At 49.4% G+C, this 71,939-nt stretch overlaps 2 protein-coding genes across 17 annotated transcripts; both read right to left on the bottom strand.

The window, feature by feature from the left end:
- Positions 1 to 24,263: 24,263 nt before the first annotated feature.
- On the bottom strand, positions 24,264 to 39,865 carry LOC122385790 (intraflagellar transport protein 81 homolog). 16 transcript variants are annotated; one of them, XM_043374302.1, is made up of 14 exons: positions 39,783 to 39,865; positions 38,916 to 39,046; positions 37,751 to 37,881; positions 37,252 to 37,432; positions 36,240 to 36,395; positions 34,578 to 34,773; positions 34,162 to 34,325; positions 30,911 to 31,096; positions 30,415 to 30,624; positions 29,845 to 30,034; positions 29,245 to 29,360; positions 27,020 to 27,181; positions 25,158 to 25,273; positions 24,264 to 24,840 (listed from the first exon to the last, which is right to left on the bottom strand). In XM_043374302.1, exons 2-14 carry the CDS (start codon positions 39,021 to 39,023, stop codon positions 24,741 to 24,743), a joined length of 2,016 nt encoding a protein of 671 aa, XP_043230237.1. In that variant the 5' UTR covers positions 39,024 to 39,046; positions 39,783 to 39,865; the 3' UTR covers positions 24,264 to 24,740. The 16 variants fall into 16 exon arrangements, with proteins under 16 accessions (XP_043230237.1, XP_043230238.1, XP_043230242.1 ...); XM_043374303.1 differs by having other exon boundaries at positions 39,654 to 39,842; XM_043374307.1 differs by having other exon boundaries at positions 38,916 to 39,043; positions 39,783 to 39,842.
- Positions 39,866 to 42,046: 2,181 nt separating this feature from the next.
- LOC122385794 (mediator of RNA polymerase II transcription subunit 15-like) lies at positions 42,047 to 63,987 on the bottom strand. Its single transcript, XM_043374321.1, has 5 exons — positions 63,090 to 63,987; positions 49,362 to 49,501; positions 46,075 to 46,271; positions 44,650 to 44,716; positions 42,047 to 42,992 (listed from the first exon to the last, which is right to left on the bottom strand). Exons 1-5 carry the CDS (start codon positions 63,808 to 63,810, stop codon positions 42,768 to 42,770), a joined length of 1,350 nt encoding a protein of 449 aa, XP_043230256.1. The 5' UTR covers positions 63,811 to 63,987; the 3' UTR covers positions 42,047 to 42,767.
- Positions 63,988 to 71,939: the final 7,952 nt, after the last annotated feature.

The raw sequence follows: 71,939 nt of genomic DNA, 5'->3' as shown, positions 1-71,939 counted from the left end.
CGCCCTCGTAAGGAACAAAAGCTTGCCGGTCATCAATCCACCTGCATCTCCTCATCTGCTTACTGCCTATATCGACCAGTTACTGTAGCCGTTTTGGAGCGGCTCACGGCCGATAACACGCCGGGCGTGCGCTAGCCGCCGGTGCTAAGCGCTAACCATTGAGTGCGCATGGCCGACTGCCGCCCCGATGGCGCTGGCCCCCGGCACCGACACCGGCGCGGCGCCGCTGATCCATGGGGGGGGGGAGGGGCTGCTAATTAGTTGAGCCGGAATTGGGATAGAAGCCGGTATGGGATTGGGATAGAAACTCAGCGAGACTTATTGGGATTGTGTTGTGCCTTCGGTAGGCCCCCAAAAATCACCGGTGTAGTGCCCTCAGGGCCGCCGGTTATGAAGCCTTTGGAGGCACTGACGTGTGGGCCCTCACAGGTAGGTACCGGTGTGAGGCCCTCGGAGGCATTGGTGCGGGGCCCCAGAGGTGCCGCTGTGGGCCCTCTGAGGTGCTAGTGTGTGGCCCTCAGAGGCGCCGGTGAGGGTCCTCACAGTTGCCATTGTGGGCCCTCAGAGACACTGCAGTGTGGGGTCATCACAGTCGGGTGTGGCACCCTTAGAGTTGCTGGCTCGAACCCTTTATAAGCCGACAGGGGCTCTCAGAGACCGACAAAGGGGCTCTCAAGAGGTCTGCGGTGTCTTCAGGAGCCCTGTGGAGTCCTCAGAGACCAGCAAGGTACACTCAGACGCCAGTGGGGCCCTCAGAGTCGTCGGTGTGGGGCCCTCAAACGTCACCGGTGAGTGGCCGTCCGATGCGAAGGTCCCGTCTTAGGCCGTCAGATGCTCCGGCGTTGAGCCCTAAGAGCAGCCGATATATTTTGGGCCTTTGGAGCTTCATTCAGGGGTGCCGGTTGAACTCAGATGTGGCAGTGTGGGGCCCTCAGCTGGGCACCGGTTTGGGGCTTTCACAGCCGCCGGTGAGGGCCCTCGCATGCGCCGTTGTGGGGGCCTTCAACCATTGGTTTAGGGGGTCATCACAGGCGTGTGTGGAACCCTTAGAGCTGCTGGTCCCTGATAGGCCGGTAAGGGCCCTCAGAGGCCGGCAAGTGGCCCTCAGAGGTCGCCAATGGGCCCTGAGAGGCCGGCAATGGGCCCTCAAATGCCGACAAGGAACAATAAAAACCCGTTGTGTGGCTCTTATGGAGAGAAGTGTGGCTATTCGGAGCACATAAGATATTCTTTCGAGCCCTGTGGGACCCTTCTGAGTCGAAAATGCCATTATGCCAGCGTGGACACTTAGCCGCCAATTGGTGTCGCAGGGCCCCTCGGGCCCGAGAGGCCCCCTGATCCGATGAGGGCACGTGCCCCCTGCCCCCCCCCCTCCGGGTGCAGATAGAGAATGCAATCGGCGGTGCGGGACACAACAATTGCAATCGTTTCTTCTCCCGTCGCGAGGTCGCCCATCCGACCAATATCCCAAGATTATCAACCCTGGGGCTCGGGTCGGCAATGCATCGGCAAGGAAATCAGCTTAAGGTGGGTAAAAAAGTTATTAAGAGTATAAGTTGTCGTTACGTTCAGTAATAACAACGATAAAGTGCCAAATGTACCCGACGTACGGCTTGGAGCCGGGCACCGCCCGGTCTCCACCAGTGACGTCACGCTAATGCTTAGCGACCGGTCCATTGGAAATCGCGGGATGATTCTACCTCTCTTATACGGCCTTGGCCGGCCCCTAAGATTCCGCTGAAAATCCCTACATAGAGGTAACTTGGGGCGTAGAGTCGCGTGATGCAATCCGTTAAACCCTACACCTAATACTTTTCCCGCTAGAGGGCAGCAAAGTTCCAGCGACAGATTCGGCGGACCCCTAGGAATCCGCTGAAAATCCCTAAATAGGGGTAACTTGGGGCGTAGAGTCGCGTGGTGCAATCCGTTAAACCCTACACCTAATACTTTTCCCGCTAGAAGGCAGCAAAGTTCCAGCGACAGATTCGCCGGACCCCTAGGAATCTGCGAATCTGTCGCTGGAACTTTGCTGCCCTCTAGCGGGAAAAGTATTAGGTGTAGGGTTTAACGGATTGCACCACGCGACTCTACGCCCCAAGTTACCCCTGTGTAGTGATTTTCAGCGGAATCCTAGGGGTCCGGCGAATCTGTCGCTGGAACTTTGCTGCCCTCTAGCGGGAAAAGTATTAGGTGTAGGGTTTAACGGACTGCACCACGCGACTCTACGCCCCAAGTTACCCCTGTGTAGTGATTTTCAGCGGAATCCTAGGGGTCCGGCGAATCTGTCGCTGGAACTTCGCTGCCCTCTAGCGGGAAAATTATTAGGTGTAGGGTTTAACGGATTGCACCACAAGACTCTACGCCCCAAGTTACCCCTATATAGGGATTTTCAGCGGATTCCTAGGGGTCCGCCGAATCTGTCGCTTGAACTTTGCTGCCCTCTAGCGGGAAAAGTATTAGGTGTAGGGTTTAACGGATTGCACCACGCGACTCTACGTCCCAAGTTACCCCTATGTAGGGATTTTCAGCGGAATCCTAGGGGTCAAGCGAATCTGTCGCTGGAACTTTGCTGCCCTCTAGCGGGACAAGTATTAGGTGTAGGGTTTAACGGATTGCACCACGCGACTCTACGCCCCAAGTTACCCCTATGTAGGGATTTTCAGCGGAATCCTAGGGGTCCGGCGAATCTGTCGCTAGAACTTTGCTGCCCTCTAGCGGGAAAAGTATTAAGTGTAGGGTTTAACGGATTGCACCACGCGACTCTACGCCCCAAGTTACCCCTATGTAGGGATTTTCAGCGGAATCCTAGGGGTCCGGCGAATCTGTCGCTGGAACTTTGCTGCCCTCTAGCGGGAAAAGTATTAGGTGTAGGGTTTAACGGATTGCACCACGCGACTCTACGCCCCAAGTTACCCCTATATAGGGATTTTCAGCGGATTCCTAGGGGTCCGGCGAATCTGTCGCTGGAACTTTGCTGCCCTCTAGCGGGAAAAGTATTAGGTGTAGGGTTTAACGGATTGCACCACACGACTCTACGCCCCTAGTTACCCCTATATAGGGATTTTCAGCGGATTCCTAGGGGTCCGCCGAATCAGTCGCTGGAAATTTGCTGCCCTCTAGCGGCAAAAGTATAAGGTGTAGGGTTTAACGGATTGCACCACGCGACTCTACGCCCCAAGTTACCCCTATGTAGTGATTTTCAGCGGAATCCCAGGGGTCCGGCGACCAGTTACCCCTATTTCAGCGGAATCCTAGTGGTCCGGCGAATCTGTCGCTGGAACTTTGCTGCCCTCTAGCGGGAAAAGTATTAGGTGTAGGGTTTAACGGATTGCACCACGCGACTCTACGCCCCAATTTACCCCTGTGTAGTGATTTTCAGCGGAATCCTAGGGGTCCGGCGAATCTGTCGCTGGAACTTTGCTGCCCTCTAGCGGGAAAAGTATTAGGTGTAGGGTTTAACGGATTGCACCACGCGACTCTACGCCCCAAGTTACCCCTATATAAGGATTTTCAGCGGATTCCTAGGGGTCCGGCGAATCTGTCGCTGGAACTTTGCTGCCCTCTAGCGGGAAAAGTATTAGGTGTAGGGTTTAACGGATTGCACCACGCGACTCTACGCCCCTAGTTACCCCTATATAGGGATTTTCAGCGGATTCCTAGGGGTCCGGCGAATCTGTCGCTGGAACTTTGCTGCCCTCTAGCGGGAAAAGTATTAGGTGTAGGGTTTAACGGATTGCACCACGCGACTTTACGCCCCAAGTTACCCTTATGTAGGGATTTTCAGCGGAATCCTAGGGGTCCGGCGAATCTGTCGCTGGAACTTTGCTGCCCTCTAGCGGGAAAAGTATTAGGTGTAGGGTTTAACGGATTGCACCACGCGACTCTACGCCCCAAGTTACCCCTATATAGGGATTTTCATCGGATTCCTAGGGGTCCGGCGAATCAGTCGCTGGAACTTTGCTGCCCTCTAGCGGGAAAAGTATTAGGTGTAGGGTTTAACGGATTGCACCACGCGACTCTACGCCCCTAGTTACCCCTATATAGGGATTTTCAGCGGATTCCTAGGGGTCCGCGAATCTGTCGCTGAACGTCAATGTCAATAATTCGCTAAGTATACAGACGTATACAGAACAAGAAGAACATTAGGTATTACGGCAGTTCCGCCGCATCTGCTACTAAATAGTTTAGAGCATGACAGCCAATTTATGACTCCTTGCTGTTCATTGTGAACAAGAGTAAAAATAGACTAGAGCAAGGCCGTATATATTAGTAATTAGCGATTAAAATGCATTTTATTTCTCATTTTCTTTGCTGTAATAAGTGACATTCTACCCACGTTTCTATATTCAGCAGACTGGCAACTGGCGACAGATGGCTAGTGGCTACCCTAGACCCAGGAGGACCGTGTACCGTGTCGTCACCCCCTTGCGATGCGTCTATTATTAAAATTATCACCGGTTCACCGGGCGCGGACATGGTCGGGTGCTGGCTGGGGCGGTGGGTCCGTTATATCATTCTCAACAAGCAACCCTTAACTTAGCATCCGGGCCCCATACTACCCACTCATCCGTTCAGACTGCATTCATTTTTTAACCCGCGCCCTGCTGGGGGGGTGTTTGAACACCGAATTTTTTTTCGCGAATATCTCAAAAACGGCGGCGCGGAGCGCCGCCGTTTTTGGTACACCTTATCATACATCAATTCTACACATGTTGTGAAAATTTCAGACCAAGGTCATTCAAGGTCAGGTCACCAGGTGACTTGAAGTGACCTCACCTCATAAAAAGTTTCAATGTCTGTCATAGCTACACCGAGTGACCGATCGCCTTGAAACTTTCAGCGATTGCTAAGAGCAATAGCATGTACAAAATGTATATCTCAGAATTTTGATATCGATGACCTAAGGTCAGGTCAATTTTGCGACCTCCCCAATCCCCATTATAACCCGGCGGCCGCTGGGCCTCCGCGCCACCCGCCGGCCGCTGGGGGGGGGGGGCATAAAGTTGCCCCCCCTTTACTTCCGCGGCGATATCGTCGCAACGCGAAGAGATAGAGAAGCGAAACTTTGCACACATCTTCCTGAATACCTAGCCGAGGTTGTGTCCAAATTTGGTGTCGATCCCATTTGAAATGACGTCACAGTGACGTCATAAGTCAAATTATAGATTTGCGACTCTCAGTTTCCTCACGATACATCAGGTATATGGGACCGAATATAAAGGGCCGATTATTGGTTAGCAACTAGATGGAAGTGTACTTAGATGTTTTAGGATGACAGCAGGTGCTGTCTAGTTCATTTACAGTTGAGTTTCATGCTCAGCGTCATCAGAAACGGTCCATATCGGAAAACGACAAAACTTTATGACGTCACTGTGACGTCATCTTAGATGCTACAACCACCAAACTTTCTTCAAACATTGCCTAGGTATTCATTTGAAGCTATGCCAAGTTTCACGTTCGTAGCTCATCAGGTTTCGGAGATATTCCACAAAACGTAAAGGGGGGGCAACTTTATGCCCCCCCCCCCCCAGCGGCTCGTGGGATAAGTCAACGGGAGAAAATTGAAATGCGCCTCTTTTGGACGAAAGACATTATAAACACTCCCAAACACTGAATTACAAGTGGTTTAGACACACTGAACATGAAAATGGTGTCCGTGACCCCTGTTTATGCCCTGAGGTCATCTTAGGTCACGAATGGTATCTAATAGTTTTTCGCAAATAACTTTTGATAGAGGCATGCTAGAGCGATGAAAACGCCTTAGATGTGTTCAGCTCGACGATACGGATCGACTGATATGCAACATGACCCTTTCCGGTCAGTTCATGACCTTGACCTGAGGTCAAATTTTCAAGTTGACCTTTCAAGGTCAAGTTATAGTTCATTCGATGCGTCTTGACGAGAGGAACACGATGCCGGTAAAAGTAAGCTCGTACAAGGCTTGGGTCAAAAGTTATTGCAGAAAAACTGTTTCCGAAAAAATCGGCTATTTTTGCAGTTTTTGCCCCCTGCAGGCAAAACCGTTGACGTTAGGTCAGATTTGAGAGAATTACTCAGAAAGGGCGTTAATAGGGCTATCGAATGCGCTTTTCCGCGGCGCTGTAGCTCTATTGATTCCCGAGTTATGCGTTGGCTTCTTGGAAATTGTCGACATTCGACCTGGAAATCGGCGAAATTTTGCCTTCAATGACCTCTGGTGACCTGACCTTTGACCTGACCAAAAAATTGACCGAAGTGATTTCGTCATTATTTTTGACGCTCTTTCGAACGCCGCCTTCCGCAAATCGCTACGTGGCCCAGGAGCCGAGTTAGAAGGGGGGGTGTTCAAACACCCCCCCCCCCCCAGCAGGGCGTGGAAATCCAGGACCCCCAGCCGGGCGCGGGTTAACCCTCGCGGGGCTGGGGGGGGGGGGTAAATTTTACCCCCCCTCGCGAATTTTTGCGATATCTCAAAAACGGCGGCGCGCAGCGCCGCCAAACTTTCAGTACCTTTTCTTACATCAATTTGACACGTTCCCTGAAAATTTGAGCGAAATCCGTTGGAAAAATTTTGAGAAATTGACGTTTTAGTGACGTCATGTTCGCAATTTTCGCCTCAAAAACGGCAAAAGTTCAAACGCCGCTAACATCTTCATTTTTAAAGGAATCAAGACGTAACAAAAAAGGTTATACGTACTTTTACTTTGTCTATCAAATGGCTATCTCGGTTTTTTGAAAATTTTGGATTTTGGCCTAAATTTTTTCAAAAAACTGACTTTTTTGGGAAAATCATTATAAAATCCGAAATTTTGAGTCTATCGAAAAAACCGGAATATATGTCAGAGAACCCAGTAAACATGCCGACGTCGGCCCGACGTCGGCCGACGTCGGGGTGACGTCGGCAACTCGGCATCAGCATGCCGACGTCGTCCCGACGTCGGTCCAACCTCGGCACGACGTCGGCTGGATGTCGTATATGCCCGCATGTTCCGACGTCCAGCCGAGGTCCAGCCGACGTCGGGCCGACGTCGGACCGAGATCAATTGCTGAGGTCCAGCCGACGTCGGGCCGACGTCGGGGCGACGTCGGACCGACATCGGCCGCTGTTTTGACCGTTAAAATAATATAAAGTACATGTTTCATGTTTCAAAAAGAGCTTCTGTATTCAAAATATCCTCAGGAAACTCAAATCTTCCTCCACGCCGCAACCCGCTGATCCGGACTGGACGGGAAACTTTATCCCATTTGGGATTGCCCGTAAGCCGAGCTCGCCCATAGCCGGGTGCGGTGAGTGCTTGGGGGCTGCTCGGCCTATCCTTTGGTCAGGCTCAGCCCCGGCAACTCACCAGGCCCGGGCCCAGTTCATATAGAAAGGCCAGTCGGCAAGTGTCACTTTGCCAAAGTGCCACTTATCAAAGGGACACTTTGGGAAACGTTGGTGCAGGTGTATAAGAGTGGCTATATGAACCCATTGTGGGGTCGCCCTTTCCAATAAGTGTCACGTAACAGCAATGGGACCAGGGACTCTATATGAACTGGACCCAGGGTGCTCGCCAAGAAGACCAATGTCTCCATCCTATGATCTTTCCGGTTCTGAAATGGTCTTGTCAGACCGAAAGGGCATAACCCAACAAAACAAACCTAATTCGTTAGCTGGCTGCGTGGTGTAGTGGTTAGCGCACTAACCTCGCGTTCGAATGGCACGCGGTTCGAATCCCATCGCCGGCTGATTCTTTTGGCGTGTTGTCCCAGTAAACATGCCGACGTCGGCGACTGGGGGGCTCGAATCCCGCCGCCGGTTGATTTTTTTTGGCGTGTTGTCCCAATAAACATGCCGACGTCGGCCCCGTCGGTCCAACGACAAACGATCTCGTCAACCTCGGTTAACGATCTCGGCCCAACGTCGGCTGGACGTCGGCTGGACTTCGGCTGGACGTCGGAACATGCGGGCATATCCGACGTCCAGCCGATGTCGGGACGAGGTTGAACCGACGTTGGGCCGACGTCGGGCCGAGCCTCGGCCCGACGTCGGGCCGACGTCGTCATGTTTACTGGGAAGTGGTCTATGTGCACCTACATACCAAATTTTAGAAGAATCGGTTTAAAGATGTGGGAGTTATTCAAAATTTTATGACGTCACGACACACAATTTTTTTGAAAAATGACTTTTTTGGAAGTTCTAGACCTCGTACGGAAACAAAAATAGCACCATTCGATTCGCCGTGAAAAACTGCATCAGATAGACACCTTTTTAGGCCTTAACAACCAACTTCAAAATTTGACCTCACTTGACCTGACCTTGACCTGACCTCGACCTGAAATTCATCCAGAGGTGGTCCATATCACTTATTGAGTGTGCCTATTGAATTCTATGAGTAAAATGACCCAAAAAACATGTGTCGCACATGCCCTTTTCTAAATTTTGTTTTTTGGTGACCTGACCTGACCTGACCTGACCTTGACCTTGACCTCTGAATGATATTGTATGCAACGAATATTGTCTTGGTAGCCTAAGAACACGTTTTGGGCGATCAGTCTCAGTCCATGACTCCATTCTTCGGCAACTACGGTGCAAGGCCGATACTGTAGAAACTTGCAATTTGTACCCTTGACCTGACCTTGACCTTGACCTCAAACTTTAAATTAAGTACATGTTTTTAGTAGTTCGTGATGAGAGCTTTCGATTGGCGTTTGAATTTTCCAAATCGGACCATTAGTTCGGGAGATAACAGGGGGGGTAAAATTTACCCCCCCCCCCCAGCCCCGCGCGTTCGGCTGGAGACCCCAGCCCCGCGCGGGTTAAATTGAGTAAAGTCAGGCATTAGTCACATGTTAACCCGCGCCCGACCGGGGGGGTATCTGAACACCCCCCCCCCCCCCCCCCAGCAGAAGATGGAGGACATGGAAGCCTACAGCCGACGCAACGCTATCATCATCAGCGGTGTACCGGAGGCGCCGAACGAAGACACCGACCGCCTGGTGATGGACGTGGGCCGAGCTGCCGGCATCTCACTGGCACCCGAGACGCTAGACAGGAGCCATCGTCTAGGCCGACTGCAGCCCGGCAAAGTGCGACCAATAATCGTAAAGTTCACATCCTTCAACGCCAGACAGAAGATGTTTCTCAAAAGGAAAGAGCTGTCCGCGGAGAGAGTCCCCAATCACCCAACATTGACCCGCTCCGCCATCACCAAGATATATATCTCAGAGTGTCTGACGCCCAAGAACCAGCATCTGATGTACGTCGCCCGCCAGCTGAAGAAACAAAAGACGCTCTGGGCGGCATACAGCACCAACGGCATCGTAAAGATAAAAAAGACGGAAGAGGAGGCGGCAAAGCCCATCAAGTGCCTGGCTGATCTGATGGACATCGTGGGAGCCGACGCGCTGCGCGAGTTCCAGCCGCGCAGGGCCACGAACAACGTGGCCGGGACCAGCGCCGCCGGAACCAGCGCCGCCGGTCGGCCCGCACAGCGGGCAGCCGCCGACCCCTCGTGGCGGATGACGGAGGCCATCGACGCGTGGGTGACGGAGCGCCGCCGCGGATCAAAGCGCAGTGGGAGCGCCGCGCCGCCGCCCAGCTAAGCGGAAGGGCCCGTCCAACGACAATCCAGCGGACCGCCGACAGGTAACCACTCTCAGACCACCCACATCCTCGGTGCGTACCCTGGCACTGTGGTGAAGGGTGGCTAAGCGGATTAGCACTATCAATCAATGTCAGGCCCGGAATGTGTCAGCCATGGAAATGTCGTTGATAACTGAGCGTTTTATGCCAATGGATTACCAATCTCAATGAACGTAGTTTGGTGTTATCAAGGTATCGTGTTCGATGTACTCAATGTTTCATTTTGTTTGTCTCATACTATTGTGACTAACTGTATCACAACCGTAACTTAAGCCGTATCACCCGCCGCCAGCCGGAGCGCCTTCCCCATGTCTACACAAGCCGAGGCTAGTCACGTTCTCCCTGATAAAAATATCAGCATATCTGCGATCAATATTAACTCTATCACAGCCCCTGTCCGCCTACAAGAGTTGCAAAACTTTGTTGATATGAATGAGATAAGCATTCTTGCCCTCTCCGAAACTAAACTCGATGCGGCAGTTCACCCAAGTCTCTATTCCCTGTCTGGTTTCCACACACCGGTGTTAAAAAACAGGACGAGAAAGGGCGGGGGAGTAGCGATCTACGTAAGAAACACGTTGCCATTTTCACAAATACAGAGCCTTGAGTGTGAAAGCTTTGAAGCCACTTGGGTAAAAGTAAGAGTAAACAAAAGAAACATATTGCTATGCTCGGCTTATCTCCCGCCTCACACATGCTCCACCGAACAAGACGAGTTCCTAGATTATCTATCCGACAGTGTTTTAGAAGCTCAAAAATTTCGTCCAGACCTCATAGCTTTCGTTGGTGACTTAAACGCGGGTAACTGCTGGCTGCCTCCCAATGCGCCAAACCACTCCCCTATTACCTCATTCGAGACGAAACTGAAAACCACAGCTGACGCACTAAATCTAACGCAAATTATTCATTCTGCAACGCGCGTGCAAAACAACACTCATAACATCAGAGATTTAGCCTTTGTAGATCAACCCTATCTAGTAAAAGAATCAGGTGTCGCGCCGGCCTTCTCCAATATAGACCATCTGCCTCTGATCATCACCCTTGCTATTCAGACAACGCTTGAAGATCAGCACCCAACAATCACTGTCTGGGACTATGCAAAAACGAACACTGATGAATTTATTACAGCACTTGCAAATACCGATTGGAAAGCTATTACGGACGAAAACATCGACGATGCAGTCGAGATACTGACATCGACCATCATCCATATTGCTAAGTCACATATACCGACGAAAACAATCCAAATCCGTAACAACAAACCCTGGTTCTCGGCGGAGCTGAGACGCGAAATGCGTAAGCGTGACCGACTTTTTAAGCGGGCTCAATACACAAGAACAGAGAGAGATTGGGCCAAGTGGCGGTCCCAGCGTAACCTAGTCACCAGCCTCAACAGAAAACTAAAAAATAAAACTATAAAAACTAATGTCAATTTACTACTGGAAAGTAGGAAAAGTCCACATAAATATCATAAAATTCTTAAAAGTATCACGGGTTTCAAGCAAAAGACGTCACTGGCTCCTCTAATAGACGGAGATGAAATTCTTAGCGAAAATCACGAAAAAGCCGAAGCTCTAAATTCATACTTCTGCTCCCAAACAAAGATAAACGTCACAGACCATCACCTGCAGTCACTTGGCACCTATAAATCGAGTCACACCAGGACAACACTGGAATTTCAATTCACTCCTATCACGCCCAGATCGGTTCTGCATACAATAAACAGTTTGGATTCATCTAAAGCCTGCGGATCTGATGGACTTCCCGTAAAACTAATTAAAATGACCGCCGCGTATACTGCCGAGCCATTAGCTAACATCTTTAACAAATCACTTTGCGAAGGAAAATTTCCAACGCAGTGGAAGTTGGCAACTGTCAAACCTATCTATAAGGGAAGGGGCTCTCCATCAGAAGCTGCATCGCATCGGCCAATCAGTTTACTACCTTGTCTCTCAAAAATCTTCGAAAAGCTCGTATTCGCCCAAATATACGATCACATTCAAAACAATGCCCTCATAACACAAAAACAAAGTGGTTACCGCCCAGGCCACAACACGGAACTCCAGCTAACATACCTCACCGATAAACTTTACAAATCCATGGACTCCGGAAATGATTACACCATCATATACTTGGACATATCAAGATATTTCGAAAAGATATGGCACGAAGGATTAGTTGCAAAATGTGACGCTGAGTTTGGAATTCGAGGCACAAATCTCGATTGGCTTAAATCTTACCTTCATGATAGGAAGCAATCAGTTCAGGTAGGAGAGGCCATATCCACCCAGCGCACACTATTCGCAGGAGTGCCGCAAGGATCTGTTCTCGGCCCGCTTCTGGCCATCCTGTATTTAAACGGACTTAGTAGCATCACCGACAATGAAATGCTGTTTTTTGCTGATGACAGCTCACTGTATGCCTGTCACAATGCCGACAACGTTAACGAAGTTCAACGATCACTGCAACGTGACTTGGAACGCATCAGTCACTACGGAGATAATTGGATTGTAACTTTTAACGCAACGAAGACTACTCAGCAGACTTTCACGAAAAATAACGGTAAAATTCCCACCCTGGTTTTTGGTGGCGTAGGAATTCCCGTTCGAGATTCCCATAAGCATCTTGGCGTAACGATTTCTACCGACCTAAGGTTCAAGTCACATGTAGATAATGTCCTGTTAAAATTCAATCGCACGCTGAGTCCTCTATTTCCAATCGCACCCTTGATTCCCAGACAGATATTGTTGAATATATATCAAATGTACGTGCGTCCTCACCTCGACTACTGTGATACCATATATGATTGTCATATAACAATATTTGACAAATCACGACTGGAGAAGGCGCAGAACAGGGCAGCACGCCTCATCACTGCCACTCACCGCCGGACACCCACCTCCGGACTAAGGACTGAGCTTGGCTGGACCACCTTACAAGATAGGCGCCGCACCCACAGGCTGAAACTCTATCATAAGATTATCGTCGACGAACGAGTGCCCATTTACATAAAAGATATAATACCAGCAACAAGAAATTCGGCGCTAACACGACAATTACGCTGTACGCAATACAACAAACGCACTATTCCAGCGGCTCGCTCCGCGTCGTATGCAAGGTCTCTCGTCCCAGCTACGACCAGAACATGGAACGAACTGCCTGACACCATGCGGACAGAACACAGCATCAGACAGTTCAAGACCTCGTTGCACGCATATATAGGAATCACGCCACCGCGTTTTTTCTTCAATGTAGGGTCCAAAATAGGAAACATGTTACATACACGGATCAGACTGAGGGCCTCTGATCTACACGAGGATCAACATAAATTTGGAAAAAACAATACAACAGCTTGTAGATGTGGAGGCGCTAAAGAAAACGTGGAACACTTCTTACTCGTATGCCCACTATTTAATGTAGAACGAACGACATTATACGACAATTTATCAGCAGTGCTTGGAAACAACTTCAGAAATATTCCGCGGGAAGCCCAAATTGAAATTCTAACGAAGGGTCCATCTAAAACAAATAGGGACTCTGAAACTAACGTTGCGCTGGCTGTCCAGCGCTTCATTCTCCAAACGAAGAGATTTTCTCACTAGAATAGACATTAGATAAGCTGACGATCGAAGGGAGAACTGACTAACAAAAACATGCGAAGAAACTATTCTCTGCGCTAGCCGAGGGGCAGGGGGACAGGCGCTTCGGCTACAGGTTTAGGGTCGGCCACTTTTGCGAATGTGACATATAGTAATATGTAACAATGTGTAATGTCCATTGTAGGTACATTATACTATGTACACTGTATTGTGCTTGCAATTAGTAGTAGTAGAAGTAGTAGGAGTCGTAGAGGTTAGTTATCGTCGTTAATTTAGTGTAGTGCGTTTCATATATCGATGCGTTTATAAGTGGTGCAGAGTACAAGTGGCGCGCATTCACGTTTGAACATTTACTGAGGAACATATGCAAATGTGTTGTGTGTGAGTAGTGATGTGTGTGAGGACACAAGAGTGTTTCAGATGCTGTACAAAACTTTTTCTCGAACGGCGTCTCGTATTAAGCGCCTCGGGCGCTTTTACGCCAATCGTGTATGTTATCTTTAAATTTGTGTACATAGATCCAATAAAATTGTCTCTCTCTCTCTCTCTCCCCCCCGCCTAACCCGGCTCCTGGGTCACGTAGCGACACCCGGTAAGCGGCATTCGAAAGTGCATCAAAAATAATGACGGAAAGACTTAACCCGGCAGGCGGTGGGCCTCCCGGCCACCTTCCGCACGGTGGGGGGGGGCATTTTTTGCCCCCCCCCCCGTATCTCCAAAACTACTGGACGGATCCGGAAAATTCAAACAGCGTTCGATAGCCCTGTCAAATTTTGAAAATTTTGGGAACCAAATTTCATTGACCTCGGGGTCACCGATGACGTCACAGGTCAGGTCAAATATAAAATGTTTCACCGTTCACGAGGGTTCTAGGGAAAGCGCTATAACACCGAGTAAAACACCACATGAACACAACTTTACTAAGGTTGTGCGATGCATGTTTTATGGCCAGTTTTTCATTTCCAACTTAGTGATGTTGGTTATAAGACCATCAGGTACGGTTTAGGTCACTTTCTGGTGGAGGTCAGGTCAAGGTCAGGTCAAAAAAGGTCAAATTTCAAAGTTGATATTTTTGCATAAAATGGGTATTGATTCGATGCAGCTCGTCACGGGGAGTCTAATGGTGGTCCTTGCTTTGCGCTACGAGGTCTAGAATTGCTAAAAATTGAGTTTGAAAATAAGACGTCATCAATTTTGAAGTTTTTTTCGCTATAACTTGGCCAGAAAAGAGGTATCGATCTCAAATTTGGTATAATATTCCAAAAATCTATTTTTTTATTTTTGAGGGCCAAAATCAAAAGATTTCTAAAATCCGAGATAGCAGTTTTGTAGCTCTTTAAATTCTACACCTTTTATGTCTGAAACATTTTTCTGTATCTCTAAAGCTGTAGGCTATTCCTGACAGCTCTTCTCGCGAAACCTTTTTTTTGGTCGAAAATGGCAGAAATGACGTCACTCTGACGTCATTAGCGTCCAACCTATCATAGCCTTTGGAAAACTTTTTGGTCACAATGTGCAATAGCTATTCACGAGAGGGTACACTGAAAGAAAAGTACACCCAAAATTGGAATAATTTTACGGTGCCTAAATCTCCAACCCTAAGTGATCATTCTACTCCCCAGTGTAAACTGCTTTAACATGGGCGATTAGCGACTATTTTTACCACCGGGTGTTATCAAATAACTCCCATGAGCTTAAAAATACACTTTCTCTGGAGTAAAAGTACGGTGCCTAAAACTCCAACCCTAGAGGAATAATTTTACACCCCGGTGTAGGGGAGTAAAACCGAATAAAGCATGCGATTTACGGGAGTAATACTGCACTCCCAGTGTTATATCAAATCAGATTTCACCCCCTGCTTCAGGGTGTAAAAACAGAAAACAGCATTTATACACCAGAGTAGAAAAAAGTTGAGAGAGTAAAAATAATTCACATTCTAATTCACGTTGAAACAAAAACTCAGAAAGATAATTCTATGACTGAAAAGTTTTAGAGTAAAATTACCCCGAGTTAAATATACACCACTATTTCAGTTTACCCTCTGGTGTATTTTTATGCCTACGCTGCAATGTAATGGTATATCGTCTGCTTATATATACTTTGCACCAAAGTTAATGGTGAAGTCAAACAGATGGCATGCAATGACCATTTCAGATAGTACATATCGTGTAACCATGGGATGTCAGATACGCTATGGTCAGGATACGCATTGTGAACGCGTTGTACGAGGGATCCGAAATTATGAAACCATAAAACAGTGATGTCTTCCAGTCGGTGCGATAAAACGTGATTGCTACCAATGTAATAGTAATTAAGAAAAATCATGTTTATCACATATTATGTATTGATCATAGTTCAATCACTCACAGTTCAATCACTCGCATCGATCTCGATGAGGTTGACTACGTTAAATCACAGACACATTAGTCACATACAGTAACAAACCACACAATCACCTTGGTCTATGTACAGGGTGGCGCACGTAAAACCCCCAATGTGAAACTTGAATAACTTCCATCATAGGTAGCCAAATTGAATGATACTAACCTGCGCCCCACTGGGGTCTTTTAATAACGCCGACCCCCCCCCCCCCCCTCCTAACTCCGAAACTACTAAGCCGATTGTCAAAATTCAAACGGCGTCTGATAGCCCAGGAACAACTGTCGAGCGGAACCTACTCTTATTGACCTCGATGTCACCGATGACGTCACAGGTCAGGTCAAAGTAAAATTTATCGACGTTTTGGCTTGTTAACTATTTGGGCTCTGGCCGCCGTCTCAAAAGTCGGATCTGGCTCATTTTTGGTTTACACACTCATGAATACATGCCTAAGATACCCTGAGGGTACCAAACTTGTTGAATTTTTCAGGTCACGGCAAGGTCATCCTAGGTCACGGAAATATTATATTTAATTGGTCACGTGACGCATGTTTTATGGTCCATTTAGGCCAGATTGCGAAATCAGTGTCGTCTGTGTCATATCAGGCCATTTTCAGCTGAAAAAGCTGAGGTCAGGTCATTTTCAGGTCAAAAAGGTCAAATTTTCAAGTTGAAATTTTCAACAGAAAAGGTATCTATCAGATGCAGTTTGAGCTCAGAAACACGATGGTGCTATTTATTTTGGTGTACGATGTCAAAAACGTGCTAAAAATTGATTTGAAAATTTGATAATGACGGATATTTTTACTATAAAGCATATAACTTGGCTATTTTGTAGGATATCGGGCTAAAACGTCCTAGAGTAGGTCACTGGTATGTGTTTTATCACAAATGTATCGGTTTTTCCGAAAAAGCAAAAACTGTCTTAAAAATTACCAATCTAAAATTTTTGATAGTTCATATGTATAATTTTCAAAATTATCGAAATTTTAAAAATCAGAGATAGCAGTTTGATAGTCCAATGTGTTTTGAGTCATTCTATGCAAAGAAATCGGATCTATCTTAAAAACTGAGCTCTTGAAAGCGATTGCCGTAGTTCAATGTTTTGCATCAAAACCGGACGGACATGACGTCACTCTGACGTCATTTGCGGCCGACCTATGGTAGCTAGAAAGTTTTTATTCGGACACAAGGTGTCAAATCGATGCAGGCAAAGGTCCTGAAAGTTTCGTGTTGACACGTCCAGCGGTTTTGAAGATATTGCAGAAAAACGAGAGGGGGGCTATAAATAGCCCCCCCCCCCCCCCAGTGGGGCGCGGGTTAACACAATGTAGTTAGATACACATTTGGGATTATATTCTTCCAAGCTTTATGCAAATACGTTCACGTTCAGCTCAGTGTTGCACCTCGACGTGCCTCCTACCGTTTTTCATCGCTTTATCGAGGCGCTCGCGGTACGCCAGCGCTGCTTTCTAGCGCATCTCGACGGTGATCTCTGCAAAGGCGGCTCGGAGCCGACCTTGGAACTCCGGAATGTTCGCCGGCCGCGTTACGTATACCTACGACTTCACAAACCACAACATGAAAAATTCACACGTGGTGAGGTTGGGCTTCGCCTAAAGCATGCCCTGACCATCGCACTCGCCCGACCTCACCACGCGTGTGAATTTTTTTCACGTGGGGGCTTGTGAAGTCGAAGGTATACGTAACGCGGCCGGCGAACCTTCCGGTGTTGAAAGGTCGGATCAGAGCCGCCTTTGCAAAGATCACCGTCGAAATGCGCAAGAAAGCAGCGTTTGCGTACCGCGAGCGCCTCGAGAAAGTGATGAAAACGATAGGGGTCACGTCGAGGTGAACAACTGAGCTGAACGTGAATGGATTTGTCTAAGACTTGGATGAATATCATTCCAATTGTGTATCTACGCTGTGTGAAAATAGTATCTAATTCGGTTAAGAATGATGGAAGTCATTAAAGCCTCAAATCGGGTGTTTTGCGTGCGCCACCCTGTACTTTGTACTCTTGGCCCTTGAACATGAAAAACTTTGAAACATGAAACGCACGCAGACTACGCAGTATACACTCTTCGTGTGTGGGTCAGTGATAAATCTGAGCTTCCGAGTTCCGGCATGACATTTAGGGTGGCGTACCGCAATTGCCAGTATACTCGCACGCGCATCTTGCACTCTACTCAGCCAGGGAGCACACTATTTTCTGCGATGCTTTACTTAGTGAAATATTGATGATAATTATAGTTCGTTTTTCTTAAGTTCGACCCTCACTGTAAACGTCTCTTTGAACACAGCACGAAAATTGCTGGCTGGATTACTGAGAAAACTGGTTGGCGCACATTGATTTCACAGGTGATCAACTGTATCAAAATTATTTATATCTGGCTCCTACTTCCCAGACTTGTAGCTCGTATTTGCCCATGTTTACAACCACACAAAGATGGACGACTTCTCAGGAATTATAACTTAACTAATTGATAAATCCTGCGGCGCTTAAAGGGACCCTCCCACCTTAACATTAGATTTGAGTTGAGATAGCCAAAATGGGGTCCCTGGCTCACAACTACCGGTTTCGGCACTCACAACATCGAGAAATGCCTGAAATCGGAAATATTGAATTTCAAAATTGCAGCATTTTGATTCAGAGGGGCTAATGCATAGGAATACCCCTCTGAATGTGTGACGTCAGCGCAGATATCTAACGATTTTTAAATGTTTGACTAAAACGTTTTGTAGCACGCGGTGGTATATGCTGCTTTGCGCGCAACAAGTGCCGCACTTTCAGCTGCCAAACTATTGCTTCCAAATAAAGTCGCTAGGAACCAGCCCCCGTTCACGAGCTCCAGAATCCCTTTACCGTGACGTCACCACGGCGGCAGAATCTCCCTTCACCCATAGGCATGCATGCAAATTTCATCATCTTTCGGGCGAGCTGGAGATAAAATCAAGGCTTATATGTCATCAAAAGATGTACCAATGTAACAATGAATTCGCCTCATTACGATAAATGGGACTGAAACTAAAAAAGTAGGACTATATCGAGCAAAAATTAGCAATTCAAATGACCCATTCATTTGAATATGAAGGATTTCCTCTGATTACGTTACCACGGCGCCTTTATTTCCCTAGTGAACCAACCTGAGTAGTAAAGGAATCTTGGCTAGGAACAGCGGAGATCCCAAAAAGTAAACAAAAGTAAAAGTCGAATATCTTGAAAACCGGTGAATATTTTTCGGTGAAATTTAGTAGATATTCGTTTTCGCTCTTTCTGAACCGAGCGACATCACTTTCATGCCAATTCATATTTTTTTTTTGAAGGTGGGAAGGGAGGGTCCCCTTAACATAACGGTACATCATCAGTGTTCACAACCTATTTTGAAAATATTATTCATACCTCTAATTCAATGTGCGCTAACCAGTTTTCTAAGTAGTTCAGCTAGCAATTCTCGTGCTGTGTTCAAACAGATGTTTACAGTGAGGGTCGAACTTAAGAAAAACGAACTATAGGGCTTTCTTGTAGAGCACCTCGAATAGGTACATATATGCTTGCATGGTCCACGGAACGGAAGACAAAACATGGGGGCATGGGCTGCAAGGATTGTGGCAACTTCACCGACCTTTGACTTTGACAGCTTAAAGTGGCCCAGTGCTCCCTGAACGTTGAGGCGGGACGACTGAAGAAGTGAACACTCACGGAGCTCTGCTCGTTCTTGAGATCGCCCAGCGTCCGTAGGCGAGTAGCGCCACCAGTTCGTCACCTGTGAGGAGGGAAATAAAGTAGGTAACTAGCAGTGATAGATTTCCCGACAAAGCGGAGCCCGGAGGATAAAAATCTGTGTGGGGTTACTTACTACCGTTGAAGCCTCAGCCCCTTGGGACCCGTCAGGAGCGCGGCTCGCTGCCCTCCCGTGGTGCAGCTGAGATATAAATTGACTGCATGTATTCACCGGTTCAGGATGCAATACGTAGATTTACTTTTACTGTTGAGTAAAGATACATCAGACATGTGTATACGGATAGAATCAAAATGACAAATCAGGTAAAGTTTAATTATAATTACGCATCTTTAAGTCATGAATGAATATAGTGTGCTAATTTCGCCGGGATCAGAGAGAGGCCAAAATGCCAACGCTTGTAGCTGGTCTGTGAAGACTAAGAGGGACATATATAAAGTAACCAATGACCCCGCAACCACCGTTCCCCCCACGCTACTCACACACTTGCTGGATGTTCTTGACGACTCTTTCATTTGATTTCATTTGGCTCCTCACTAGTCCCCCTCACTCTTTCATTTGGCTCCTCACTAGTCCCCATAATCAGGGGTCAGGTCGTGCCACGACTGAAATGGAAGGAAAACAAATATTGTTAGACGTGCTAGACGCATGTTAGCATGTTGGACGTCTGATATAGTAGGTAATACCCCTATAGCCTTTTAGGCACAATGCAGTCAATGATGGAATAATAATAAATACCAGAAAAAAATGTTCCCGCTTGAATCGATAAGAAGTATGACTGTTAATGAAAATATTGAAAACCTTAAAACACCTTACCTAGTCAGGGACTTAGCCAAGGGGGGGGGTCACAGGGACCATGGTCCCCCTGATGGCCAAACATAAAATGAAATAAAGTAAAAAAAATCAGCTGCACCACACACCCCGAAAATAGTGGGCGAAATCCGAAGTTTTCCTTTTTTGGAGGGGGTATAGGTACGACACCAGGCCGCGACCTGTGGCCCAACCTGAGCAAAATCCTGACTACGTGCCTGTACCTAGTCTTGCATAATTTTTATTAACCCGCGCCCCGTAGGAGGGGGATGGGGGTGGGGGCGAAACGGCCCCTCCCTGTCTTTTTCCGTGAATATCTCCTAAACGACTGCAGATATCGTCATCAAACTTTCAGAACCCCTCCGAACATCAATTTTACACATTGTGATCATTTTTTCAAAGGCTACGATAGGTTGGCCACAAATGACGTCAGAATGACGTCATTTTCTGTCATTTTCGACAAAAAAAAAACAAAAAAATCGCGGGAAGAGCTGTCAGGCCTACAGCTTTGAAGATACAGAAAAATGTTTAATGCATAGAAGGTATAGAATTACCAGGGCTATCAATCTGTCATCTCAGATTTTCGTAACTTTTGGTTTTTGACCCCCAAAATCCAAAAAGTTATTTTTTGGATATAATAACAAAAAATCCCAAAAAATTTCCGGATTGAAAAAACGGAATTTGTATGATAGTCCCTACTATCTTCCATCTACACACCAAATTTGAGATCGATACCTCTTTTTTGGCCAAGTTGTAGAGAGAAAACTTCAAAATTGATGAGGTCATATTTTCAAACTCAATTTTTAGTAATTCTAGATCACGTAGCTCAATACAAAGACCACCATTAGACTCCCCGTGACGAGTTGCATCGAATCATTACTCATTTTATGCAAAATATCAACTTTGAAACTTGACCTAATTTGACCTGACCTTGACCTGACCTTTCCCAGAACATAACCTAAAATGGCCCCAAAGGTTGCCTAATCCACACAATCACATTTGTCATGTAAAATGGACCATGAAACATGTATCAAACGACACTTTCATATCGTGGCCCTCAGTGACCTGACCTCTATGACCTGACCTAGTATCAGTGACCTCTAATAGCAAAATGTGTTCGACAGACAATTATCCATCCATGGTTTTTAATAACATGCCTTTTACTCTATTTTACAATACATTTCTTGGAATGCCTGTAAGTGGTAAAAATGCGACCTTTGACCTGACCTGTGACGTCATCGGTTGGATCGAGGTCAATGAAATTAAGTCACAAGGTACTTCCTTGGTGGGGCTTTCGAACACCGTTTGAATTTTGAAAATCGGCCGGTGACTTTCCGAGATCTTAGGGGGGGGGGGGCTACGGGTGGCAGGGTTCGCTGATAGCCCTACGGGGCGCGGGTTAATGATTGACAATTGTGATGCAGCTTCAAATCGGTCATGGTCTTCACGCAGACTGAATGGGATCTTGCATATGTGCGCATCATAACCAATGCGGCAACATCCTTCACCTTGCCTATACCTAGCCAAAAGATACATTTAAAGCCTTACCTTTGTTGTTCACTGCTTGCCGCAGTTTTGGTCGTCTAGCAGACACTGCATGCTTCGCCGCACCGGAGGCCTCGCTTCACGATATATGCAGTATGCACGGTGTATAGGGAACTGCCGCGCTTCATCCACGCCACCCCACGCTTCACAGTTCACCATGCAAATGGCGATTCAAAATGGCGGTTAAAATGGCCACGTGGAACACTGTTGTAAAATAACGCTCCAAGCTGTAAAAATATATCCTTGAAGAGTGAAATAACCATGTAGCATAAAACCACACCTAACAATCCATCGCTCATCAAGCCCACGGTGTAAATTTACTCCATTTAGGTTTTGCGGTAATCAGCTGAGCCACGCTAGTGTAAATTTATGCTACCAACTAGCCATTTATCATCCGCATGAGATTCAAACTACCCTTGGGTAATAATTTTACTACCAAAAGGCTGAGGTGTAAAAACATAAGAACATGAAATTACACCATAGTTGCAAGAAAAGCCTAAAGTACTGTATAAATTACACCTAAGTTGAGTAAAAATGCACCTAGTCATCTTTTTACTCTGAATTTTCGGTTAAAGGTGGTACAATTAGTCTAGAAAGTGGTGTAAAGTGGTTACAAATATCACCCAAAAATACCACCAAGGTGTACTTTTCTTTCAGTGTAGGTAGGTACTGAAAGTTTGGTGACGATCGGCGCAGCCCAGTAAACATGCCGACGTCGGCCCGACGTCGGGCCGAGGCTCGGCCCGACATCGGCTGGACGTTGGATATGCCCGCATGTTCCGACGTCCAGCCGAAGTCCAGCCGACGTCGAGCCGACGTCGGGCCGAGGTCGTTTGCCGAGGTTGACGAGATCGTTTGTCGTTGGACCGACGGGGCCGACGTCGGCATGTTTATTGGGACAACGCGCCAAAAATATCAACCGGCAGCGGGATTCGAGCCCCCCAGTCGCCGACGTCGGCATGTTTACTGGGACAACACGCCAAAAGCATCAGCCGGCGATGGGATTCAAACCCCGTGTCACTTGAACGCGAGGTTAGTGCGCTGACCACTACACCACTCAGCCAGATAGCGTATTTAGTTTGTTTTGTTGGGTTATGCCCTTTCGGTCTGACAAGACCATTTCAGAGCCGGAAGGATGATAGGATGGAGACATTGGTCTTCTTGGCGAGCACCCTGGGTCCAGTTCATATAGAGTCCCTGGTCCCATTGCTGTTACGTGACACTTATTGGAAAGGGCGACCCCACAATGGATTCATATAGCCACTCTTACACACCTGCACCAACGTTTCCCAAAGTGTCCCTTTGATAAGTGGCACTTTGGCAAAGTGGCACTTGCCGACTGGCCTTTCTATATGAACTGGGCCCAGCCCTGGTGAGTTGCCGGGGCTGAGCCTGACCAAAGGATAGGCCGAGCAGCCCCCAAGCACTCATCGCACCCTGCTACGGGCGAGCTCGGCTTACGGGCAATCCCAAATGGGATAAAGTTTCCCGTCCATTCCGGATCAGGGGGTTGCGGCGTGGAGGAAGATTTGAGTTTCCTGAGGATATTTTGAATACAGAAGCTCTTTATGAAACATGAAACATGTATTTTATATTATTTTAACGGTCAAAACAGCGGCCGATGTCGGTCCGACGTCGCCCCGATGTCGGTCCGACGTCGCCCCGACGTCGGCTGGACCTCAGCAATTGATCTCGGTCCGACGTCGGCCCGACGTCGGCTGGACCTCGGCTGGACGTCGGTACATGCGGGCACATCCGACATCCAGCCGACGTCGTGCCGAGGTTGGGCCGACGTCGGGACGACGTCGGCATGCCGATGCCGAGTTGCCGACGTCACCCCGACGTCGGCCGACGTCGGGCCGACGTCGGCATGTTTACTGGGTTGTTGACCTTGAAAGGTCATTTTGAAAATTTGACCTCAGGTCAAGGTCATGACCTGACCAGAAAGGGTCATGTTGCATATCAGTCGATCCGTATCATCGAGCTGAATACCTCCAACTGTTTTCATCGCTCTAGCACGTCTTTATCCAAAGTTATAGCCAAACAACTGCTGGTGACCGTTCATGACCTGAGATGACCTCAGGGGTACCCAGAGCGGTCACAGGTACATTTTTCCGATTCAGTGTGTCATATTTACCTATGTACCGATGTTTGAGAGGGTTTTGAACATCATTCGTACAAAAGAGGCGCATTTCAATTTTCTCCCATTGGCCTATAATACAGAGGTCGCAAAATTGACCTGACCGATATCAAAATTCCGAGATATACATTTTGTACATACTGTTACTCTTATCAATCGCTGAAAGTTTCAAGGTGATCGTTCAATCGGTGTAGCTATGACGAGGATTGAAACTTTTCTGAGGTGATGTCACTTGACCTGACCTGGTGACCTGACCTCTGACCTTGAGAGTCCTGGGTCTGAAATTTTAACATGTGTGGAAAAGATGCATGAACAGGTATGCCAAAAACGACGGCGCTCCGCGCCGCCATTTTTGAGATATCTGCGAAAAAACGCAGGGAGGGGGGTCAAACACCCCCCCCCCGGCCCGGCACGGGTTAACATCCAACACAGCAAGAGAAATATTGGTTTCACAGCAAGTGCTTGTGTATTATCAGGTAACGATTCATTGGACGGATTTAACAGAGATGACATCGGCCATCCCCACATCACAAATGTTCCTGAAATTCGAGAATGGTAACACATTAAAGGACAAACATTGTAGTCAAACGAGATCAATCAGTGACTAGAAATAAGTTGTGCTCGCAGACCTCTTCGCAGGCTAGAGCACCGAAACACCAATGTGATGATTGATAGCGTAGACTGACTGAAATAAATCCCAGATCTTATTTCCACCAACGCAATATAATAAACAAAATAACGACTAGAGACCACAGACAACGAAAGCTCCGTGACATCGCATAGGCATAAGTGCTGGTGAGGCTGGTGAGACTGCGTGCGCCGGGCTGTTACTCGGCGGTCATAGCGGTCCCGGTGCAGGGAGGCTCAGCGGACCGGCGCGGGGCGGTGCGCCGGGCCGGCAGCTGGCCAAGGGCGGCCGCCTACAGCTCCAGCCGCTCTCCAGCCGACTCTTTCTGGAACCTGCCGGCCGAGGCCTGGCGTTTGGGCGCGTCCCAGCACTGGCGCTTCATCTCCACCAGCCTGCGTGGCGGACACGGTCAGACGGTCAGACAGCGGACAGACGGTCACACACGGTCAGACGGTCAGACAGCGGACAGACGGTCACACACGGGCAGACGGTCAGACAGCATACACAGACAGACGGTCAGACAAGGACAGACGGCGGACCCCGTCAGACCACAGTCACGGTCGGATTCGGTCTGATAATTCCAACTGCAAAAGAAGCCTGGAGTTTAAAAAGGCACAAGGCGAATGTTCTTTAAAATCATCTGGCTATAGCTATTTGTTAAGATTTTTTAATTTCAATTACCTGCAATTTCACTTTCCTAAACACTTACTTCAATAGATCCTTCCACATTTGCATCTGCTTTGCCGAGCCAACCGATGTTTCCTTCAGATTCTTGTGATCTTCTTTGAGTATCTTGCTTTGTTTTTCCTGCTCAGCAATCAGAGCCTGAAATTCCGAATATCAGTGTAAATTGTATATTTGCATACCTCAAGTACAAATCAATTATTCACTATTAATAGTGAAACATAGGCACAGGGGAGACCCGGGAGGTATGGGACGGTTTTGTGAAATGGTAATTTTCTTCCAGTGGGCAGTGGCTAGATCTGATTTTTCACACTGTGTACGTAATATCGCCTTTCGCCTGTAAAGTGTGCCTGATATTAGGCATCTGGGATCAACTACTTTGTCTCCAGGTAACTTTTAATAAATCATGCGCTTTTTCGATCCATCAAAATACACCGGGAGGCATGGGCCATGGCCAGGTAGGTATGGGCCGGTGGCATGTTTCATATTCTTTTGTCGACATTGAGAACAATACTCGTAGCTGCGATCTACCTTGAGTGGTCCGAACCTCCCGGTTAGGAGGCCAGAATGCGCGTAGCATTTCAGCTCATAACCTTGCAAGAAAGCTTCGAATTGTCTATCCAGTCTTAATTTGCGTGCTTTTAACTTTATGTTAGCGATGGTCTGACATAATAAAACGAGCCTGGTTCACATTAATCACGAATTTACTTTATGTTCCTATTTTACTCGAAGAGGGCAAAGCTTTATCATCGCTCATTACCAAAGAAGATTGAGGAAGATTTTCGAAATAACGTGGGTTGTATAACGAAATGGCTGCTACCAGTTTACGTGGTCAAATGTGGAAAAATACGGAACACTTCTTCAAAACTGCGATGGCCCATACTTGTTTATTTGTTTACATAACGTATTACGCATTACGCGTTTACATTATGTATTACGCACGAAACAACCACAGGCTCCAGGCCCACTTACGGCTGCTCACATAACATTATTATGGGCACATAAAAGATGCACGAACATGAAAGATGAATGACTAGACAACGTAGTTTAAGCATATGTAGATAGCACCGCTGCCCCAGCTATGGACAACAGTAGGAACCCTCACTGTTTGCGAACTTGAAAACCTAGTGAGCTCTAAAAGAAAATAGTGAGTAAAAGAAATCAGTCCCTGGCGCTTTTTTCAAAAGTGCGTTGCATGTTTCCGGTAACCACGACAGGAAACCGTTACGCACAGATTTCACTCGCCCGCCCGGCACATGGAACATGCCAGTGTGACGGGTACGTCGTGAGGGAACAGCCAGCGAGAACACGGAGACAAGATGCTGGCAGTCCAGGCGGTCATGCATGACAGACTGCAAGGACCTCATGTCGGTTTGAATCAGGCGAGCTTCGATGGACTGGATTTTAAAATGGTTCAGGAGTGAGGTGTAGTCCATGGATACCCTCCGGGGGCCCATACCTCTCGGGTCTCCCCTATGACAATTGTCATGTGCCTATATAGGCATATGACAAGAAGTGTATCGCCTATCAGATGATTTCTGCGATGTTCAGGTTTCACTTATTCCCTTACAGGTTGGACTCACTCCCTTGTTTCCTAAACGAATGAAAAGCTTAGTGGGAATGAATGACTGACTGACTGACTGACTGACTGACTGACTGAATGAATGAATGAATGAATGAATGACAAGAACGCCTTGCGACGATTGGTGGGTTAAAATGTTTTCAGCCAAAGTCCTAGTGGCTCGTGACTCGTGAGTCAGCTCAAAAGCTAACAGACTGTGCCTCCCTTCCCTCCCAAATTAAGCGACACCCCGATAAAGTTGTTCCATTTACAGCCCGCCGGAGATAATATGTCGGCAGCGAGCTGTGCCCGCCGCAGAGTCCCACCTGAAGCTGGTCGCGGCGCGACTTGCCCTTGCCCTTGTCCGTGTACAGCTTAGCCTCCTGCTCGGCCATGGCTTTCTGGGCCTCCAGAATCTCGCGCTGTGCCGTCAGCCAGTGCATTCGCGACTCGGATTCGGCCAGCTCTCGCTTCATGTCGCGAACCTCCTGCTCGGACACAAAGATATAGTCACAGTCGCAGACAAACATACAGACACAGTCGCAGACAGACACACAGACAAATGCACACAGTCGCAGACGGGCAGTCACTCGTAACCCGTGCACCAACACGGGTGCACAGCCTGTCCCGTAGCTCAGTTGGTAGAGCATTGGACTCCCGGTAGTGAGAGCCCGGGTTCGAGACGCTCCGGCGCTCGATATTTGAGACTCCTGACGGGGATGGTCTGCGGTTGGTGGGAGCAGCAGCAGCCAGTTGAAGTCAGTGGAGTGGGACAGGCCGTGTCCGGCTTTGAAGGGCACGTTAAACTTTGGCATCTAAATTCTCCCGTTACCCGGAATTGCGCGATCGGACGGAAGGGGTCGGGGTCTACGCAACAAGCTCTGCTTAGCGTGGACTCCGGCTCTGTCAATCCGTCCATTCAAACATTCGAGCTAAATTTATAAAAAAAAAACACTTGTAAAGCCGTGTTCACAAGTCACTCACCCCAATCTCCGTCAGAGGCACCCAGGTGCATAGAACAACGCTCAGTTTCCCATAGAATCATCTATGTTCCCCGGACTTGGCAGTCAGCTGGCACCAAGAGCGGTCTCGGCACGCGCCGTCAATGCCGGGCGTATGGCGTGCTCTGCTGCCACCGGGACACTCAACGACTCCAGCTGGGCGCTGTCCCTCCCCACTCACCGACCACAGCTGGGCGCTGTCCCTCCCCACTCACCGACCACAGCTGGGCGTTGTCCCTCCCCACTCACCGACTCCAGTTTGGGCGTTGTCCCTCCCCACTCACCGACCACAGCTGGGCGTTGTCCCTCTCCACTCACCGACTCCAGCTGGGCGTTGTCCCTCCCCACTCACCGACTCCAGTTTGGGCGTTGTCCCTCCCCACTCACCGACCACAGCTGGGCGTTGTCCCTCCTCACTCACCGACTCCAGTTTGGGCGTTGTCCCTCCCCACTCACCGACCACAGCTGGGCGTTGTCCCTCCCCACTCACCGACTCCAGTTTGGGCGCTGTCCCTCCCCACTCACCGACCACAGCTGGGCGTTATCCCTCCCCACTCACCGGCCACAGCTGGGCGTTGTCCCTCCCCACTCACCGACCAGAGCTGGGCGTTGTCCCTCCCCACTCACCGACTCCAGTTTGGGCGCTGTCCCTCCCCACTCACCGACCACAGCTGGGCGTTATCCCTCCCCACTCACCGACTCCAGTTTGGGCGCTGTCCCTCCCCACTCACCGACCACAGCTGGGCGTTATCCCTCCCCACTCACCGGCCACAGCTGGGCGTTGTCCCTCCCCACTCACCGACCAGAGCTGGGCGTTGTCCCTCCCCACTCACCGACCACAGCTGGGCGTTGTCCCTCCCCACTCACCGACTCCAGTTTGGGCGCTGTCCCTCCCCACTCACCGACCACAGCTGGGCGTTATCCCTCCCCACTCACCGGCCACAGCTGGGCGTTGTCCCTCCCCACTCACCGACCAGAGCTGGGTGTTGTCCCTCCCCACTCACCGACCACAGCTGGGCGTTGTCCCTCCTCACTCACCGACTCCAGTTTGGGCGTTGTCCCTCCCCACTCACCGACCACAGCTGGGCGTTGTCCCTCCCCACTCACCGACTCCAGTTTGGGCGCTGTCCCTCCCCACTCACCGACCACAGCTGGGCGTTATCCCTCCCCACTCACCGGCCACAGCTGGGCGTTGTCCCTCCCCACTCACCGACAACAGCTGGGCGTTGTCCCTCTCCACTCACCGACTCCAGCTGGGCGTTGTCCCTCCCCACTCACCGACTCCAGCTGGGCGTTGTCCCTCCCCACTCACCGACCACAGCTGGGCGTTATCCCTCCCCACTCACCGACTAGAGCTGGGCGTTGTCCCTCCCCACTCACCGACCACAGCTGGGTGTTGTCCCTCCCCACTCACCGACTACAGCTGGGCGTTGTCCCTCCCCACTCACCGACCACAGCTGGGCGTTGTCCCTCCCCACTCACCGACCACAGCTGGGCGCTGTCCCTCCCCACTCACTGACCACAGCTGGGCGTTGTCCCTCTCCACTCACCGACTCCAGTTTAGCGTTGTTGCTCTCCAGGCCGGCGGCCATCGAGTCGTACGCGTGCTTTTTCTCCTCGTAGTCGATGGTGACCTCCTGACTCTGCTGGCGCATTCCGCGCAGCTCTGTCGGGGACAAGACACCGGGTGACATACCAACACACCGACACCGGGTGTCATACCCGGGTGTCATGTGCCGACAAACCTCACACCGGGTGTCATACCGACACACCGACAATGAGTAAAACCGACACCGGGTGTCATACCCGGGTATCATATACCGACACCGACACCGGGTATCATATACAGACACCGACACCGGGTGTCATATACCGACACCGACACCGGGTATCATATACTGACACCGACACCGGGTGTCATATACCGACACAATGACACCGGGTGTCACGCTGAGTCACACGGCTGCACATTGAGATGACACGGCGCACATCGGGTCATTCAAACGGCTGTGCATGGACATTGACGGCATGCAGGGCTAGCATCGGTCCGGGAACACACTGGGGAGCCGGAAGGACTGGTGTCGGGTTCGGAGACCCCGGGACAGCCCCTGGCCGCGGGACGGACACCGCCAGCCGTGCGTGCTGCTCACCTTTGATGATGGGCGCCAGTTTGGCCTTGCGCTGGGCGATTTTCTCGTTGAGCCGCAGCACCATGGCGGACATGTCGTTGAGCGTCTCGCCCTTCTGTTCGTCCAGGCTGGCCTTGCTCTCGGAGGCCTGCTCCAGCTGCTCCTGGGTGCTGCTGATGCCAGTCACACCGCGCTCCCGCTCCATCTCGGCCTGCCGGGGCGGCTCGGTCAGACAGGCCGGGGGCCGCTCTATCCGACCCCCCCCCCCCGCTCCGTCAGACACCCCGGGGCTCTATCCGCCACCCTCGCTCTATCTCGGCCTGCCGGGGCGGCTCGGTCAGACAGGCCGCGGGACTTTCACTCTTATCTTATGGAGACGCTGACATTAGCATCATTGAATTATACAATAGTGATATAATTCCGCCCTACAGCACCACAGCTACCAAAGGAAACAACTCCGGGACTGGCAAAGGTTAAGTGTTCTAGCAGAAGTCCGCTGCTGGCGCCGCTCGTCGGTGAGTCGGCTCTGCACTGGAGGGGTCCCCGGTGGCAGACGGCCCGGCGCTCGGCGGCGCGCGCGGCCAAACTCACCACCATGTTGGAGATGATGGCGTCCTTGCCCTTCAGGATCTCCAGCGTACGGCTGAGCACGCCGAACTCGGCGCGCAGCTCCCCAACCTCGAGCCGCTTCTTCTTGTAGACGGCCGACTTCCCGCGCAGCTGGTGCACGTACTGCTTGAAGTCGTCGCCGCGCACAGTGCCCTCCGCGCCGCCCTGCTCCTCCAGCTGCGCGCGCTTCTCCTGAGGAGGGAGCGTCCACAGTCAGCCGGGACACAGAGAGGGCATATTGGACAGAGGGGCGTGCGCTTCTTCTGAGCAGAGGTGCGCGATCCACACAACCAACAGGCCACGAGACCAGACCCCAGTGATACTGACGGAGGCCAGCAGTCCCCATTGGCAGCTGCTCACGGCCCAGTACGGTAAGCTAAGCCCGCTCGGTACTGTATGACTGGCGCCACAGGCTCTGTACGTCACACAGGTCCCAGCCCCGCGGGTCCCCGCCCCGCGCCGGTCCCCCGCGCCGTACCGCCAGATCGTCCTTGATCTGCTGCAGCTGCTGCTGCATCTCCTGCAGCTTCTCGGCGGCGGCCTCCTTCTTCTTGGCCACGATGGCCGCCTGCTGGCGGAACATGCCCAGCTTGTCGTCGGACGAGTCCGAGGCCATCATGCGCTGCTCCACCAGGTGGGCCACCTCGCTGTTCACCAGGCCGATCTGCCCAGCCGAGACAGGGGTGTCAGACGGCGAGCGGCACAGCGCACCCTCCGACGGGCGCACACAAAGCAGGCATCGTATCTATAACTGGAGCCATCAGGGCGGCAGCAATGTACCAAAACTACCGGCTGCCTCGAGCAAATAGCTATTTGGTGTTCCACAACATACAGTAAAGTGAGACTCACAGTTCGTCTCCAGCACCTAATAACGGCTCGGCACTCCAAAGCCACTGCGCCAGCGCGCCGGCCAGCGAGTTACCTAAGTGTGGAACTGTACGTCGACGTGCCGGCCGGATGACGTCACACCACGGCCGGTGCCGGCGCGGCGGCAGACTGGTCGAGATTGGCATTGTCTTAACTTGGCGAAGAGGCATCGGACGCCAAACTTCTGCTACAGCTAGTTAATTGCGTTTAATTTTAGCGCCTTGTGTTTCTTTCATGTGTATCAGCTATCAAGTCCTTCAAATACCTAATGTGTAGGTGCGTGTACCTACATTTAGTGTATGCTATGCTATGTGGATTGAGAATTGGGGGGCACATCTGACACGCTGCTCAATGGATTCTGCCATTGCTTGGTTGATTATGGCTATGTGTCTTCGCGCAAACCATTGAAAGGGAGGACGTTATTTTTAAAGGTTGTTAGGTGCACTCAAACGTTTAAGGATAAGCAATTGCTGTCTGCTCATTGAATTTCTGGCAAGTGGTGGTAGAACGTTCTGTTCACAAATGAGTACCTACCTAGTACCTACCCAGTGGCAAATAACTGGGTCGCGGTCAAAAGGCATGATTCACGAAGTCCCTAATCTTTTATTAGACTCAACCCGCGCGGGGCTGGGGGGGTAAATTTTACCCCCCCTCGCGAATTTTTGCGATATCTCAAAAACGGCGGCGCGCAGCGCCGCCAAACTTTCAGTACCTTTTCTTACATCAATTTGACACGTTCCCGGAAAATTTGAGCGAAATCCGTCGGAAAATTTTTGAGAAATTGACGTTTTAGTGACGTCATGTTCGCCATTTTCGCCTCAAAAACGGCAAAAGTTCAAACGCCGCTAACATCTTCATTTTTAAAGGAATCAAGACGTAACAAAAAAAGGTTATACGTAATTTTACTTTGTCTATCAAATGGCTATCTCGGTTTTTTGAAAATTTTGGATTTTGGCCTAAATTTTTTCAAAAAACTGATTTTTTTTGGGAAAATCATTATAAAATCCAAAATTTTGAGTCTATCGAGAAACCGGAATATATGTCACAGAAGTGGTCTATGTGCACCTAATTACCAAATTTTAGAAGAATCGGTTCAAAAATGTGGGAGTTATTCAAAATTTTATGACGTCACGACACACAAATTTTTTGAAAAATGACTTTTTTGGAAGTTCTAGACCTCGTACGAAAACAAAAATAGCACCATTCGATTCGCCGTGAAAAACTGCATCAGATAGACACCTTTTTAGGCCTTAACAACCAACTTCAAAATTTGACCTCACTTGACCTGACCTTGACCTGACCTCGACCTGAAATTCATCCAGAGGTGGTCCATATCACTTATTGAGTGTGCCTATTGAATTCTATGAGTAAAATGACCCATAAAACATGTGTCGCACATGCCCTTTTCTATATTTGGTTTTTTGGTGACCTGACCTGACCTGACCTGACCTTGACCTTGACCTCTGAATGATATTGTATGCAACGAATATTGTCTTGGTAGCCTAAGAACACGTTTTGGGCGATCAGTCTCAGTCCATGACTCCATTCTTCGGCAACTACGGTGCAAGGCCGATACTGTAGAAACTTGCAATTTGTACCCTTGACCTGACCTTGACCTTGACCTCAAACTTTAAATCAAGTACATGTTTTTAGTAGTTCGTGATGAGAGCTTTCGATTGGCGTTTGAATTTTCCAAATCGGACCATTAGTTCGGGAGATAACAGGGGGGGGGTAAAATTTACCCCCCCCCCCCAGCCCCGCGCGTTCGGCTGGAGACCCCAGCCCCGCGCGGGTTAAGCCCTGAAAAAGTGCAACATTTGCGTCTTTTTGCGTTGTATCGGTTAGCAAATGAGAAAATCTGCATCTTCTCGACAGCCCTCGATTCAGCAAACCTTTTCCACATCTCATCACTCCCGAACATAATTTTCAAACATGGGTATCCTCCCCACAAAAAAAAAACTGAAGCAGTTTCCTTCAGCTCCAATGCGCCGTTCGCCCAGGGAGACGGGAATGTTATATTCTCGGCGGCCCAGTCTGCATTCTGCAGCACACTCAAACTTGGCGGACCCCCAGCGCATGACTGCACGATTCGTATTGTTGTAAGTTACAGCGAATGAATTCAGATGTTTCGGACACCCTGGTTTCGGACTAATAAACAGGCGGCGCAGCAGTGCCTCTTGAAATGAATTAGTGGCGAATGCACTATGCAGAGAAGGAACAGATTGAGCAGATGCCCAACCACACTGAATTAACAACTGAACATTACGCTTTACATTTTCATTAGTGCATTCATGGAAACAAACGACTTGCGACCCTTCCGCCTTACATACTCGTAACTCGGCAGAATACCCCTGGTTCGGCTAAACTTCGCTGCATTTCTTCCAAGCCTAAGCAGTAAGCATTTAACAATTAATTACTCGGCCATGCACATTGCACAGCACAGGCTCATAATTCACTGCTGAACTCCTTTCTCCCTATCATCTTTTTGGCACCGTCAATCGCCATCTGAGCTGTCCACTGTCCAGCGAATAAACCGCACTTCTCCAGTTCTCCGGCAGGGGCTTCCAAACTCAGGCGAACTCGCCGAAGTTTCGCGATTCAATGCACAGGATCTGTACAATTGAGTTTGAGAGCCTCTGGACTGGCTCGGCGCGCCTGCGCTGCGCCGTTGGTCCAGCCGAGTACCTGAGTGACGTCATGCTATAAGCGTCAGCCCCCGACCAAAGTCACCAATCAGAGCCCTAGAATCGACGGGTGAGTAAATACAGTTCCACACTTAGGTAACTCGCCGCCGGCCAGCCCTCCCGTCCATTAGGCCACGGGCCTGCTCGGTCCGCTTAGACCCTATTCTGAACCACTGACCTTTTTCTTTATTTTCTCCAGATCCTGTGCAGTGAGGGCGGGCACGTTGGCCACTTTCTCCAGGTTGGCCACCTGCTTCTTCTTCACCTCCAACTCCTTGGGCATCTTCTCTGTGGCCAGGTAGCTGTGCACCTTGACGTCCTCCTCCAAACGCTGGATCAGAGCTAATGGACGGCCATAGAGTCAGTCAGTGCCGCCAGTGGTCGGACGGTCAGACAGACGGTCAGTCAGTGGAACACGGTCAGTGGGACACGATCAGACGTCAGTGGGACACGGTAAGATGGGGCAAGTAACGGTGACAGGCAGAATGACACAGTGATGATAAGGCACCTAGCCAGCAGTACCACGGAGCGGGAGGACTTGCACCCGCTCTGTCCGGCCGGCACCCGCCGAGCCGGACAGGCGCCGTGACGCACCCTCGGGCGTGGTGCCCATGCTGGCCGAGCGCAGGTCCTTCAGCTGTCCCTGCAGACGCGCCAGCCGCTGGTCGGCGCGCGCGATCGCCTGCTCCTGCTCGATCTTCTGGTTGGCCAGCTCCTGTTCGCGGTCCTTCTCGAGTCGGAGCCGGCGCGCCGACTCCAGCAGCACGTCCTTGTTGGGGTGTCCCTCCACCTGCCGCCGGTCGGGCACCGGGCGTCACCACAGGGGCACCGGGCGTCACCAGAGGGGCACCGGGCGTCACCATAGGGGCACCGGGCGTCACCCCAGGGGCACCGGGCGTCACCAGAGGGGCACCGGGCGTCACCACAGGGGCACCGTGCGTCACCACAGGGGCACCGGGCGTCACCAGAGGGGCACCGGGCGTCACCATAGGGGCACCGGGCGTCACCACAGGGGCACCGGGCGTCACCAGAGGGGCACCGGGCGTCACCATAGGGGCACCGGGCGTCACCACAGGGGCACCGGGCGTCACCAGAGGGGCACCGGGCGTCACCACAGGGGCACCGTGCGTCACCACAGGGGCACCGGGCGTCACCAGAGGGGCACCGGGCGTCACCATAGGGGCACCGGGCGTCACCACAGGGGCACCGGGCGTCACCAGAGGGGCACCGGGCGTCACCATAGGGGCACCGGGCGTCACCACAGGGGCACCGGGCGTCACCACAGGGGCACCGGGCGTCACCATAGGGGCACCGGGCGTCACCAGAGGGGCACCGGGCGTCACCATAGGGGCACCGGGCGTCACCCCAGGGGCACCGGGCGTCACCATAGGGGCACCGGGCGTCACCAGAGGGGCACCGGGCGTCACCACAGGGGCACCGTGCGTCACCACAGGGGCACCGGGCGTCACCAGAGGGGCACCGGGCGTCACCATAGGGGCACCGGGCGTCACCACAGGGGCACCGGGCGTCACCACAGGGGCACCGGGCGTCACCATAGGGGCACCGGGCGTCACCAGAGGGGCACCGGGCGTCACCATAGGGGCACCGGGCGTCACCCCAGGGGCACCGGGCGTCACCATAGGGGCACCGGGCGTCACCAGAGGGGCACCGGGCGTCACCATAGGGGCACCGGGCGTCACCACAGGGGCACCGGGCGTCACCAGAGGGGCACCGGGCGTCACCAGAGGGGCACCGGGCGTCACCATAGGGGCACCGGGCGTCACCACAGGGGCACCGGGCGTCACCACAGGGGCACCGGGCGTCACCACAGGGGCATCGTGCGTCACCACAGGGGCACCGTGCGTCACCAGAGAGGCACCGGGCGTTATCACAGGGGCACCGGGCGTCACCACAGGGGCACCGGGCGTCACCAGAGGGGCACCGGGTGTCACCAGTCGCCAGAGGCCTCAGAGGCCAGACGGCGAGACACTCATCAATAAACATTGACGGTTATTCTCGTATCGAGTATACTCAAGATAGACTCAAATTTTGCGTAGGATATATATATATATATATATATATATATATATATATATATATATATATATATATATATATATATATATATATTAAAAAGAAATATTCCACAGAACAAAGCGAAATATACTTAAAAATATGCGAACAACGATCGGAACCATCTCTGGCCAACACTTAAATATCAAAAAAAGTCCGGCTACCCAGTGTGAACTGTGTTACCTTATTTTTTAGCCGTTCGATTTTTTTCGTGACGATCTCGCGTTCCTCTTCCATTGCGGCGATGTCCTTGCGGAGTTCGGCGGTTTGAAATACGGAGTTGCGCAGTGCCTCGTACTCCTTGTGAGTGGCCTTAAACTCCTCGATAAGGTCCTCGTACTGCGGGGAGACCAGGTGCCACAGTGAGCGACCCACCTCGCACTGGGGTAGGCCGAGGAGTGTGAGCGAGACCGAGGGACCGGCAGCCGTGCTATGATGGCATCCAGCAGTCCGTCCACAAACAGGTGAAAAGAGGTTGAATTAGCTTATCACTGCTCTGGTGGCTAAAAAGGGCAAAGGCCGTTATCTTCTTCCGGGTATTTCTCAATAAGTGTTACTTAACTTGTCTGTACACGTTACATACCGTCCAGCCGACGTGCGTACGTACCTGTCTGTACATAACGCCCAGCCGACGTGCGTACGTACCTGTCTGTAGATAACGTCCAGCCGACGTGCGTACATACGTACCTGTCTGAACATAACGTCCAGCCGACGTGCGTACCGCGTACCTGTCTGTACATCACGTCCAGCCGACGTGCGTACGTAACTATCTATACATAACGTCCAGCCGACGTGCGTACGTACCTGTCTGTACATAACATCCAGCCGTGCGTACGTACCTGTCTGTACAGCCCACCGCTAAAGTAATGTGTGGTTTTAACAATCTCAACGGATGGCTTTGACCGACGATTTTTAAATGCGGACTGATTGAAAAGAAGACGTCAATAGCTGATAAAGTTGTAGCTGCAAGGGTGAAGATACATGTAAGCTACATTTAAAGTCTCGTTGCAGTCTGGCTAATCGTTCCTAGGCTTCAGAAGCAGAACATACCCATGAGTGAAACCACACATTACTTCTGCTGTGGACTGTACATAACGTCCAGCCGACGTGCGTACGTACCTGTCTGTGCATAACGTCCAGCCGACGTGCGTACGTACCTGTCTGTACATAAAGTCCAGCCGACGTGCGTACGTACCTGTCTGTACATAACGTCCAGCTCCGGGTCGGTGAGGATGTCGCCCGGGATCTCGATTTTGACCAAGTATCGCGCCAAGTAGGCTCGCTTCTTCAGGTCGGGCAGTTTCAGAAGACACCATTCCAAGATCGGGTAGATGATGTACTTCTCACCTGACACCAGTCCCTGGCGGAATGAGCTCCTGAGGGGCACCGAGCGCCGTTTACTATGGTCAAACGCAGCCGGAAGCCAACGGAATGGAAATCAGCACAAATCACTGCATCGCCGTTTCCGCCAATAGTCAGAGCCCTGTCCGGTCAGCACAGGCGCAGCTTGCAGCCAGTCAGTCCCGGACTGGTTCTGTGGTACACTCACAGGGCACAGTCCATCCACAGTCCAGTATACTCACAGTCAGTCCAGGACTGGTTCTGTGGTACACTCACAGGGCACAGTCTATCCACAGTCTGCAATACACTCACAGTCAGTCAGTCCAGCACCCGCGGTGCAAGGGCACACTCACGGGTCTGCCTGAGGCTGATATTTGAGGATGCGTAGGAAAGCCAGCATCCTCATGACTGTCTCCTCAGGCGGCTCCTCTCGTAGGTCGATGGCATGCTGACTGTCAATCTCCGCAAAGACATCATTCAGAGCCTGCGGCGTGGAACAGTTAGGAAGTGGTCAGTAACATAGGGCCATCAAAGAGGACATCATGGCCTCTTCATCATCATTACCTACTCACATCACCATGCAGTCTGAATGCACTCAGCTGTCTGGCCAACAAGTGTTAGATGTTGACCAACACCACAGCTGTCAGACTTGGGCATACAGGGTGTCTGGAAATTATTTGCCCCTCCATCAACTTGCCACCATTATTAATAAACAAAAGAGCCCTCGGGTCATGGTTTCGTTACCGATCTATCCCCTGTCCTGTCCTAACCATTCCCTCATCCACTTTGGCATTCCATAGATCAATATGTCCAGAGTATCCGCACTGATGTTCAGCCACATGTTTCACAGGTTCCTCTTAAGTCTGTTTTCTGTGTGAGCAGGTTCAATCTTGCTGAGGTCCTCCTTCATGATTCCCCATAGGTTTTCGATTGGGATGATTGGGATTAGGACAGAGGATTTTATTTGACTTCCTACTTCATTCCAGTCTTCACCATCACTTCAGCGGGATGACACATTGTCAAAGTTTCTTTCGTCAAAGTAGACACCACGTTCAGGTGTAAGTTATGCCTGCCAAACACTGGCCCCTGGCGCCTCGCAAGTGTCAAGGTCAGGTGACCGGGTTAGGTCATGTGGCTAATGAACAGCTGTGGATAGCCTGAGGCACGATCTTAGCAAATTTTCAACAGTTTTTAAAGCGCACCGTGGGATTATAGCTGAATGAACGAGAGGCAAATAATTTTCTGACACCCTATAGAGCACCCTGAGTCACTCGAGTGACCACAAAGGGGCACTCACCACAACCCAACTACTGGTCTTCAGAATCCTTATTTTGAGACCAATAGCACATAGCCTCTGCCTTATAAAATACAGATGCTCTTCAGAGTTTAGTGAAAGATGTGCTTCCTAGTTTCTGGCATAGCAACTATATAAATCATTTAGGCAGGCATATACACATGATGAATAAAGCATGGAAAATAATGTTTCATGTCAAGCTACAGCCCTGTGCAGGTACAGACCTGGAGAAGCTGCTCTGATCCAAGGGCATCAAAACTTATAACATTGTACTTCTTGTTGAATGGATCTTTGCCAAGTTCCTCAACAATCACTTTTAACTTTTCATTCATCTTTCTGGTGTGAAGGTCATCTGCTGAAAGGTTCACAGTTCTGGTTAAAATTCACAGAATGATATTGGCACAGGAGAATGTGGTGATTGATATGCCAAGTGGTCGTGGTGTTAAGTGGCCGTCCACACATGTACGATAACAGTGGGCCTTACTAACAACTGGATAAAACGATGTACGATAGCCATATCATTTATTCATATAACCACTGTAGTAGATAGACATGAACATGTTAAGTGGCACAGAAAAATTAATAGATAAGATAGGTACATATTTAGTTGTTTATATCTAGCATTAATTTAAAACGCCAGCGCCATCACATGTGCCAGCTGGCAAATATTCCAGTAAATAGTATCAGTATGACCCTGATAAATGTCAAAGTCAATGAAATAGTTCTAGGAAGTCTCTTGCTCTATTTGTGGGTCATTGGTAGAACCTGAACCTGTGAAAAAATTGCTAAATTTTTCAGTAAATGTCAAGATAAAGTCCAAGATTTCTAGGATAATTTTTCACAATATTACATAATTTGACATCCTGAATCCAAAAATGATACATGTCTCGCATATAAAAGGAAATAACATAATCAAACCTGACCCAACCTTACCTACTTACCCAAGGCCCTATATCACTTACCTACAACCGGCACCCGTAGGTTTAGGTTTATATAGCCTTGCCTACACCTACCAACCTACAACCTACAACCTAAACCCAACAAACCTACACAAAACCTACAACCTAACCGCAGCGCGCACCTATACTCACAAATAATATCAAAGGATTACGGAATTTATCACTTGCACTGTTTTTCAAAACTTTTTGTTTGAAACATCTGCGCCAGAACCGTCAATTCTGTCAAAATGTCCTCTAAAACACAGCAATAATTTGACATAGCCTACTAATTCACTGCAACCACTAAAAGGCATTTATTCTCTCTCTCTCTCTGTCTCTCTGTCTCTCTGTCTCTCTGTCTCTCTGTCTCTCTGTCTCTCTGTCTCTCTGTCTCTCTGTCTCTCTGTCTCTCTGTCTCTCTGTCTCTCTGTCTCTCTGTCTCTCTCTCTGTCTCTCTGTCTCTCTCTCTCTCTCTCTCTCTCTCTCTCTCTCTCTCTCTCTCTCTCTCTCTCTCTCTCTCTCTCTCTCTCTCTCTCTCTCTCTCTCTCTCTCTCTCTCTCTCTCTCTCTCTCTCTCTCTCTCTCTCTCTCTCTCTCTCTCTCTCTCTCTCTCTCTCTCTCTCTCTCTCTCTCTCTCTCTCTCTCTCTCTCTCTCTCTCTCTCTCTCTCTCTCTCTCTCTCTCTCTCTCTCTCTCTCTATACTTGGGAAGCAGGTTCTCTGTAATGCATTTGAGATTAAAATTAACAGCAGTTTGAGCGTTGTTGACTTTCTTATGAAGGTTCTCGATTCGTCGGATTAGCTGTCTTGTTTCACTATTATGTTCAAAAAGGATGTTGGAGAATGATTCTCTATTATATACGACGTTTCGTTCGGACATCGAACATCATCAGGTGATAAATTCAGGCGAACATATACACAAGAATGGGATAAATAATACTATAAATGATTCGCATAATCGTAAATGATGCACATTAGTCGCTATCGGCACGGTGAAATCATCTTACACTCCACTAGTTAAATGCAATGTTCCACGCTGCGTTCAACAGGAGCACTACAGGAGCACAACAGGAGCATTTATAGTATTATTTATCCCATTCTTGTGTATACCTATGTTCGCCTGAATTTATCACCTGTTGATGTTCGATGTCCGAACGAAACGTCGTATACCTATAATAGAGAATCATTCTCCAACATCCTTTTTGAACATAATAGTGAAACAAGACAGCTAATCCGACGAATCGAGAACCTTCATAAGAAAGTCAACAACGCTCAAACTGCTGTGAATTTTAATCTGAAATGCATATATATATATATATATATATATATATATATATATATATATATATATATATATATATATATATATATTATATATATATATATATATATATATATATATATATATATATATATATATATATATATATATATATATATATATATATATATATATATATATATTATATATCTATATCTATCTATCTATCTATATATATATATATATATATATATATATATATATATATATATATATATATATATATATATATATATATATATATATATATATATATATATATATATATATATAGGTATAGTTATAGTTATGATTCAATGCGGATTGACGAGAGGATTACGATGATGCCCTTAGTTTGTTCCTAGCTTGACTATTTCAAACGTTTTTCGAGAAAAACTCTCCATATCTAATGCACCGCCATTTTGACTTTTTTTAGCCCTGTGACGTCATCTTTGACCTGACCTGAAAATGACCTTAGTAAAAATGGTGGGCCTTGTCCGTGTGTACCCCATGCCGTTTACCGCTTGTCGTCGGTTGTAAGTTGGCGCAGACCCCCGTCGGTGCGCGGGTTATGGCAGCTTCCCCCGCATGCATGGGAGGGAAAATATTATGAAACATGAAATAATATCAACAGAACAGCCATTTCGTGCACTATAGGAAGGCGATTTACATTCAGGCTCAAACTCGGACGACTGACATACAGTGTAGTGTGCATATGTATCGGAGTTCGTGTGCGTGTTCGTCAGACATTCAATCGCCTCTGTGAACTCCAGCGCTGCGTATTCGTGGGTATTATTGCCGGGGACGCTCCGTCGCCGCTCACGGGCTAAACACAGTCGGCCGTGACGGCGGAGCATCAACCAGCGCTAACAGTTTGCATTAGGCGAGTCCCGCCGATCATTGTTCGCCATAAGACGTCAGTGTCGTTTACAATTGGAAAACATTACACCGTCTCTGCACGCTATATCTACGCAGACCTCATTTGGCAGCCGACATGCTAGCAATGCAACATGGAATAGAGGGAACTGGGGCATGCGATATCACTTGCAGAATACCAAGCTAGTGGGTCGATAACTGTACCTACATACCATTTAGGCACTGCCTATGGACCTAAAACAGCTTCAAACATGTCATATTTATTTTGATTTTATGAAGTAGGTATCCAACAAAGGCACCGATAATGAATGGGAGATTCAGGGGAAAGAGCAACAAATACATACATTGCACCAGAGAAGCCAGATAAAATAACTGACATAATGTTGGTACCTACCCACCGCCGACTGCCGAGTTACCTTCCCTTGAATCACAAGCATGTCAAATGAGCAAACATGCACGCGTTTGGTAGGTATGCTCATTCGTTAAAATGCGAAGTCGCATAGTAAAACAGGAATGTAAAAAGTAGGTACGTATGTCAGATCATGTGGACCACGCTGTTGATGTGGCCACGGTAACCTCCACCAGCCCTGTCCGAGTTCCCGAGCCGCGTCCGCTCACCGTCCCACCTGCATACCTCGCCGGCATCGAGCCGCAGTCGGCTGACACGGCCGCGCCGCGCCCGTCTGACATGCCGACACACCGGGGAAGCCGGCCCTCTGACACACAGCGGCGCACCCGGAGAGCAGCCATCAATGCGCGGATAGCACACAGTCACTCGCCGACACTCCCCGGCAGCTGCCGTTAACGTGACCATACGTCCGTCACACGACACTGTACACGGTCCACCGCGGCGGTCGCTCCTCTAAACACACTCGGTCTCTGGGGTTCACCCGACACAGCCGCGGCCTCCGCGGGGCTCACCGGACACAGCCGTGGCCAGCACTGGGCGGACCCACATGTCCGTCTCATATCCGTCCGCGGGGCTTGGCCTGCGTGTCGAACAGTTTGCGCACGAAGAACACCTGGAGGCAGCCGGTGGCCACCACCACCACCACCTGGATCAGCGACCAGCGCAGCACGTACGCGTTGTTGGAGATGAGCAGCTCCCAGTCGTTGGCGGCGCGCGACTTGGAGTGGCTCAGGTACTGTTTGGCGATCTGCACCTTGTGGTCCACCAGACCGAGCCCGTTCTGCCGGCGGGGACGGAGCACAGCGGTCAGCAGGGAGCCGACCGGTGCCCACGGCGGGGACGGAGCACAGCGGTCAGCAGGGAGCCGACCGGTGCCCACGGCGGGGACGGAGCCAGCGGTCAGCAGGGAGCCGACCGGTGCCCACGGCGGGGACGGAGCACAGCGGTCAGCTGGGAGCCGACCGGTGCCCACGGCGGGGACGGAGCACAGCGGTCAGCAGGGAGCCGACCGGTGCCCACGGCGGGGACGGAGCACAGCGGTCAGCAGGGAGCCGACCGGTGCCCACGGCGGGGACAGAGCACAGCGGTCAGCAGGGAGCCGACCGGTGCCCACGGCGGGGACGGAGCACAGCGGTCAGCAGGGAGCCGACCGGTGCCCACGGCGGGCGACGTCTCCGGAGCTCAGACGGAGGCAGCGTGGTGTCGGAGGGACGCGACAGGGGCGCAACTATCGGCTGAGAAACGTGCGCCGGGGGTGTCACGCGGTTCTTTATTGCTAAAGGAGAAATCTGTTGAGTTCAGCGGAGTAATAAGGTAGATTATAGGTCCGCTAGGTACCCATATAGCCCTCGCCCGTAAACGGTGTTTTGCCACCTTCGCTCATGCAGGGGGGGGTTGGTGCGACCCCCCTCCCCCCTGGTGTTTGAAAACGAAGCGTCGTAGAGCTTAGCGGAAAAGACCAACGGATTGCTCTCAACGAGATCTCGCGATTGGTGGTATATTTTTTGGTCCTAGGTCAACATTTGACCTACTTATGACCGGTCAAAGGTCAAATTTTCGGAAAAATCTAACTTTTTCAGATTTCCGCGCCGATTGCGGCAAAACGGTAAGAGATATCGACTTGAAACCTTCACTATCGTGATCCTTGATCAATTATCTATCGTTTGGTGTGTATTTCGATGTCGTAACTCTAAAAATGATGCGTTGGGAGCATCGGAAGTCTTGCAAGGTCATTTGTGCATTGGGTCACGTCAGGCGTGTGACGTCACTGACCTGACCCTGACCCAAAATGAGCTACAAGAAACAACCGACGATGCCTGAAATGGATAGCAAATTCGAATTCAGGGCATCAAAATACCCCGAAAAGGCATACAAGTGCAAGAAGTCATTACAGGTCAACCGAGGTCACTGACCTTACCTTGACCTTTAGTGACCTTCAAATGTCAACGGACATTGTGCCAATGTCAAATCAGCCAGTTGTGATTCTAAAACAATCCATCAGTGCGTCAGGTCAGTCGGCATTTATACCAATGTGAAGCAATCTCCAATTTAGCGTAAATCTGGCCGGAGGTTGTTCCCTTTATGACGTCATAACTCCGTGACCTGACACGACCTTGACAAAAAAAATAACCAAAAGTTGCGCAAAAGATGCCCCAAAGGGTACTGAAAATTTGAGCAGGCTATCTGAAACGGTTCGGCGTGTAGCTAAGAAAAACCTCAGGGGGGGGTTGCACCAACCCCCCCCCCCTTCATGGCCGAGGGATAAATGGTTATTGACAGCCGGTATAACACTAGCAACTTGCGTTGAACTATTCCATCGGTGATTGAAATAACTATGGTGACCAGGAGTAGCTGATGTTATCTAATGCCGATAGGTACCTACCTACCTATATTTACTGTTCCTCGGATTAGTTAGGTTAGCGTGCAGCGAGGCTTACCGTGAAGTTTGTTGCGACAATATCGTACTGTTCCAGCTCGTCCGAATGTTGCTCCCACTCATCGTATCTGAAACAGGCGTGAGTATGATATTTAAAAAGCCGTCAAATATCACGTTACGTCAGCAACAGAATTCGGCGCGCGCCGCCGTCTTCTGTGGGTAGGTAGGTATGCTGTGCCGGAATACAGCCAGACGTGTGCAGCGTGGTGCAGTCGGCGGCGCATCGCAGGCCGGATAACATACGGATAGCTGAGAGAGGCCGACGGATAACTGACAGATGCAGGTGGCTAATTGACGGAGACCGGTATATAACTGACAGGCCGGCGGATAACTGATAGACGCCGGTGGATGACTGACAGAGACCAGTCAAAAACTGACAGAAATTAGAGGATAACTGACCGAGTCCGAAACCAATGTAGGTATAACTGACAGAGGCTGGTGGGAAACCGACACAGACCGGTGAAATACTGACAGAAACCGATGGACATACCTAGATGACAGAATTGATAGCAAACGTGGATAGGTACCTGACAAAGGCCGGTGGATAACTGACGGAGACCGGTTTTTGGTATGATAGAACTAACCATTAGGTAGAGCCCTAACAATACATTTCGGAAGGTGACGCCCGTGGCGGATAACTAACAGACATAGGCGCGGGAGCCGGGGGGCAGTGGGGGCAGCTTGCCCCCCCAACTCTAGGGCCGTGGGGGCGGTGCCCCCACAACTTTGAGACGAAATACTGCACTTTTTTGCAAATGTTTTTCTTTTTTGTTGAAAAAGCCAAGGGATGAAAAATAAGTGGCCTAAAACCGGCGAGAAAACTAGATTTGGGGGTACCCTAGGTTCATCTCCATTATGGTGTGCCCCCCCAGTCTGAAAGTAGTTCCCGCGCCTATGCTAACATAGGCCGATGGATAGCTGCAGGGGCGTGGGAACTACTTTCAGATTTGGGGGCACACTGCACAGCATAATAAAGGTCAACCTAGGGTGCCTCAAATCTAGTTTTCTCACCGGTTTTAGGCCAATTATTTGTCATCCCTTGACTTTTTCAACAAAAAGAAAAGAAAAACATTTGCATAAAAAGTGCGACATTCCGTCTCAAAGTTGTGCGGGTACCGCCCCCACCGCCCCAGAGTTGTAGGGGCAACCTGCCCCCACTGCCCCCCCCCCCCCCGGTTCCCGCGCCTATGGATAGCTGACAGCAGATCCTGAAGGATAACTGACAGAGACGTTACAGGTACCTACAGGACTTATCGAAACCCTCCGTAAAGGGCCATGGGTGTCGCTTGAAGTAAGTCTTAGTTGAACCTGAGTGATGAGTCCTTCAAATTGTTTCATCATTGTAACATAAGCTCTCTGATGTTGAACAGTAAGAATGACTGGTAGGTGACAGGTGTAGCCTATAGGTATTGAAAGCAGCAGTTACCTGAAGGTGGTCAGGTACATGTTGACCAGTTTGCCGGCGAAGCGGGAGAACTGGTTGTCGATGCAGGAGGTGAAGTAGCCGCCCGTCTCGGAGGTGGTCTCGTACTCGGACTGCTTTTTCCACTGGTACGGGTGGACCAGCTGGCCGGTGGGGTCGCGCACCGCGAACCCCGTCATGCCATCCCCGCCGCGCAGCGTCTGAGCGGAAAAGTCAGCTGGTCAGCCTCACGCTCCCCTGAGCAGGGATGCATAGCAGCTAAGACTGTCTCTGCGCTGCCCACACTGCACACTGGGCGGATTTGCCATTCTAGCGCGACGCGGCCTGAGTGTTCACTTTGTCTGTCTATAAAGCATTGGAAATTGGTACACAAATAGGTATTTTTGTAACCATTATTTAACCCGCGCCCTGGTGGGGTCTGTTTATAACGCGACCTGGTGGGGGGGGGCTATTTTTTGCCCCCTCGTATCTCCGAAACTACTAGACGGATCCGCAAAATTCAAACGGCGTTCGAAAGGCCTGTCAAATTTGTCGAAGCAAACCAAATTTCATTGACCTCGGGGTCACCGATGACGTCACAGGTCAGGTCAAAGATGAAATGTTTCATCGTTCACGGGTCTTCTAGGGAATGCGCTATAACACCGAGGAAAACGCATTTTGTCGAGAATCAGCGGTAGGGCGTCAGTTGCCTAGTAGATATGTTGCTATTAGAGGTCACTGGCAATACCAGGTCAGGTCACAGGTCAGGTCACCAAGGGTCACAGGTCAGGTCACATGAGCCCAACTTTACTAAGGTTGTGTGATACATGTTTTATGGCCAATTTTTCATTTCCAACTCAATGGCGTTGGTTATAAGACTATCAGGTCAAGCTTAGGGCACTTTCTGGTGAAGTTCAGGTCACGGTCAGGTCAAGGTCAAGCCAAAAAAGGTCAAATTTTAACGTTGATAGTTTTGCATAAAATGGGTATTGATTCGATGCAGCTCGTCACGGGGAGTCTAATGGTGGTCTTTGTTTTGCGCTACGGGGTCTAGAATTGCTAAAAATTGAGTTTGAAAATTTGACGTCATCAATTTTGAACAGTTTTTTCGCTATAACTTCGCCAAAAAAGAGGTATCAATCTCAAATTTGGTATGTGGATGGAAGGCGGTAAGGACTATCACATATATTCCGGTTTTTGCGAAATTCAAAACACTTTTTGGATTTTTCGATTATTATATCAAAAAATCTATTTTTGATTTTTGGGGCTTAAAATCCAAAAATTTCAAAAATCCGAGATAGCAGTTTTGTAGCCCTGTCCAATCTACAGCTTTTATGTTTTTATCATTTTTCTGTATTTGCAAAGCTACAGGCCTGACAGCTCTTCCCGCGAAACCCTTTTTTGGGTCGAAAACGGCAGAACATGACGTCACTCTGACGTCATTTCCGGCCAACCTATCATAGCCTTTGGAAAAAAATTTTGGTCACAATGTGTAAAATTGATGTCCGGGAGGGTACTGAAAGTTTGGTGACGATCGGCGTAAGCGGTTCTGGAGATATATCGAAAAGTCTGGAGGGGGGGGGCAAAAAATAGCCCCCCCCACCAGGTCGCGGGTTAACCTTCCAGGCGGCGAGGGGGGATTATTTGCCCACCCCCCATTTAGTTTCTCGATATATCTCTAGAACCGCTGCGCTGATCGTCACCAAACTTTCAGTACCCTCCCGTGAATAGCTATTGCACATTGTGACCAAAATTTTTTACAAAGGCTATGATAGGTTGGCCGCTAATGACGTCGGAGTGACGTCATTTCTGCCATTTTCGACCCAAAAAAGGTTTCGCGGGAAGAGCTGTCAGGCCTACAGCTTTGGAGATACAGGAAAATGCTTCAACATAAAAGGTGCAGAATTAACTAGGCTACAAAACTGCTGTCTCGGATTCGTGAATTTTTTTTATTTTGACCCCCAAAAATTAAAAAAAAGATTTTTTGAATATATTAGCCGAAAATCCAAAGTTTTTTGAATTTCGAAAAAAAAAACAGAATATATGTGATAGTCCTTACCGCCTTCTATAAGTACATACATACCAAATTTGAGATCGATACCTCTTTTTTTGACAAGTTATAGCGAAAAAACTGTTCAGAATTGGTGACGTCAAATTTTCAAACTCAATTTTTAGCAATTCTAGACTTCGTAGCGCAAAAAAGATTGCCATTAGACTCCCCATGACGAGCTGCATCGAATCAATGCCCATTTTATGTAAAACTATCAACTTTGAAATTCCACCTTTTTTATCTGACCTTGACCTGACCTCCACCAGAAAGAGACCTAAACCGTACCTGATGGTCTTATAACCAACACCATTGAGCTGGAAATGAAAAAATGGCCATAAACATGTATCGCACAACCTTAGTAAAGTTGGGTTCCTGTGCTGATTCTTGGTGACCTGACCTGTGACCCGACCTGGCATTGTCAGCGACCTCTAATAGCAACATATGTACTAGGCAACTGACGCCCTATCGCTGATTTTCGAGAAAATGCGTTTTCATCGGTGTTATAGCGCATTCCCTAGAAGACCCGTGAACGGTGAAAAATTTTATATTTGACCTGAACTGTGACGTCATCGGTGACCCCGAGGTAAATTAAAGTTGGTTTCTTTCAACAAATTTGACAGGGCTTTCGAACACCGTTTGAATTTTCCGGATCCGTCTAATAGTTTCGGAGATACGGGGGGGGGCAAAAAAATGCCCCCTACCGCGCGGAAAGTCGCCTGCCTGGTTAATGACAATAAAACTAAATATAGTGAATAAAGAAAGTGACAAGGAAGTCATTTGCTTCTGTTCCTACTTCTTTGAGCAAACATCTGACTCATGCACAAAATGTAATGGGGGCACTTCGCTATTGGCGCCGCTTTTCTAAAATCAAGGGACACGGTGCCCCGGTGCTACTCCCCCCCCCCCCCCCTCCGCCGCCTACTATGACAACGTCGGAATAGTTATGCTCAATGCCGATTGTCAAAATGGCTCCTCAAACAGTTATGGCGAATGGTTGAATTCAAATGCAAAAAGGTGTACAAGAAAGGTTGTCAACCAATTTATTTATTGCTTGAACGAGAAGATCCGCAATTCCATTCTGGACAGGTAGGTACCGAAAAATTCACGTCGCTATTATGATAACGGCGTGAGTTATTGGCGAAAAACAGCAGGGGTGGGCGAAATTCGCCCTCCTCCTTCCACTGTGCGTGTTAAATAATATAGCCACGCGTCGGCGATCTCTACCGCTCCGTAAAACTGAGTATCGCTGTCAGAGACTCACGTGGAAGCTGACGTAGAACTGAGCCCCTGGCTGGACGTACTGGTAGAAGCACTCCTCCTTGCCGGCCTCCACCCAGATCCGGTAGTCCATCGCCAGGCCCGGAGCCATGATGTCGAATTCGGGGTCGATCGGCTGATTGCCTGCCAGGTCAGAGGTCACCCATCGGTCAGAGACTGGCGATCACAACTGGACAGAGACTGGCGATCACAACTGGTCAGCGACCAGCGGTCAGCATCGGTCAGGGACCAGCGGTCAGCATCGGTCAGGGACCAGCGGTCAGCATCGGTCAGGGACCAGCGGTCAGCATCGGTCAGCGACCAGCGGTCAGCATCGGTCAGGGACCAGCGGTCAGCATCGGTCAGGGACCAGCGGTCAGCATCGGTCAGGGACCAGCGGTCAGCATCGGTCAGGGACCAGCGGTCAGCATCGGTCAGGGACCAGCGGTCAGCATCGGTCAGGGACCAGCGGTCAGCATCGGTCAGGGACCAGCGGTCAGCATCGGTCAGCGACCAGCGCGGCGGTCAGCATCGGTCAGGGACCAGCGGTCAGCATCGGTCAGGGACCAGCGGTCAGCATCGGTCAGGGACCAGCGGTCAGCATCGGTCAGGGACCAGCGGACAGCATCGGTCAGCGACCAGCGGTCAGCATCGGTCAGGGACCAGCGGTCACTGTTAACGCTCTACATGTGGGAATTGTGTGCGCTTTGTTTGGGGTCCTATGCATGTCCCACTAGTGACCAATTTCGTTTTCTGTCAGGAATGAGACGGCAAGGAGGCTCAATTTTGCTGTTTGTTTGTTGATAACCCACGAGCCGCTGGGGGGGGGGCATAAAGTTGCCCCCCTTTACGTTTTGTGAAATATCTCCGAAACCTGATAAGCTACGAACGTGAAACTTGGCATAGCTTCAAATGAATACCTAGGCAATGTTTGAGGAAAGTTTGGTGGTAATAGCACCTAAGATGACGTCACAGTGACGTCATAAAGTTTTGTCGTTTTCCGATATGGACCGTTTCTGATGACGCTGAGCATGCAACTCGACTGTAAATGAACTAGACAGCACCTGCTGTCATCCTAAAACATCTTACTACACTTCCATCTAGTTTCTGACCAATTATCGGCCCTTTATATTCGGTCCCATATATGTGATGTATCGTGAGGAATATGAAAGTCGCAAATCTATAATTTCACTTATGACGTCACTGTGACGTCATTTCAAATGGGATCGACACCAAATTTGGACACAACCTCGGCTAGGTATTCAGGAAGATGTGTGCAAAGTTTCGCTTCTCTATCTCTTCGCGTTGCGACGATATCGTCGCAGAAGTAAAGGGGGGGGCAACTTTATGCCCCCCCCCAGCGGCCGGCGGGTGGCGCGGAGGCCCAGCGGCCGCCGGGATAAGCCAGGCTCGTCCATGAGTGACGTCTGCCTCAACGCATGATCAGGCGAGCACACAGAATTTCGAATGGAGGGTGCACGCCCTGCAAACACGCTGCCATTCCATGGACTACACCTCACTCCTGAACCATTTTAACCCTCGCCCGTATTGGTGTTTTTCCGGCCGTGAACGTATAAGGAGGGGGATCCGTCGGACCCCCCCCTGCCGTTTAGCCCCTGAACGAGCCAGAGCTTCGCAGAAAAAACGAGCGTGTTGCCAGTGACGAGAGGAAGCCGATGATACCCAATTTTAAGGTCCTAGTTCATTGGTTGACCTTCCTGGTCAGGTCAATGACTCAAAAGTCGGGAAAATCGGGATCTGTTAGAACGTCGAAAAGTGTGGCTGCTATTGGGTTTTTCGGGGTGTTGATCACGAATATTATGTTCGTTTTGATCACAGATGATGTCTTAACCCTCGCCCGCACATGCCATTTTCCCATCCTAGAACGCACATGGGGGGGGGGTGGTTGCCACCCCCCCCGCGCCATTTCGTTCCTGTTGGAGATAGAGCTTAGCAGTAAAGACCAAAAAGATTCTTTGGGAAGAGACGAATCCAATGATACCCAGTTTTACCTTCTCAGGTCAGTCATTGACCTTCCAGGTCAGGTCAAACTAAAAAATGTTGCTGTTTTGGGTCACCGTTGGATATCAAGTGCGCTGCTTATCAAATACCGATGACGATGCTGTTTTCTGGTGCCAAGCCAGCTAGAACCTCTTTGTCACACTATCCGACCAGAATTTTGCTGCTGAGGTCATTTCAGGTCAAGTTAGGTCAAGGTCAACTATATGTGTTTGTATGTCTGTGTGTGTCTGTGTGTATACTGATGTGTGAATCGATTGTTTTTGGGTCCATATCACATGAAATCATGATCTGAGAAGCTTTTACCAAAAATGCAGTCAAAAAACTTCACAAAAAGGAAATTCAGCTTGCCTAAAACGCAATTATCTTAGATGACCTAGGTTGACCTTGACCCTGACCTTGACCCCTGTACATCGTCGAACAACATGTTCCATGATAGGTGGGAGGTAAGACTGGCAAAAAAGGCCGAAATCAGGGTGTCAAAAGCTCACAAGGCCCATGGCAAACGCAAGATGTTGAGAATTGGCCATTTGGGTCATGACATGACCTGAAAAACAAGGTCATATCTCCGAAACCAAAAATCACAGAAACTTGAAATTTTCAGTGGACATCAAGAAAGGATAGACGAGCAGCTATACGAAAAATCAGCCTTCTAGCTCTAAAAATGTTGAGTGCAGAGCAGAAAGACTGCCTGGGGGGGGTGGCAACCACCCCCCCCATGTGCGGGCGAGGGTTAATGCATCTAGGCCAGGTCGGGTCAGGTCAGGTTAGGTTAACCAGTAGGGGTCCTGCCGGGCATTCGTAGTAGGTGTCAACCGCCTCTGACTGCTTCGTAACATGTTACGAGGGCACCAAAACTACTTCGTAAATAAATAAAAATGTACATCGTATCTATGTATATTATACATGTAGTCTGAAATACTGTCCAGCTTGCCCATCAAGTATGTAACCAACCGCCCTTTGAAGGGTTTGATCCGTTTGATCCCTGCTAAATTTTAGAAGTTAATTGTTAAACTTTTCCACCTTTCGGACGAAATGTCGATTACCTGGGCCTCTTTGCGTTCAAATTTATTCAAACAGGCATTCAATGTTCCGTCGTAAAAAGGGCTACTGACACCTGTTTCAAAGCCTCGGGCCACTGACCGGGTATGCGGCGATACCTGCACCCGGCTGACGGCAGTGCCATTGGATGGCCGTCGAGCGATCGATCCACTGTGCGATATGAGCCAATAGTGTACGGCTGTGTGCCGTCAGCCTCAGTGGCACACCTGTCCACCGCCAGTAACGGCGCACACCTGTCCACCGCCAGTAATGGCGACACCTGCGGGCGGCGCCTATACATTAGCCATGGCGACGCTAGCCACACCCGCCAATGTGTTCCTTGTAAGCATAAGGCACGTTAAATCTACCCCCATTGAGAGGCTAATGGATGTAATAAACGCTCAGCTGTGTTATGGCTCAGGTCGACTGTATTATTGCTAGGGGCATGGGGCAATGAGCACTAGGTCATGAACTCTAACACGATAAGGATTCGTGACCTTTATTTGAGAGGCTTTGACCATTTTGTTTGAAAGAAATGGCCCTCGCCAAACCTATCCACTTTCAATGTCTAAATATGCATGCAAAAATGCTGCACCACCCGCAACCTTTATGTAAATCTGGGGCATTCCCACGACAAATCGACCAAAAAAATCGCGGAATGACACCCTACCTCTCCAATTTTAATGAAAATTCGGCTATGGGGCGCCCGGCGATTCGTGTTGTGACATTTTCAATCACATCCGTCGAATACTTTGGGAGGTATTGCCCAAGGCGACCTAATGACTAGCAAAAAAACAATAAATTTCATCCGCGGATATTTAGCTAAATACTCTTTAGATTCATATAAAACTGCATATCCCCACAATTGGAATTACACAAAGATTTTTGTGATATCAATTACTTTGGAAAATTTTCTATTTTTGATTTTTTACATATAATCTATTTCTAAAATCAAACTTTGAGAATGTGATCTTTTTTTGCAATTTATTTTTGCAGTAAAAGTCTTCTCAACGCATTGTCATTTGAATGATGAAAATATTAAAAAGGTGTTTTTCCTCTTATGGTCGCTATACAGCATTGAATTTCGTCGTACAGTGGTAAAATAACAATAACTGTAAACTGGTCCGAACTGAGAACGGTCAAATGTGATCGAGAGCTCATTGCAACTCTGTTAATTTTTTCTTAAGAGGCTAGGACACCTACGCAAACTAAGCTAGGTCCCAAATAGTCAAAGACGTCATAATGACGTATTGTTCTCAAGAGAGCGAGGTTTAACCCCCTGTGGCCGTGGGAGCGAGTACTATCCGCCTCTGACGGTTCTTTCATCACTGCTAGCCCTCGCCGGCACAGGCCATTTTGAGTCCTTCGACGGCACAAGGGGGTACCTAATCCCCCCTTCGCGTTTGGCCCCTGATGGAGCTAGAGCTTCGCGGAAAAAAAACGAGCGTGTTGGCCGTCACGAGAGGAAGCCAATGATACCCAATTTTAAGGTCCTAGGTCATCGGTTGACCTTCCAGGTCAGGTGAATGACCCAAAAATCGGGAATATCGGGACCTGTTAGAAAGTCGTAAAGCGTGGCTGCTAAGGGGTTTTCCGGGGTGCTGATCCCGAATATCGTGTTAGTTTTGATCACAGATGATGTCGTTTAGCGTTTAGACCAGGTCGGGTCGGGTCAGGTCAGGTCAGGTCAGGTCAACCGGTAGGGGTCGTGACGGGTATTCGTAATACCTGTCATCCGCCTCTGAGAGCTTCGTAACATGTTACGAAGGCACCAAAACTACTTCGTAAATATTCAAATGGTTGCTAAATTCGAATTCAGATCAAAAAATTAGCCTTGAAACATGTAAAACTCGAAAAAGTGATCCGAGGTCACCAAAGGTCAATGACCTGACCTGACCTTCAAGTGACCTTGACACCCACCCTAATGCATGGGAGCAACATCAAATCACATGTTTGAGCGTTTGAAACCACGAAAAGCTTGCAAACGCGCGGGTACCTAATGCGAGCCGACATACGCCGAATCGCGACTCCGGCCAAACATGGTCCCGGAAAAGATGTCACAGGCAGGTCAAAGGTCATTTGGGTCAGGGTCATGAAATTTTCAGAGCAGGTGTAAAATTGATGAATGCGAGGGTACTGAAAGTTTCGTCGCGATCGGCCGCTTTTTACGCGAGTTATTTGCGAAAAACTTTAAGGGGGAGTTGCATCCAGCATCAACCCCCCCCCCCTCCCCCTGTGCCGGCGAGGGCTAGGGACGCATTGGCAATAGAGCGCTGAAAGTTATTACGGAGCGAGCGAAGCGAGCGTAGTCTTTCCTTAGATTAACGGAAATTTCTGAGTATGAGCGGCCGGCCGTGGTCACGCTTTTGCGAGGCTTATATCTCAGCAACCACTTGACCGATTTACACGCGGTAATTTTTGTAGGGTAGCTTCATTCCTTCTACCAAGTATTGGACTATTCCCGATGCATGTGGGTGACCCCTTATGCACGTGCCACGTGCAAAACGAAGAGGTGTCACTTTTGTAATTGTTGCAATATCTCGGTAACTACTTGGCCGATTGCGCTCAAAGTTGGCATGTAGGTAGGCACCCACTAGGCACTGCATATACATGTGCCAGAGTTGGGATGCTGCTGCACGTGCGCACGTGCAGGGGTCGATTCCAGATCTCGAGAACGGCTGGACCGATTGCGCTCAAATTTGGTACACGGTTACGGAGCAGTTAGTAGGGTCGGTGCCGTGCACAAGTCAGTTGGGACCCATTTTGCACGTGCGCACGTGCAGGGTGCCGCTTCCAGATCTCGAGAACGGCTGGGCCGATTGTGCTCAAATTCGGCACATTGCTAGAGACCGGTTAGTAGGGTGCCGTGCACAAGTCAGTTGGAGGTACCCCCTCGCAATTTCGCACGTGCAAGGCCCACCCTCTCGCTCGCTCCGTTAGTCGCCCCATAAGGCGCTATACTGGTTTTAACTTATCTTTGATTTAGCTTGTGACACCAAACGAACTTTATATAAGGTCACTTCACTGAACTATTACGTCAAGTAAGTGAGCCTATGTAATGTTAAAAATGTCGCAATAGCGAAACGCCCTAATTGCCAAACAGTTATTTACGGGGAGAGTGTACTTCACGCATTATTTGCAAGGTCCTATGGTCCAGTTTTGCTCCTGGACCTTGCGTGACGTCATAAAGACGCAACGTCATTCGTGACGTCACTAAGGCTGTTTGAGGTGATAATTTTTCGTCAATAGATTCCAAACAAAATGAGGGCATTGAGGGAAGGGTCATCAAAGTAGGTACTAGATATGTCAATCGGATACCGACTTTTGGTATACCGATACCAAACCGATACCAACTCGGTATTTGGTATTTCAATCCTCCTAATGTGTTTGGTATTTTGTTGGTATCCTGAACCCTCGCTAATGTTTAAGAGGCTAAGAAATCTGTAAAAGATCGGTATTTTCCTCATGTTCCCAAGTTGGTTTGGTTTCGGTATTTCTCCACGGTTTTGGTTGGTATTTGGTTTGGTATCGGTATTCCGATTTTCCGTATCTGACATCACTATTCGTGATCAGCACCCCGAAAAACCCCTTAGCAGCCACACCACGACTTTCTAACAGGTCCCGATTTTCCCGACTTTGGGTCATTAACCTAACCTGGAAGGTCAACCAATGACCTAGGACCTTAAAATTGGGTACTATCGGCTTCCTCTCGTCACGCGCAACACGCTCGTTTTTTTCCGCGAAGCTCTAGCTCGATCAGGGGCCAAACGGCAAGGGGGGGTCCAACCGACCCCCCCCCCCCTACACATTAGAAGCTGGCAAACGCCGCACACATGCGAGGGTTAACCATTTTTTGTCAGGACTATAGCTGTGTTCCCCCTAGTTGGTTATTGACCAGCTGTTTTCTCTTCTGAATTTCCATATGTCCTCTAAAAGTAGAAAAAGAGAGCAGTGCACCAGGACACCATGCTATTATATCACTATGTAGTATGTACATTGACATAGCATACCTGTATTACCAACACTAGCACTGCTGCTTCTTCCAATATCAATGATCATCAATGGCAAAATCAACTATTAACCCGGCAGTTGTTGGGGTATTTCGCCACCCACCGTTTGCTGGGGGGGGGGGGGGCGTTAAACGCCTCCAGCCGATAACTCGAAATTGCCGAGGTTCAGTTCAAGATTTTGGAAAATGCGGAACGATAATCAATAATCGAAGATAGCCATTTGATTGTTCATGGTATTGGCAGTCTAATGGCGTTTACGGCATGTCTGTATGTCTATTCTGTGATTTTATATGATTTTTTTAAACATATGCCGTTTTTGGTTGAAAACCCAGAAATCATGACGTCACTAAAACCTCGATAGCTCAAAAACTTTCCGATCGATTTTTTTTTTGAAACTTTGTCACAATAAACTTCAATCAATTCCCTACAGGTACTCAAACTTTGGCGCGCCTGTGGCGCGCCGTTTTTATGTTATGGCCCGGCGAAAAAAAGTGGGGGCGTTTAACGCCTCCCAGCAACTCGCGGGTTAACCCTCGCCCCGGCAGGGGGTTGATGCAACCCCCCTAAGATTTTTCGAGGATAGCGTAAAAACGGCGGCGCACAGCGCCGCCAAATTTGGCACAGCCTATGTGGCAACCTTTTTACATATGACCTGAAAATTTCAAGTCCAAGTGACCTTGGATCAGGTCACCACGTCAGAAAAACCGGTACAAGGTCATGGTCAAATTTCCATTTTCTTTTTGCACCTGTCCAACTCACAGTTTTGGACTGATTTCCTTCAAACTTTCAGGATGTGCTAAGCTCACCGAGTTGTATAAAATATAGTTCGGGTTTTTTGATGTCACTGACCTGAGGTCAGTTAGAGCCTAGAGGTCACTACGTCGCAATGTTAAGCCTATGGGAAAATACTAAATTCGGAAAATACTGGAGATATCCGCTTCGTTCCATCACTTTTGTGCTTTGAAACCATAGTAATTAACAACAGGTCACTTGGTGCTTCTTTGTTTGGTGTACTTATACATGGGTCAGGTCAATTGAAGTCAACTGAGGTCAAATGATGTTTTTTGCCAATAACTTGGCACATAATGACGCTAGAGCTTAAAAATTGGTGTCATTGAGTTCCTGGTGATCAGCCGAATCGAATGATATGCGATATAATGCAATTTGGTTAGCTTGAACTTAATTAGTTAATTACAGTTTACTTAAAAATTAAGAAAAACTTAAAGTACACTTAAGCAAGCAAAAAGTATACCATTCGTCGCGCCTTGACGTGCTGAGTTCACTGGTGCCTTTTTTCTCTATCTTTATTAGATCAAAAGTTATAAGCGAAAAACTTTTGACCTGTTTTTAGCGAAATTTTTACATTTTTACCCCCCAAAACCCCCCAAAATATTGACCTAGAGCAACCAAATTTGCACAGGGGCGAGAACTCCAGGGAGCCCACCTACCTACCAAATTTGGTGTTTCTAGGTGCCATAGGAGCCAATCGCGAGGGGGGTCGCATCACCCCCCCCCCCCCCTGCCAGGCCGTGTTATGAAAAATGCCCTGTCAGGGCGAGGGTTAATGTTCACATTTAACCCGCGCTCTGATGGAGTCTGCCGAGCAGCGCGGTCTGATGGGGGGGGCTATTTTGCCCCCCCCCCCCCTAAGATCTCGAGAACCACGCAACATAGCGACAAGCGGTAAACGGCGTTGGATAGCCCCAACTGGGAACTACCTTGTGACCCAATTTCATTGACCTCGGTCAAACTAATGACGTCACAGGTCAGGTCAAAGGTCAATTTTCACCGTTTACAGGCATTTCAAGAAATGCGTTGTAAAATCGAGTAAAATGCATTTCATTGAAAATCATCGATGGGGAAATGTTCTTCAAACACATATTTTGCTATTTCAGGTCACTGATACCAGGTCAGGTCACAGAGGTCAGGTCACTGGGGGGTCACAATATGAAAGTGTCGTGTGATACATGTTTTATGGTCCATTTTACATGACAAATGCGATAATGTGGGTCAGGCAGACTTTTGGGCCAGCTTAGGTCACGTTTTGGTCAAGGTCAGGTCAAGGTCAGGTCAAGGTCAGTTCAAGGTCAGGTCAAGGTCAGGTCAACATCAGGTCAAGTTTAGGTCAAGGTCAGGTCAAGGTCAGGTCAAATAAGGTCAAATTTCAAAGTTGATATTTTTGCATAAAATGGGTATCGATTCGATGCAGCTCGTCACGGGGAGTTCACTGGTGGTCTCCGTTTTGCGCTACAAGGTCTAGAATTGCTAAAAATTGAGTTCAAAAATTTGACGTCATCAATTTTTAACAGTTTTTTCGCTATAACTTGGCCAAAAAAAGAGGTATCGATCTAAAATTTGGTATGTATATCGAAGAGCGCAGGGACTATCACATATATTCCGGTTTTTTCGAAATTCGAAAAAATGGATTTTTGAAGTTTTTTTTTCTAAAAAAAAAAATATTTTTTTTTATTTTGGGGGGTGAAAATCTCAAAATTTCGAAAATCCGTGATAGCAGTTTTGTAGCGCCGTCTTTTCTCTACACAACCATATAAAGAACTTTAAAATTGCTTGTTAACTGTAGAAATGGTGATTGGTGAGCGTTTCAAGATGTCATGCTTTTGCTCATTTTAACTCGAACATGACCTCAGTTTGACCTCAATAACTCCTGACCTGAGGTGACATGTGACTTGAAATTTTGTGTGAAGGTGTCAAATTGATGCCCGGTAAGGTACCCAAAATTTGGCAAAAACCACAGGGGGGCCAAAATGCCCCCCCCCCCCATCAGGGCGCGGGTTAAAAAGGCCGAACTTAAATCAAAGGATGGGAATCACAGCTGGGAACACTGAGATTAGGCCTTCCAATTTTGGAAGCCTTTCATTTTTGGAAAATGCATACCCATTTATGGAAGGTCCTTCCAAAAATGAAAGGCTTCCAAAAATGGAAGATTTGACCACAGTCACTGGCGGATCCAGGGGGGGGGCCACCGGGGCCATGGCCCCCCCAAAAGCCTGAAAGGGGGGGCCAACATATCTTTTGGCCCCCCCCCAAAACGCTTGGAGAAAAATTAATGTGAGAAGGTTGCGTAGTAGATACCTACTAGAATCAGCAGCGTGATTCAATAGCGTAGAGAAAGTCAGGGGCGCGGGAACTACTTTCAGACTGGGGGAGCACACCATAATAGAGATCAACCTAGGGTCCCCCCAAATCTAGTTTTCTCACCGGTTTTAGGCCACTTATTTTTCATCCCTTGGCTTTTTCAACAAAAAAAAAGAAACAGTTGCAAAAAAGGACGGTATTCCGTTTGAAAGTTGTGGGGGCACCGCCCCCACTGGCGGATTCAAGGGGGCCACCGGGGCCATGGGCCCAAAAAGCCTGAAAGAGGGGGCCAACATATCTTTTGGCCCCCCAAAACGCTCGAAGAAAAATTAATGTGAGAAGGTTGTGTAGTTACTAGAATCAGCAGCGTGATTCAATAGCGTAGAGAAACCCAGGGGCGCGGGAACTACTTTTAGACGGGGGGGGGGAGGTCACACCATGATAGAGATCAACCTAGGATCCCCCAAATATAGTTTTCTCGCCGGTTTTAGGCCACTTATTTTTCATCCCTTGGCTTTTTCAACAAAAAAAGAAAACATTTGCAAAAAGGAGCGGTATTCTGTCTGAAAGTTGTGGGGGCACCGCCCGCACGGCCCCAGAGTTGGGGGGGGGGGTCAAGCTGCCACCACTGCCCCCTCCCCCCGGTTCCCGCGCCTATGGAGAAACTACCGGGTTTACTAGCTTCCTTCATAAAGTGTCGTCATGTCTTATCGTCACCCGAGAAGGTCTTATTGCATAAATATCGATTGAGCTGTCAAGTTAACAAACTTGCTGTGGCAGCCTGACCTGACATGACCCGGCAACTTTTCATTCACGGAATATGCGCAATAAATTTTTTAGGAAAACTCACTGAGTTTTCGTTGAAAAAAACTTGCTTTGTTTCGTAATTGTACAAGAAGCATATGAGGGACCTTTTTGTCCCTTCCTGCGAAACGGTAAAAGACTTATTTCGGTCACAGCTCAGGCCAATCTCTAAGGGTCAGTCGGGTCACTTATTTCTTAAAAGGGTCCTTACGGCATCCAAGGACCAATTCCGGCTTTTGAGTGCGCCACATCAGCATTTGATGCTACGACAGATGTCGAAATCTGAATATATGTTACAGGCCGTATGAAAATTCGGTCCGTTTGCAAACGGCCTGGCCCAGTCAGGCCATATGAAACTACCTGAAAGCACCGGCCGTTTGCAAACTATGACCTCAAATATCAGACCGTTTGAACACGACCTAGTTAGTTTCGGCCTAGCGGATCCAGGGGGGCCACGGGGTCATGCCCCCAAGCCTGAAAGGGGAACAACATATATTTTTTGTCCCCAAAAACACTTAAGAAAAATGAATGTGAGAAGGGCGTAGTAGGTAGAGAGAAAATACCGTATCATTAAAAATCTGTGAGCTTGATAAAAGTGTTGGTCTTGTCTTCACCCAAGAAGTTCTTATTGCACACTTTAACCATGGATGAAAGAACCTTCATCCCCTGGTTCTCCTTCATCCATGCTTTAACTCTCGATCGACGTGTGAAGTTATCGTGTAAGGTATCATGAAGCCGATCGCGACGAAACTTTAGTACCCTCATGGTGACAAAGTCTGAAAATTTCATGACCCTGACCCAAGTGAACTTTGACTTGTGGCCTATTTCTCGAGACTGTTTGGCCATGTTGGAGGCCATGTTTGGCCGGAATAGCGATTCGGCGTATATCGGCTCACATTATCCGCGCTTTTATAGTCTTTTCGTGGTTTAAAACGCTCAAACATGTGATATGATGTTGCTCCCACGCATTAGGGCGGATGCCAATGTCACCTTACGGTCAAGTCAGGTCATTGACCTTTGATGACCTCGGTGCACTTTTCCGAGTTTAACATGTTTCTAGGATAGTTTCGTTTAGCTGATTTTGAATTTAGCATTCTGCAGCCATTTGAACATTTACGAAGTAGTTTTGATGCCATCGTATCATGTTACGTAGCTGCCAGTGGTAGTGGACACCTGCTATACGGACGCCCATAAGTACTCCTACTGGTTGATCTGACCTGACCTGCCCCGACATGGTCTAAACGCATGAAGACATTATCTATGATCCAAACTAACATGAAATTTGTGATCAGCACAAAAAAAACGTATTACAGCCTTACTTTAGGAGGTTCTGACAGGTCCTGATTTTCCCGTCTTTTGGGTCTGTGACCTGACCTGGGCGGTGTTTCACGGCGCGCTGCCAGCCGCTGCCAGCGCTGATGGCACTTTTGGTTTCAATGGAGACATCAACAAGCCTATACCCACAACACTACCGAAGGCTGACCTTAGCTCGCGGAATGCGCTGTCAGCGGCTGTCAGCACGACCGTGAAACACCGCCCTGGAAGGTCAACCAATGACCAAGGACCTTAAAATCGGGTATCATCGGCTTCGTCTCGTCACTCACGGGCAACACGCCTGTTTTTTTCCGCGAGCTCTAGCTTAATCAGGGGCCGAACGGCAGGGGGTCCAACCGACACCTCCCAGCCCGCGAAGGCTGCGCCACGCACCGACCCGGAGCGGGCTATAATTGGTCGACAAAAGCAATTTGAAGTGTTTTCAAAGTAATATTTAGGCTCGGGTTGGGTGGGCTACCATTTCTATTTTTTTATTTTTAGTTTAAAAAAAATATCGTTTCAGGGCTGTGACGAAAAAATAAGTGGCCTAAATCCGATGAGAAAACAGGATTTGGGGGTACCCTAGGTTTGGTTGCTTGCAGGAGTTGGCCCCCCCCAAAACGCAAGTCTGGATCCGCCAGTGCACAGTTTCCCCCACTGATATTGGAGGCCTGTCTACTCTTGGACTTGCCTCTCATAGGGTCTGTTCCAGTCGCACTTCTTCACACCTCTAAACTCCTCCAAGAGCATGATAGAGGAGGTTGGAGCAGGGCCCTCCTTGGCTTTGTAGGGGCTAGAGCTGCCACTGTAACAGGAAAGCAATCTTGGAGGAGTTTAGAGGTGTTAAGAAGTGCGACTGGAACAGACCCATGGCCAACAGGACAGGGTTGACCGCAGGGCGCGGGACGACGGTGAAAACAGGGCGCCCGGGGTGATTTGATCAAGGCTCTTGAAATTCACTCGCACAAACCACGTGACAACCACCGTGTTGAAGGCGTTGAGAGGGGGGAACTCCGTAATAGCCACGTGACCAAATATGCCCTCCGGTGCCCTGTTTGCACCGGCGTCCAGGGCGCGGGCCGCACAGGGAGAGAGAGAGTGCGTGACGTCATCACTGGAGAAGCTCGTGCCGCGCACATGGCGCACTACTCTGCAGGACTGGCCGAGCCTCTGACCTCAGAGCTGGCAGCTCGGGCTAGTAGCGGTCGGGCCGTTAGGCGTACCCACGACTGAGGTTGGAATGAGGTGATCGCTGACCACCCCAAGACAACTTTCGGGACCACCCCCATCCCCGACCCTGTGACCTGGCCTGGAACGGGTCGGTTGGTAGTGAACCGCAGCAGCTGGGGTGGGTCAGCTCCTGTAGAAGCGAACACTAAACAGTGGACGGGCCGGCTGCACATCCGCGGCAGGTCAGCTCGGGTGCCGCGTGCCGCCACTACACTCACCCATGGGCTGGTGGTGTGCGACGGGTAGCTTGGCGCCGCCGGGCAGCGTGGGCTGCGGCTGGCCGGGCGCCGGCGCCGGCGGCAGCCGCTGGCCCTGGCCGCCGGGCGGCGGCGGCGCCATGTGCTGCTGCGGCGGCGGCACGCCCGGCGGCATTCGCTGCCCGGCCTGCATCTGAGCCTGCATCTGAGCCTGCATCTGCGCCTGCATCTGCGCTTGCTGCTGCGGGCTCAGCTGCTGCTGCGCCTGCATCTGGGCGTGCTGCTGGGCCTGCATCTGAGCATGCTGCTGGGCCTGCATCTGAGCATGCTGCTGCTGCTGCTGATGCAGGAGTTGGGCGTGCTGCTCCGGCGTGAGCTGCTGCTGACCCTGCAGCTGCTGTGGTGGAGGAGCGGGAGGGGGCTGCTGCTGTTGCACTGCGGGCTGCTGTTGCACCGGGGGTTGTTGCTGCACCGGAGGCTGCTGTTGCACTGGGGGCTGCTGTTGCATTGGGGGCTGCTGTTGCACTGGGGGTTGTTGTTGCACTGGGGGCTGTTGTTGCACTGGGGGCTGTTGTTGCACTGGGGGCTGTTGTTGCACTGGGGGTTGCTGTTGCACTGGGGGCTGTTGTTGCTGCGCCGGGGGCTGCTGCTGCTGCCCCTGTCCACTAACGAGAGCCACCACACACCAGACGGCAGCGACTCGCAGCATGGCAGCTGTCGGCGCTCCGCGGCCGGCCGCCATTCCGCGCGCACTGCCCGCCGCGCCCGCCGCCGGTCCGGAACGGCCCGGTCCGCAGGTGAAAGGCGGCGGCGGCGGCGGCGGCGCAGTCTGGCCTCCCGGCGCGGCCGCTCTCAGCTGACGTGGCCCGCAGTCAGCTGCTGCGCGTCTCGCCCCTCCTCCCGCCGCGCCGGCCGCGCCGAGCTCGGCTCCGCCGGTGGCGGCCGGACCGCTGTCTGTACTTCTCACCCCGCCCCCGCCCCCTGCCGCGAGCAAATCCCGCTGGTGGCGGCATTGCCGGCCGAGGCTTTACCTTCGGAGGCGCGGTGGGGTACATATCTAGTGGCCCGGTGGTCCAGTGGCGGGGCATTCCACGTCAAATCAAACACCGAAATCCGTCATCCCCTTCGATTTTTCTGAAAATTTGTAGGCAGACTGGGCATGGTTCAAAACTGAGTTACGTATAATATTTTCGAAATTTGATAACGTATCGCCGAGATATAGGTCATCGAATATGGCCAAAAATGCCAGACATCATTTTTTTAAATGCTTATAACTCTGATTCCTTTTCTGGTATCAAAATGATATTAACAGGGTCTTGTAGGCAATTGAGAAGGCTTTGATTTTTAATTATAAAATTAAATTGAAGTGACCTTGAAATGCATTTGACCTTGAATTAACCCTCGCATGTGTAGGGGGGGGGTCGGATGGACCCCCCCCCATGGTTTTTCGCGAATAACTCGCGTAAAAAGCGGCCGATCGCGACGAAACTTTCAGTACCCTCGCATTGATCAATTTTACACCTACCCTGAAAATTTCATGACCCTGACCCCAATGACCTTTGACCTGTGACCTCTTTTCCGAGACCATGTTTGGCCGGAATCGCGATTTCGCGTATGTCGGCTCGCACTAGCCGCGTGTTTGCAAGCTTTTCGTGGTTTCAAACGTTCAAACATGTGATTTGATGTTACTCCCGTGTGTGTCAAGGTCACCTGAAGGTCAGGTCAGGTCATTGACCTTTGGTGACCTCGGGTGACCTCGGGTCACTTTTTCGAGTTTTACATGTTTCTAGGCTAGTTTTTGGAGCTGAATTCGAATTTAGCAACCATTTGAACATTTACGAAGTAGTTTTGGTGACTTCGTAACATGTTACGAAGCTGTCAGAGGCGGTTGACACGTACTACGAATACCCGTCACGACGCCTACTGGTTGACCTGACCTGACCTGACCCGACCTGGTCTAAATGCTTCAAGACATCATCTGTGATCAAAACTAACACGATATTCGTGATCAGCACCCCGAAAAACCCCTTAGCAGCCACACTTTACGACTTTCTAACAGGTCCCGATTTTCCCGACTTTGGGTCATTGACCTGACCTGGAAGGTCAACCAATGACCTAGGACCTTAAAATTGGGTATCATCGGCTTCCTCTCGTCACGGGCAACACGCTCGTTTTTTCCGCGAAGCTCTAGCTCGATCAGGGGCCAAACGGCAAGGGGGGGGTCCAACCGACCCCCCCCCTACACATTAGAAGCTGGCAAACGCCGCACACATGCGAGGGTTAAAACAGAAAAATTTAAATAGCAAAAAACACGCCACCTTCGATTTGAGTAATTTTTACATATTATGTCCGTCACAATGTTCCTAACCATCTGTGAAAAAATTGGAGTGGGCCATTCATAACTTTCGCGGCAAACGCCGTTTTCATGCATCAACATCACGCAACCGCGCGTGACCTTGAAAGACAGAGTCAAGACATGCTTGCTTGTGTACACTTTCTGAAATGAATGATTGCTGATGAGTGATATCCCAAACTCTGCGAGAATGGAAATGCATAGTCATCGTAGTCAAGCATTCACGTTCCATTGTAAAAGTGTCTCAGGCAAACGGTATTTTGCGGTGAATTTTGAGCCGTGTGGAAATGCATCATGACATAAATTCAACGAAAACATTATCACGCAACGATATCTTCACGTCTTTTGATCTTCACTATACGAAAGAACATACATTTTTGAGTATGTATGGGGAATTTCTAGTTAATCCGATGATAAATATGGCAGTTAGAGTCCTGCTAAGAGTAACATGTCGCCGGCTGAGGCGGGATCGGCCGACGCGGGAAACGCAGCAGTCACAATTTTGTTTTTACACGTTCATATTTCAATTGTTTACCAACCTATTTTCAGAATTCTTTCACCATAAGATTGCCTGTATATTTCTTAGTCTTCTCACAAAATTTGACGCGAATCGAACGTAATCAGCGGTAAGGAGCGCGATGTAAAGACGGAACCGTTCCGTTCCGTCCCGGCACAGTCTACAATTCAGGCGGCGCGTAGCGGTCGGCGCCGGCTGCCGAGTCGCCGCGTCGCCGCGGCGACAGGATGTTCACTTTACACCGCTATTACTAGAACAGTTGTGAACCGATTTTCTTATTGCTTGCACGATGATATGTGCAATTCAATTCTGGACAGGTAGCCATAAATAATTTCGCATCAATATTATGAGATATTGGCGAAAAACAGGAGGGGTGGGGCGAAATTCACTCTTCCCCCTCCACTGCGCGTGCTAACATACGTTTGCATACGTGCCATTTTCTTCAAAACTTATGAATGGCCCACTCTAATTTTTTCACAGGTTGTTAAGAATATGGTAGGCAATAAAATATATGAAAATGAGCCAAATCGAAGGTGGCGTGTTTTTTGCTATTTCAATTTTTGTGCTTAAGAACAGAGTTAAGCAAATTTCAAGGTCATATATTTAAGTCGATGCAATTCTAAACAAATGCTTAGAAATTACCTAAACAGTAAGGTTTATTTCATTCAAATCAAACAAGTACAACCAAAGTTATGGTCGTTCAAAAATATAAAGATGCAACATTTTGTAAAAATTTGATGCCCTATATTTAGAAGACCTGTGGTCAGAATGTGCAAAAAACATCAATGTAATGTCCGGGGCGACACAGGAACTCGCTCACAAATTTATAATGAAATCGCTGATGGTAAGGTGCAAAACAGCCGATTTTTGTTCGATTTGACGTGGAATGCCCCTGGCCTAAAATATGACGGTGACCCCTGCTGGCTTTGTAAATAGGGGAGAGTGGGGTAAGATGCCCAGGGTGGGAAAGACGCCCCCCCCCCCCCTGGCGGCGAAACAAAGAATCGAACCTGGAAATTAATGTTCTTAGCGTAAAGCGGAAGCCTGCCTTGTTAACTGCACAAAAATTTGCGAAGCTCAATTGGGCAACGGCTGGCTGGTGATTGCATGTTTTTTATTTGCTTCTTTCAAAAAGTATTTTGGTGTCAAAACATTGTAAATATCATAGGCGTAGGAACAGGGGGGGCCAGGTGGGCAAGTGCCCACCCACTTTTCGAGGTGGGGGGGCCAACCATGTGTTTTGGCCCACCCACTTTTTACTCGAGGCCCCTCGTCTCGATTTGAGAGGACGTCGTCACCTTCCAGAATAAACAAACTCGGTAAAAATAAGTTCCACGAATCCCCACGCACGGACTGCAAGGGGCCGTGATGGATCCAAGGAGGCCCTCTGTTCATACTTGTCAGTCGAAGCCCCTGAGACTGATGGCCTGAGAGGCCCTAGTGGATCTGAGGAGGCCCCAATATCCATACTGGTCTGGGGAGGCCCCTGACACTGGCGGTCTGGGAGGCCCCTCTATCCACACTAGTCAGAGGTCTGAGACTGGTGGTCTGGGAGGCCCCTCCATCCACACTAGTCAGAATAGACCCCTGACACTGGCGGTCTAGCCGAGGCCCCTACCCTCACTAGTCAGAGGAGGCCCCTCTATCCTCAATAGTCAGAAGAGGCCCCTGAGACTGATGGTCTGGGAGGCCTATCCATCTACACTGTAGTCACAGGAGGCCCATGAGACTGATGACCTGAGGGGCCCTTATAATCAAACCAGGCAGAAGAGGCCCATGAGACTGATGGACTGAGAGGCCCTTCTATTCATACTGGCCACAGGAGACCCCCAAAACTTTCGGTCTGGGAGGTCGCTCAATCCGGCACCAGTCAGAAGAGTCCCCTGAGACTGATGGCCTGGGAAGCCCTTATATTCACACTAGGCAGAGGAGGCCCCTGAGACTGATGGTATGAGAGGCCCTCATTCACACCAGTCAGAAGAGGCCCCCGAGGCTGATGGCTGTGAGGCTCTTCTGTTCATATAACTGGCCACTGGAGGCCCCTGAAACCGGTGGTCTGGGAGGGCCCTCTATCCACACTAGTCAGAAGAGGCCCCTGAGACCGATGGTCTGAGAGGCTCTTATATTCATACTGGCCACAAGAGGCCCCTGAGACTGATAGTCAGAGAGGTCCACTCCTAATGAATTTGAGGGGGCCCTCTATCCACATTTACACTTTTCTAGGGAGGCCCCCGAGACTGATGATCTGAGAGGCCCTTTTATTTATACTATCCACAGGAGCCCCCTAAGATTAATGGTCTGAGACGCTCTTCTATTTATACTAACCAGAGGAGGCCCCTAGGATTGATGGTCTAACAGGCCCTTCTATTTGTACTAGCCAGAGGAGGCCCATGAGACTGATGGTCTGAGAGGCTCTTCTATTCAAACTAGGCAAATGAGGCCCCTGAGAATGATAGTCCGAAGAGCCATGCGGCGGCAACTGGCCGTGGCCATATTTCGGCTCGGTAGGGCCCCCACAGAGCTCATGAGAGCACCTCAAGGGCTCCTAAGTAGACACGCTTGTCCCCATAAGGGTGCCACGCCGGCTTCTGAAGGCTCCTTGTAAGCATCTAAGGGCCCTTTCCGGCCTCTAACGGCTCCACCCGCCTGTGATGGCTCCACACCAGTGTTTATGAGCGCCACACAGCGGCGCCTTTGAGGGTCACACTAGTGTCTCTTAGGGCCCTATATCGGTGGCTCTGGGGGCCCCACACCGGCGCCTCTGGGCCACCACACCTGTGCATCTCAAGGCTGTATAGGTACATCTGAAGGACTCACACCGACACCTCTGAGGGCCCCACACCAGTATCTCGGAGCTCTGAAGGCCCCACACCGGTGACTCTGAGGACTCACCGGCTCCTGAGAGCACCATGTTGATGTCTAACGGCTCCACAAGGCCACTGAAGGCACCACACAAGCTCTCACTGAGCTCATAGTGTCCATGTACCGGCCTCTGAGGGATTTAAGCCAGCGGATTCATAGCTCCACACCAGCAATTGTAAGGGCTTCACACTGAAATATTCTGAGGGTTCCACACCGGTGTCTCTAAGGGCCACATACCGGCATCTATGAGGGCCCCATACCGGCGTCTCCGAGGGTCCACATCTGGCGGGCACAGGTCTGCACTGCAATTGATCATGTGCCATGGGGGTGCATTCGTAAGAAACAGGGGCGCCGGCATGGCAAAGAGAGGCGCCTTCGAGTGTCCATAAAAGAGAGACGCCTATGATAAGCGCACATTGTATGCGACAACGGGGCGACTGTGGGACATATAGGGATGTCTCTGATGACTATACATAGGGCGCTTACATGCCAAAGAGGGCGCCTATGAAGTCAACCCGCGAGTTGCTGGGGGGGGGGGGCGTTAAACGCCCCCACTTTTTTCGCCGGGCCATAGCATAAAAACGGCGCGCCGCAGGCGCGCCAAATTGTGGGTACCTGTAGGGAATTGATCGAAGTTTATTGTGACAAAGTTTAAAAAAAATCGGTCGGAAAATTTTTGAGATATTGAGGTTTTAGTGACGTCATGATTTCTGAGTTTTCGACCAAAAACGGCATATCTTTAAAAAAATCATATAAAATCACAGAATAGACATACAAACATGCCATGAACGCCATTAGACTGCCAATACCATGATCAATCAAATGGCTATCTTCGATTATTGATTATCGTTCCGCATTTTCCATTATCTTGAACTGAATCTTGGCAATTTCTCGTGACTACCTACTTCACGACCATGATACATGCACATTTCTGAAATTGAACTTTTTGAGCCAAACACGTACACATATGATAAAATGAATGTCACCATCGTGTTCTACGCCCCAAATTACCTATAAAACATGTGTCACAGGCTGCGAACATCAGTTTTGATTTTCGGGGATATGTGCCTACCCGGTTGACCTGACCTTGACCCTGACCTATGCTTGACTGACCCCTAAATGGAGCTGATTCTCTTTGAAGGCCTTATATGATGGATTGTGCATCGTTTTGACAGAGTTTATGACGAGAGGCACCCATTGCGAAGTCCTGAAGTCCATGCTACTGAAAGCCCGATTCCAGGTGTTTGACCTGACCTTGACCCGACCTGTGACCTCAAAATTCAACTTTTAAGTACTCATCTGAAGCGTCTCGTCGCGTTTTTTCGTTTGCCGCCTCGTGCGTTTCGCTGCGCCTATTGGTTCTCGAGTTATCGGCTGGGGGCGTTTAACGCCCCCCCCCCTTCCCCCAGCAAACGGTGGGTGGCGAACTACCCCAGTAACTGCCGGGCTAATGGGGGCACCTGGGAAACGAGGAAGACATTTGTGTAAGGGTTGTCAGGGGTCATGCACCGTTTGCGGCAAATAAATTCTTTATAAAAAAAAATCGGAGGGAAAATAAGTTTTAAAAATGGTGCAGACTTTCCGCACTGTTCGCTTAAGCGGTTACGCCCCTGGGTACATCTGCCCGATCTCAGAAGCTAGATTTGGAGGTCATACTTGAAAGCAGCCAGCAGGACGAGGCAAAAGTTGGAGGCCCCTGAAAATAGGAGGCCCCCTGGAAAAGGAGGCCCCTTGACAGGGTGGCCCACCCACTTTTCATGACGTTCCTACGCCCGTGGTAAATATCAAAGAAGGTAAATCATTTTTATGTCCCTTGCTATGGTCGTGATACATTAACATGCGTGTACTGTGTCCCAAACAGTTTGTTTCAGGGTGTAGTTTTATGGCTAACAAATTGTACTGATTCAATGTTAATTCGGTACCTTGGGGTAAGATGCCCCCTGCCGTGATGGGGAAAGACGCCCCCCTAAATCCGTAGGCTGGCCTTCAAGGAACCCGTCAAATCATTTATTACATACTTGTGATGAGAGACAAAAGCCGATCTTGGACTATGGAGAGTCCAGTACGGTCGGGTGCTACCCATGCCGGTCTCTCGGCCCACACAGCGACTTTTTGGGCGGCATCTGGCTCTGAGAGCCCTCACGACGGCCTCTGTGGGCCCCACTATTGGCTCCAAGGCCCCTCACGACATCCTTTGAGGGCTCCCATGTTGGCTCCACGGGCCGCGCTGGCACCTGAGGTCCCCACGATAGGCTCGAGGGCCCTCAAGATATTATGAAGACCTGTAAGGGCCCCACAGCGGTCTCCGAACGCCACCACGGAGACTTGTTTGGCCACGCTGAAGATGGCCCTAACGATGACCTCTGAAGCCCCTTACGACTACTTTTGAGGGCCCTTACGATGACATTTAGTGTCTATTGCAAGCTCGAAGGGACTACTGATTCGTTCAGGCGATTCACGTGCCCATTTATGTCACTTATAGTGCAGGGGGCATCTTCCCTAACCCCAGGGGGCGTCTTTCCCACCCTGTGGGGTAAGATGCCCCCTTTCACTTCTTCAGGAAAATGCTTAATAGCATAAAAGCTATCATATTTCAGGGACGAAGTGTGTTATTTTTTGGAGAAAAATGATGTTGGCTTCCGTTGAAACTCCAAGTTTTTGCTTTCCGATCGTCATTTTCGAATAATACCTACATGAGATTGTAAAACCCTGGGCATCTTACCCCACTCTCCCCTATTTAACTTAATTTTAAGTCCTTTTTTCCTTTCTGGGGCATTCCACGTCAAGTGGGACAAACAATGACCATTTTGAACCTCACCTCCTCTCACCTCCACCTCCTCCTCCGATGAAATAGAGGGAATCGATCAGGCTTTAATTTAACCCTCGCCCGCACATGGGGGGGGGGTGGTTGCCACCCCCCCCCCCCCCCCAGGCAGTCCTTCTGCTCTGCACTCAACATTTTTAAAGCTAGAAAGCTGATTTTTCGTATAGCTGCTCGTCTATCCTTTCTTGATGTCCACTGAAAATTTTAAGTTTCTGTGATTTTTGGTTTCGGAGATATGACCTTGTTTTTCAGGTCATGTCATGACCCAAATGGCCAATTCTAAACATCTTGCGTTTGCCATGGGCCTTGTGAGCT

This window comes from Amphibalanus amphitrite, unplaced genomic scaffold (assembly GCF_019059575.1).
Source record: "Amphibalanus amphitrite isolate SeventyFive unplaced genomic scaffold, NRLGWU_Aamphi_draft 000231F_arrow, whole genome shotgun sequence".
Classification (NCBI taxonomy): domain Eukaryota; kingdom Metazoa; phylum Arthropoda; class Thecostraca; order Balanomorpha; family Balanidae; genus Amphibalanus; species Amphibalanus amphitrite.
Note: the sequence above shows the minus strand (reverse complement) of the source record. Positions and strands in the feature narration are given on the sequence as shown.

Bases quoted from the DNA above. Each gene is read 5' to 3' on its own strand.
- LOC122385790 (XM_043374302.1), bottom strand. From the start codon at position 39,023: ATGAATGAAAAGTTAAAAGTGATTGTTGAGGAACTTGGCAAAGATCCA. The intron at 29,361-29,844 runs GTGAGCAGCACG...TGTCCCCGACAG, and splicing joins ACTGGCGCCCATCATCAAAG to AGCTGCGCGGAATGCGCCAG. The intron at 24,841-25,157 runs GTAAGTGTTTAG...TCCGCCACGCAG, and splicing joins ATGTGGAAGGATCTATTGAA to GCTGGTGGAGATGAAGCGCC.
- LOC122385794 (XM_043374321.1), bottom strand. From the start codon at position 63,810: ATGGCGGCCGGCCGCGGAGCGCCGACAGCTGCCATGCTGCGAGTCGCT. The intron at 46,272-49,361 runs GTGAGTCTCTGA...TTTTCCGCTCAG, and splicing joins AGTTCTACGTCAGCTTCCAC to ACGCTGCGCGGCGGGGATGG. The intron at 42,993-44,649 runs GTAAGCCTCGCT...CCCCGCCGGCAG, and splicing joins TTGTCGCAACAAACTTCACG to AACGGGCTCGGTCTGGTGGA.